Source organism: Papaver somniferum, chromosome 5 (genome assembly GCF_003573695.1).
Source record: "Papaver somniferum cultivar HN1 chromosome 5, ASM357369v1, whole genome shotgun sequence".
NCBI lineage: Eukaryota > Viridiplantae > Streptophyta > Magnoliopsida > Ranunculales > Papaveraceae > Papaver > Papaver somniferum.
Window position 1 is genome coordinate 198,831,485 of NC_039362.1, and position 72,089 is coordinate 198,903,573.

General features: G+C 36.6%; 7 protein-coding genes, 1 long non-coding RNA gene and 1 pseudogene across 8 annotated transcripts; 4 read left to right on the forward strand and 5 right to left on the reverse strand.

Moving 5' to 3' along the window:
* Window positions 1-9,127: 9,127 nt before the first annotated feature.
* On the reverse strand, window positions 9,128-12,324 carry LOC113284235 (receptor-like protein 33). The gene has a single exon (XM_026533647.1). The coding sequence runs from the start codon at window positions 12,225-12,227 to the stop codon at window positions 9,159-9,161; it is 3,069 nt and encodes a 1,022-aa protein (XP_026389432.1). The 5' UTR covers window positions 12,228-12,324; the 3' UTR covers window positions 9,128-9,158.
* A 4,557-nt stretch (window positions 12,325-16,881) lies between these two features.
* LOC113284236 lies at window positions 16,882-20,407 on the reverse strand (annotated as a pseudogene).
* Window positions 20,408-20,861: 454 nt separating this feature from the next.
* On the forward strand, window positions 20,862-26,450 carry LOC113280534. Its single transcript, XM_026529145.1, has 6 exons — window positions 20,862-20,967; window positions 23,316-23,419; window positions 25,154-25,267; window positions 25,353-25,424; window positions 25,852-26,076; window positions 26,167-26,450. The coding sequence occupies exons 1-6, from the start codon at window positions 20,862-20,864 to the stop codon at window positions 26,428-26,430; spliced, it is 885 nt and encodes a 294-aa protein (XP_026384930.1). The 3' UTR covers window positions 26,431-26,450.
* An 8,373-nt stretch (window positions 26,451-34,823) lies between these two features.
* On the forward strand, window positions 34,824-38,000 carry LOC113280535 (receptor-like protein 33). The gene has a single exon (XM_026529146.1). The coding sequence runs from the start codon at window positions 34,824-34,826 to the stop codon at window positions 37,998-38,000; it is 3,177 nt and encodes a 1,058-aa protein (XP_026384931.1).
* A 267-nt stretch (window positions 38,001-38,267) lies between these two features.
* On the reverse strand, window positions 38,268-39,110 carry LOC113280536 (RING-H2 finger protein ATL64-like). The gene has a single exon (XM_026529147.1). It carries the CDS (start codon window positions 39,108-39,110, stop codon window positions 38,268-38,270), a length of 843 nt encoding a protein of 280 aa, XP_026384932.1.
* Window positions 39,111-39,970: 860 nt separating this feature from the next.
* Window positions 39,971-43,568, reverse strand: LOC113284237 (receptor-like protein 7). The gene is made up of 2 exons (XM_026533648.1): window positions 40,970-43,568; window positions 39,971-40,909 (listed from the first exon to the last, which is right to left on the reverse strand). The coding sequence occupies exons 1-2, from the start codon at window positions 43,416-43,418 to the stop codon at window positions 40,194-40,196; spliced, it is 3,165 nt and encodes a 1,054-aa protein (XP_026389433.1). The 5' UTR covers window positions 43,419-43,568; the 3' UTR covers window positions 39,971-40,193.
* A 4,922-nt stretch (window positions 43,569-48,490) lies between these two features.
* On the forward strand, window positions 48,491-49,270 carry LOC113280537. Its single transcript, XM_026529148.1, has one exon. The coding sequence runs from the start codon at window positions 48,491-48,493 to the stop codon at window positions 49,268-49,270; it is 780 nt and encodes a 259-aa protein (XP_026384933.1).
* Window positions 49,271-58,335: 9,065 nt separating this feature from the next.
* On the reverse strand, window positions 58,336-58,896 carry LOC113280538 (receptor-like protein 52). Its single transcript, XM_026529149.1, has one exon. The coding sequence runs from the start codon at window positions 58,894-58,896 to the stop codon at window positions 58,336-58,338; it is 561 nt and encodes a 186-aa protein (XP_026384934.1).
* A 677-nt stretch (window positions 58,897-59,573) lies between these two features.
* LOC113278448 lies at window positions 59,574-60,943 on the forward strand. Its single transcript, XR_003325525.1, has 3 exons — window positions 59,574-59,827; window positions 60,098-60,156; window positions 60,613-60,943. It is a non-coding gene; the product is annotated as an uncharacterized LOC113278448 (long non-coding RNA).
* The last annotated feature ends 11,146 nt before the right edge of the window (window positions 60,944-72,089 follow it).

The following is a 72,089-nucleotide window of genomic DNA, read 5'->3' on the forward strand; positions in this document are numbered from 1 at the left end:
AGTTTTCCCATCTATAAACTTGATAGTTGTGTTTTCTGAACTATTAACTTGTTTTGGTGTTGAAACATTTGGAATTTCTTTAACGAAATCTTCCTCTGCTATTTCACCTTCTTCACATTCAAGAGGACTGAATTTTCCTTTGTGCAGATTATTGTTGCCAATAGTTGGCTTGATAACTTGTGCCACATGAATAGTGTTCACTATGGAATCTTCACCTGCACTTGCTGAACCATTACAAATATCAAATGGAATTTGTTGATTCTTTGTGGGTGTAGTAAAGTACTTTCCATTCTCACCATTGTAGTGTTTGCCTTAGTTTTATTCTGCTCAACCCTGCATTCTGTAGTTAAATGACCAATAATTTTGCAAGTATGACAAAATTTATGACATACAGGAATTGATATCTCTTGAAAAAAACCACCAAATTTTGTACCAATCCAAATTTTATGAGGAATAGAGTGAGCAAAATATATCTCAACCAAAACATTAGCATAGTAACCAACCTCACAATTAGCAGTTGCAGCATCAATCTTAATAGGAGTTCCAATTTCCTTATAGATTTTGAATAAAATTTCCTCTTTCCAAAATTCCAGACCTAAACCAGGTAACCTAACCCAGACTTGAGCTTTAGATGTACGTTGTGATAATGGTCTGAAATTTGAAACCCAATTTCTAACTTGTAATACTTGATCATTAACTTCCCACAATCCAGATTTGGTAGTCATGCGATCAACTTCATTATCCAGTTTGATGGTGAAGAAACCTCTTCCTAGAGGAATGAGTTTACATGTTCCTACTAATTTCCATTGTTGACGTAAAATAATAACAACATCCACAAATTTAATCTTCTGTAAATATAATCTACCTATGAGAGAAAATTTCCAAGGATTTAAAGCCTCCTCAAAAAGTTCATCAGGTAGATCTATTGAAGGAATTTTTGATTCAACATTGTTTTGATGTAAACCTAAATTTTTTAATTGAGAATTATTAGAACAAGTGGTTTTCGGACAGGAATCCATGTAAACCACCTGAATTAATGAAAACTAATCATGAAAGTATGTGGAAAACAAGAATTAAAGACGTTGATTTCACCTGAATTGATGAAGGTGAGCACATAAATTGATAATCGAAGAAGAAAATTTTCTCCGAGTCAGTCGCCCGATTTGCAGAGCTTGACTCACCCGATTCCTCCGTCCAAAATACTCTTATTTGAATTTTAACAATATTGTTGCCTCTGTTTCTTATCTCTCATTATGCGTGTAGGTGGAGGCTGGAAACGCTGAGGGTTCTAACATTGGTGCTCCTCCTTCTAAGGGAAAGGGTAATAAGAAAGTCTCTAAGTCCACTTCTCGGAATCCTTCTAATAAGCGGAAGACATTTTCTCAAATTCCTTTGGACTCTCATTCTGATGATGATGCTCAGCTTCCTACTGACAATTCTGAGTCCACATCTTCAATGGGGCGATTATCGAGTATTTTCTACGACTCATTTTCAGCCATCAATGACGATACATTGACTCGTACATGAGAAGAGGTTGCTAAGATTTGCGATGCTCCTTCTTTGAGTCATGAATCTTTACGAGGAGTTGCCTCTGCATTAAGCCCAATTTTTCAGTTTGCGCTTGGATCTTTGGTAATTTCTATATTGTCGCGCCCACTATTATGGTACTTTTATGCTTATTTTAACGCCCATTTTATGTTGACACAGAGTGCACGTATGTCTCATGCCGCCGCTTCATATCTTCAGAGAAGGCTTCGTTCTCTTGAGGCTGAGAACATTAAAATCAAAGTTAATGTATCTACTTATTCTAATAACGCCGTTGAAATCCTTGAGAGGAATAATTAGTTGATCGGTAGGTATTCTTTTGTTTCCCCCGCTCTTATATTGATGCGTCATTTTCGACTCCTTTTAATTGTCTGTACTTGCAGAGATTTACAACTTAATTGATGAAGCCATTAATTATCCGGTTGAAGATGAGATCCATTTAGAGCATCTTAACTCTTCCTTAAATAACATTATTGATGATGAAATGGAAGTTCTTAACCCGGTGGAACTGAAGTCAAAATATGAAACTCTTAAAGTTGAGCATAGGAACATGTTATCCGTTTGTAATAGTTTTAGGCGTATCTATTGTAAAGCCAAGGAGAATATTAGAATTTTGGAAGAGAGAAATAACAATATTATAACTGAGAAGGATAGTGTTGTTCTGAAGGGTGCGAAGGCTTTAAAGGAGTTTCATGAGGCTAAACTTCAAGTTCAAGTGTTAGTGACCAGGATATTAGTGAAAAGAATGCACTAATTGACCGAGAGAACATGATCCGCTCTTGACTGCTTATAGAAAATGATGATGAGTTTGAGCGGGATGTTAGGGTTATTGATAACTCTAAGAATGGTTTAGCTACAAATGTTAGCCTAGAGTCTAATCATGCTGAATTGGTTAAGAATATTATTTATGGAAAATAAGGTTGCTCATAATTCTTCTATAACATCTTCAATTTTGTGCTGCTTTCTGATTTTCATGTGGTTTTAATCTTTTTGTTTTCTTTTGTAGATACCGAGAAGAAGCATCTTGAGGAAATTGAAAGTTTGAAGGTGAAATTCTCTTCCAAGGATTCTAAATATCGCAGGCTTAAGAAGAAGTTGATGGTTACTGTCTCTAATTTGAATAAGGAAGCACTTCGTTTGCGTGACGCACACGTTAAGAAGTACGCAGAGAAAATTTGTGTCGATCACAATATTCCTCTGCCGGATTTTGATTTTCCTGAAGTTCCTGCTAATGAAGAAGACTCTGAAATTTCTGATAGTGAAGCGGAATATGAGGAGTATGAAGAAATTGAGGATGAGGGTGGTAGTGGTTCAGAGACTGGAGGAGATTCTGAATTCGAAGAAGATTCCTCCAAAAGTAGTGGGGTCGATATGGGCGGGAAATAGCCTTGCTTTCCAGATTTTTCGCTTGTTATACTTTTTTTTGCTTGCTTTGTTCTGCATTTTGCTTCTTCATTTGTATATGATGTATATTCTCAAGCTTTTGAAGCTTTTTCCTTCAATTCAAATTCTTCTTCTATCTTTACCTTTGTGTTAATCCTACACTTAACCATGAGTCAAAAGCAATATGCTATTCTTTCTAATAATTAGAATTAGTCCAGCGATAATAATATACTGTATAATTCTATCATATGAAGGTGAATAACATTTCATATTTATGCTTGCATTCCCATTCTTGCCTCTGTTATTCACCCTAATTTGATTAATTTTTGGTGTGTGCGTTGTTATTCGCTCACATACATATGGGTGCGGTGTTTAATAAAATTACTATCCTTATTATATGTGCGTTACTTTTCATATTGATGAAATTATGAGTCTGTATGGCACCTAAATTTTTTCTTGCTTATTTTACCTTTTTATACATTTCCCATGCATCTTTGTTGGTTCCTGCCTCAGTTGTTATCTTCGCGTTTTAGTATCTGTCTACTCTTCTCTTATCTACTTCATATATGTGGGCGTCAATTTCGCTTAAGATTTGTGTTTATTTTTCTCTGATCTACCTTCCTGCAAAATAATGTTATTAACGTTTTATGGTTCCATTTGTGCTTCTTATGAGGTCTTATTGAGCCTCCCTAAATAGAGGTCTTATTATGCCTCCCCTTGTTGATAGGTCTTATGTTTGCCCCAAGGTATTCTTTTTGGTCGGGCGGCAAAATCGCAGGCGGTCTTTACATTTTGATGCACTGACCCATTGATTTTGCCTTATCATCTTTCATATTAATGCCTCTGCAGGATGTATTGACGCGCCAATACGACATGCCTATACTCTCCCTTCGGTCATAGCCCCATGATATTGACGTCTTTCGACACAATTCAGCTCCCTAATGGAGGGTGCCGCTTTTATATTCCCCCTCAATCCCCCTTCAAGGAAGCTTACCCCTACTGGGTTAGGGTAGGATCTTCCCATCCAATTATGCAGACAATCAGTTGTTTTCGTGATCTCGTACGAGATCACACCCTAGTGGGGTTTCTTTAGGGCCAAAGGTATCATAGTCAGGACTTGTCAAGGATGGCCAGGTACGCTCCAGACGCTCTAGGTACCCTTGACTCAACCGTTTACCGCAACGTCCTGATCGAGTTTCTACAATCCTTAGGAGAGAGATTAGTACCTTAGTCTTTCAACTAAGGAGTCTCTGCTTGATAGGCTTTCGTTTCGCCCCTATTCTCCATGACTCAGGTTTCAGGGATGGTATGGCTTTCACCCGAGCCATGCATTCTAGGTTTTCCCCAAGCATGACGCACTTTAGATCTTATTATTGCCTCTTGCAATTACGCGAACTAAGGTGCACGCCACAATTGGATGCCTAGCCTCCCTAGTTAGAGGTTTTAATTTTTATTGCCTCCTATTGAGGTCTTATTGTGAGGTATTATTATTGCCTTGTTGGTCTACTTGTATCTTTTTGTGAAATATTCAATTTTGAAGAAATAAATTTTTCATGATTCATACATTGCTGATTCATACTTGTATCTTCGATTCATACATTGCTGATTTTTTCTTTCTTCACTTATTCGCCAACATAATAACTACTACTTAACATATCTTAGATTCTGCAACTTAACATATCTTATCCACCACTTGCAACCTTTTTTCTTCATCATCTCCGCACCAGTATTACTTTGCTGAAATGTATTTTCATTGCCGCATCGCCTGATTGTAGTACTTCTTCAAATATTTTTGGTTCCAAAGTTGATCGAGTATTTCCCTTATGTTTTTTCCATCTTTATTCATCAATTCATACATTTCGTTTCCAGCGTCCTTCTTTATAGCATATGGTCCATCCCATACACTCTTTTCTTTGCCATCTCCACCTTTCTTGTAGTGTGGTATTATTCGCAGTACTAGCTCTTATGGATGGAATTCACCTTGTTTTACGCGTCTGTTATGGTCATGGTTTGATGCAGATGCTGTCGCCTTAGCATAGATCTGCTTAGTCGCATCTTTATTTTTCTCCGCGTCTTTGCCTTTCAACATTGCCGCTTCAGTATAATTATTATCTGTTTCTTCTTCCTTGGTCACTTGATCAACCATCAGCCTTTCTCTACGTTTCTCCTCCTTTGATGCATCTTTCCAATTATTTCTTTTGTTCGCGCGATCTTCACTCTTCTCAACATCAATTCCATTACAGATTTTTGCTTTTGCTGTATCTCCTATGATTACTCCTACACCCTGGGGTAGTGTAAATTTTATGCATTGATGATATGTAGAGGCCACTCCCAGAATGTTGTGTAGCCATGGTCTACCTATCAAGGCATTATATGGAGACTCTATGTCAACTACACAGAAAGTTATTTAGGTGGTCATGGTTTTAAGAGGAATCCGCATGGTGACTTCTCCTTTTGGCTTGTTTGCTGATCCGTTGAACCCATAGATTTTGTAAGTGGAATGAATAAGTTTTTCATCTTTGCCACCCATGGTCTTATACGCGTGGTAAAATAGAATATCTACCGAACTGCCGGAATCGATCAGTATCCTGTTTATTTCCCATGCATCTGTGTCATTGTCTTCTTCTCCTTCCATTTTTAATTTGGGTATGATTTCCAACTTGACCACCAATGGGCTTTCATGTAATTCTCCTCCTCATGGTACTTCTTCCGCATTGAATGTGATTGGTTGCTTTTGCCAATCCTTGAGTTTTGACACCTTTGCCAAGTTGAATATCTCCTTTCCGTCATCATCTATAGCATATACACGGCTTAATACATTATCATGAAAATCCTCGAAGCTTTTATACGAATGAATTATTGAATTGCAGTACAAGTTCTTTGTGTTCACTTCCACTTCTATTAAGTATGTCTTCTTCCCTGCCTCCGTTCTTGATGCCTGTCCTTCTGGCTATGGCGGTAAGTTTTGTTGTTGTGCGGCTAAGAAATGGTTTAATTTACTTTGATCGATCATTTTTAGTATGATTCTTTGAAAATTTCGACAATTATTGGTGTTGTGTCCATGAAAGCGATGATACGCACAAAACTCTATACTTCTTCTTCCTGACGGTGACTCTTGTCCTAGATTTGGTGGTGCGGGTATTTCTTCCATTAAAATTACACAAAATTGGTTAAAAAGACCAAAATCAATGATTCCTGGGTGAAAAAGACATGTAAAATTTGATACTGTTTAAATGGACGAGAATGTAAGAATATCCAGGATGTAAACAGTTTCATCCTACCCATTTTCAAATACTTTTTCTTATTTTTAATTTACATCAGGATGCATCCAGTTTCATCCTCGCTCTTTTTTAAGTTTAAGCCAGGATGAATCCAGTTTCATTCTAGCTATTTTTTTGTGTCCATTTCACCCATACTAATTTCTACTCATCCATTAGAACCATGTTTTAAAAATATTTGGACAAATGACCCATTTTCCGATAAAATTACCGCCTCCCAAATCTTGTCTATATATTGTTGTATTTAGATGCGGAAATTTTATATCTTCGTATACTTTGTTGCTTCTACCTGGTTCTTGATGATAATTTCTTTTTTGTCCTCCATACCCTTCTACTTGGTTGTCAAACCTGAGAATCTTGTTATTACCTGCAGAGTTGTTATATTGTCTTTCTCTATATTCCTTTTCATACATTTATTGATCTGTACTGCTCATTGCTACTTTCCTTTGTTTGTCTTCTTCTATCGCCTTTTATTGACTTCCTTGAGAGGTACTTCCAACAACATTTGTTGTTCTTGGTAGTAGGCTTGCATTCCCTTCTTTTGTGTTTGTAACCGCAACTGGGTAAGATTCCATATCTCTTTGTTTTTCTTCGAGAGAAATATATTCTTCTTGGAACTCGCGCAGCTCTGCCATAGTAATGGTATCTTTTATCCTGAATATCTGCGTATACAACAAATTTGTTGGAAAAAGTGCGTTAATGAAAGCTAAGATGAAATTTCTTTCATCTACTCTTCCTTCCATCTCACTACACATGGTCCTCCAACGTGTGGTTAAGTTACGCAAGCTTTCATTGTTTCTTCTCCTTAAGCTGAATATCTTTTTTATTCCCGGTCGTAACATGTTCTTACTAATGTATCCTCCTAAGAATATACTTTGTAGATGATTGAATGATCTGATTGTTCCCATTGGCAATCCCTCGAACCATTGTAAAGCCTCTCCTGTTAGGCTAGCAGGAAAATACTTACATAAGACCGCATCATTATCTTCCCATTGCAATAGAGACCTTCTATACGCCTTTATATGTTGTACTGCACATGTACTTCCATCGAAAATATTAGTAAAAACAGGTAATGTACACTTAGTTGGTATTCCTGCGAGTTGTGTTTGCCTTGAGAACGGTATTTTTCCTGCTTCTTCTAATTGTTGCCATCCTCCATCTCTCCGTACCTTCATCATTGCTCTTACTTCTGCTAACTCTCTTAGGATTGTTTCATTCATGGTTTGATCTGCATCTTGCTGCATAGGTCTTTTCAACCTTGCTTGTCTTACCCTGTTCTCGTGCCTATTTTGACGCATCGCCTCTTGCAGTTCTCGTTCTTCCGCCTCTTCTCTTCTTCTTCTACGTCTTTCTCTTTCATTCCTTGTATGTAACTGTGCGATATTATTCCTTTTATCCTCTTCTGCACGGTCGCATTGATTTCGTAACATTTCTCTACCTTGTAATATCATCCTCCCTGCTCTTCATCAGTTTCTTCCCCTTAATCATAATGTATGCGGTGATGTTCCCCATGTTGCTCATGTTGATTGCCTCTGCGATAATATTCGCCTTGATGTGCGTATCGATCATCTATTGGTTGTTGTTTTATGCGATCACGACCGCGCTCCTCCTGCATATTATCACCTACATGAAAATTTCCCACAATGTTATCTTGTGGTTGCTCTTGTGTAGTATCCTTGCGGCTAGATCTTCTTTGCCTTGACGTTCTCCTGCTTGTCCTTGATCTTGAGATTGCACGTGTTGTCTTTGATGTGGTTCGTGACCTTCGCTCTTGCAACATGTTATTCTCTTCTCTTAGCTTATCATTCTGACGCGTTAAGTTTGCACGTGCTTCTTCTTCTCTTCTCCTTTCTTCTATTAATCTTTGTCGGAGCTCCTCTATTGTCATGTTGTCTTCGTTTTCTCCTTCTGGTCCTTCCTCCACATTTCTTTGCTCGTTTTCCTCCACCGTATCTGTATCTGTAGTATGAAAACTTACCTCGTCATAGTTGCGGGTGTTATTCTCCTCCTGGACGCGTTGGATCTGAGACTGGACTTGCTTTCCTCGATTGTTCATTTCTCCCATCCTTGATGATTCAACTATTTCACCTCTTCTTCCTGCGATTCTTTTACTCCTTCTAGTTGTTATCACTTGTTCTGCTGCAGATGCTTGCCTCACCATCTTGTTTTCCTTCTTTTGACAAAGGAAAAATTACTCTTCACAGATCTGAAAAAGTTATTAATGAAATCTACTTTTCTGAGATGAAAACTTTTGCTTACGTTTTGCAGATTTAAATTTTTGAAACTCTCAAAGATTAATGATAAAACGATGAAAAATTATGAATATTTTTAAGTGTCTTTTGAAAGAATTTCACCAACAGGGTATATCATCCAAGCTGTAAACTAGGGGCAAAATGTAGTTGCAGGAAATCCTACAACTACATCCTAAAGATAATCTATGAAGTAATCTAAGAAACCACGGTGAAATACTCAAGATCTTTTATTAAAACTTAGAAGTTAGAACAATTACAAAGATGATAAGAGAAAACCCTAACTTGGAAAACAAATAACTCTCTCTCTCCTAAATATCTATCTTTAGCTCATCAAAAAGATCTCTCTCTACTACAAGGGTCTCTCGTTCCTTTTATAGGAGTTTACATGGTGGAGGACAGCTAATAAAGCCCCTATTTTCAGATTTGGGGCGCGTCAATTTCGCTCGGACATTTACATTACCGCGCGATTTCTTTACTGTCGCATAGATCTTCACACTATTATCGTGACTAGGTGACGTCATCTGGTTCGTTATCCTGTATATGTTGTACGCATTCGTGTTCGCTTGCTACTAAAGGAATTGTTTCGCATACCAAACCAGTGTGCGGTATTTTGTACCCACACATGTGAACCTATACATTCAGTACAAAGTTTGTGTCCTTTGCATAGTATTTTTACATTCAGTCATAATTATTGCTGCATTCATTTTCTCTTACGAGGAAATTTATAAATACATGCGAAACATTTCATTGTAATGATTTTGTTGACAAGTTTATCAGCGTACTTTCTCCCTTTCTTCCAAAAACACTGAGGTCCAACAACCATACCTATACCCATCAGACATCCCGAAAAAGTCACGGCAAGTAATATCCAGTCGGGTTCGTTATCAGAAGTTAAGACATCTTGTGGTGCCTCCTCAGTACTGCTGCAGTTTTTCAATAGGGGAGAACCACATAACCCGTCATTTCCTTCAAAAGAACTTGCCTGGTAAGTTTGAAACTGACTACCTGGTGGGATTCTTCCAACTAGTTTGTTGAAGGAGAGGTTCAAGACTGCAAGGAATGATAAACCTGCTAATTCGTAAGGAATCTCTCCTGACAGCTTATTTGACGAGAGGTCTAATGACTCCAGATTTTTAAGTTTTCCCAAAGTTGATGGAATTTTTCCTTCGAAAGCATTGCTTGAGAAATTAAGAACGTTGAGCGACGTAAAATTTCCAATTATATCCGGTATCTCCCCTTCAAAATTATTGTTGGAGAAGTCAATGCTAGTGAAAATTATTAAGATCTTTACCAGGTCCATGTCTTGTCCTTTGCTTGTAACCGTCACTGCCTGTTGGTAATTATTGTCAGTGAATGCAAATCCAAATCCTATTATTTGATCCCTGTGGTTCCGTGCTGCTTCTTGTTCGTCTACCATCATAGTCTTCCAACTGGAAAAGCATTCTTTGGGCAGATTACCCGAAAATTTATTAGAAGAAATGTCTATAATTTGTAACATTGCCAAGTTACACACAGTTCCACCATTCCCCAAAGGACCTTGAAATCTATTGTTTTGCAACACAAGAACACGTAGCTCGGGCATCGATCCTAACCAAGAAGGAAAACCACCGGTTAACTGATTATTTCCAACATCTAGAACCTCTAGCATGGTACAATTGGCAAGAGAGCTTGGTAGCTGCCCTTCAAATTTGTTTTCGTTGAGATTGAATGTCCTCAAATCACAAGACTCTGGATAAGAATTAAAATCGTCTGGGGGTATACTTCCTTGTGAACGCCATACATGGGGTATCTGGCCGCTTAAGCTGTTTCTTCTTAGATTTAGAACTCTGAGTCTTGCCATGGACTTTAGACATGGAGGTACTGGTCCGCTCAAGTTGTTAAATGACAGATCAAGAACTTCAAGACTAGCTTCACATATTGACGCAGGTATTTCTCCATTAATTTGATTGTTCGAAAGAGAGAAAAACATAGCATTTGATAGATAAGATGAAGCATTTGGGATTATTGAAGTAAGGTTGTTTGATGAGTAATCCAAGAATAAGGCTGATGGTGGCAAGATTGGGTTCTTTCCTTGAAGCATGTTGGAATGGAGGTCAATGTATTTTATCGATGTGAAACTATTGGCAGGAAAGGGCCGATCAGGATCCTCCAAAAGGTTGCGAGAAAGATTTAAGCTATCGAGACTCCCATCACCGATTTCCCAAATCCAGTTGGGTATTTTTCCTTGAATTTGATTGTTTGAAAGATCTAGGGTGGTCAGTTCTGTGTTTTTCAAGAGACTTGGGATTTTTGTCAGGTTACATGAACTTAATGCCAAAAAACCAATCTGGAGAAATAATGCAGGATTTGAACTAGAACTGATTACTGACAATCTGTTGTTCGAGAGGTCGAGATCTGTAAGATTATTCAACTTACTGAAAAGTGCATCCAAATTCACTATGCCATTGAAATTATTTGAAGAAAGTGCAAGAGTGTCAAGTTTAGATAGTTCAAACAACGTTGCTGGAATAGGTCCCTGCAGCTTATTCATACTCAAATCAAGGGTCTCTAGAGAAGATAAAGATCCATTGAAAAACTCACCAAGTTGACCAGTGAATTGATTCTCAGAAAGATCCATGTATTGCAGTGAAGGTATGGCAAACAAAGCCATAGGAAGTGTTCCAGTGAAACTATTCTCTGACAGGTCTAAATATTGAAGTTGTTTGAGTTGTGACACTGAAGCAGGGATTGATCCATTAAATCTACAATGCCAAAGATCTAAACGGGATAACAATATAAGGTTACCTATGGAATCCGGTAGGTCTCCAGAAAAACTTGTGTTAAACAATATTAACTCTTGAAGCAGTCCATGCATGGGAAATTCTGGTAATGAACCTTGAAGATGATCATTATTTGCTAGGTAGAATTTCTCAAGTGTTCCTACCTTGAGAATCCTTTCTGGGAAGTTCCCATGCAATTCACAAGAACTCAAATCTAAAAAAGTCAAGTTACGGAATTCACTAAAGAACTCTGGTACTTCACCAGATATATTATTCCCGCTAAGACGTATTTCATAGAGTGATTGAAGTTGTGTAAGAGATTTATCAAATGGACCTGACAGATAACAGTTGGATAGACTCAAGACTTGCAATTTAGGTACTGAACTCGACAGTGCTTTACACCACTTGCTACCGTGTGCTGATATGTTTACTCCATCTAAAGAGAGTACTCTAAGTTCTTTTAAGTTACGAGTAAGCATATTTAGATCAGGATTGTTCAATGTGAATGGAATACTTCCCGGAAATTGATAAGTTGCAAGATCGAACGTTACTAACCTTGTCATCCGCGAGAATGAAATTGGAATCTGCCCATTAAAACCCGAATTTGACAAATTGAGGTAAGTCAAGTTGACTAGCCTATCAAACCCCGCCGGAATTGGTATAGAGCCGAAGTAGTTGAATGCCAAATTCAATCTCTCAAGATACCGGAATTTGAATAAACTACTGGAACTATTTACTCCATCTTCAATGGATTCATTACTAAGGTCTAAACTTAAAACATGACCACTTGTATCACAAGTAACACCATCCCATGAAGAACAACAATCGGTATCTGGACTCCAAGAACTACGCTTCGATGTAGAAGAAGAAGATACAAGACTTTGATTCAGTTGCACCAACAAAGTCTTTTGATCCTCCAAACACTCCGCTTGCACACAAATATTGTTATCGACTTGTAAAAGCACCGAAAACAAGAAACCCCAAGTAATGAAACTTAACAATATTCTCATCGAGAGTGATTAATTGACAAACGGAAATTTGATATCTATTTTGTAGCTGGATGATCAAGTTAGCCTATGATAAAGAAGAGTTATCTTCTCTTATAACCAATAATCATCGAGGATTCATTAAGTCAACTATCACTGTGCTGTTTTTATTACTCGCTAATGCCTTAATGATGGCTGCACAATTTCCTCCCGTTTACATCCTGAATACACATGTGTTACACAACCACTTCATTGTTTTCTTATAATAATCTGTATATATCTTCTGCCACCATTTGGATATTTTAGCTGTCATCTTTTTAAAAAGAAGAAAAAAAGGTCCCGATTAATAAAAAAATAATCATAATGCTAGTTCATGAAAAAGGATAAGAAATAGAGTGAATATGTAGTGGGATAGAGAAGTAAAGTGGAAGCAGCATTTTGGTTTGTTTATTATCTATGGGCAGCAGTACACTTCATTTGACTTGTGGCAATTTTTGCCCAAACAGGAGCTTTTAGGGGCACGGTAAGAAATCAGGGCAGAAAAACATTGCATGCGGTGAAAATACGAAATTAAGTTAAATTCAAATATTTTGAGATCATTTGAGCATCTAATAAGACATTACTAGACTTACTTACTATCTCAAACATTGTAAGCAGAGGCTTCAGAGTTGCCTCATTAAGAAGAACCATAATATTGGGCATACCAAAATCTTTCAAGGCATACTGAATGAAGACAAAAAAGGTTGTTGAATAGCAAAATCAGATAACCCCTTAACCCAAATTTTTTTTAATAACAAATCTGCCCTTTACGTATTAGTGTTAATAATCTTGATTAGTGATTAAATATTTTGTTTAGTGATTAAGATAATTTTCAGAATTATAAGAGTTGTTTAGATGAAAAATTTGAGGAAAAAAAATCAAAGTTTTGGTTTGGTTAAGAAGGAGAGAAAGAGAAGGAGAAAGTGAGAAAATTCTAATTCTTGATTCTATGGAGGATGAGGAGGGTCATCATTCATCTAAAAAACCTAGGAAAATACACATCATTACAACAATGATCCAGAAATGGCTGATTTCTTAGATTATGAATCATGGTTCGGCGAAACAGGTTGAGGTTCGGCTCACATCTATGAGCCGAATCTACCAATTGATGAACGGTTCGGCTTACTGAATCTGTTTACCGCATGCGCCGAACCTATAATTTCCAATTCCAACCTTTTGCTAGACACTAGTTCGGCTCATATGAAAGTTTCATAGTAAGCCGAACAACATCCTGAATAGCCCGGAATAGAATCATTACTAATTCGGCTTACATATCCAAAACCGTATGTGCCGAACATGATTTTTTAATTTCTGGGTTGAAATATTGTTACTGGTTCGGCACATATGGAGAACATCGTATCAGCCGAAACCTCTTATGTTCAAGGTTCGGCACATAATATGATTATCGTCTGAGCCGAACATGATTTTGTTAATTTCTGGGTTGAAATATTGTTACTGGTTCGCCACATATGGAGAATACCGTATCAGCCGAAACCTCTTATGTTCAAGGTTCGGCACATAATATGATTATCGTCTGAGCCGAACATGATTTTGTTAATTTCTGGTTTGAAATATTGTTACTGGTTCGGCACATATGGAGAATACCGTATCAGCCGAAACCTCTTATGTTCAAGGTTCGGCACATAATATGATTATCGTCTGAGCCGAACATGATTTTGTTAATTTCTGGGTTAAAATATTGTTACTGGTTCGGCACATATGGAGAATATCGTATCAGCCGAAACCGGTAAATGTTTATAGTTCGGCACATAATGTGATTATCGAATGCGCCGAACCCGAAGGACAAATGATTCGGCGTGTAACTAACATTAGAGGATAAGCCGAACTCTGTAAATTCGGCACATAACTGTTAAGCTGTTCATTAAAACATGAAATTGAAGGTGTCCACAACCCAATCCCAGCACCATTAAAAACAAAGTTCAGCACCTTAAAGCAAAGGTGTTTGCAACACCATAAAAGTGTACTTAAAACTTAAGAAAAAGTGTACCATAAAAGTGTACATAAAAGGGAATTTAACCACGACCCCTCTTCTTAGTTGCACGACCCCTCTTCTTAGTTTCACGGTTGTGATCAGGAGTCTCATAAATTCTCTTCGCCCAAGAATCGGCATAACCAATCAACACATTTCCTCCATCTTCCGGAAGACCATGAGGCAAACCATCTGATCGAGGTGTAATTACGTCATCTTCATCAAGAATGTGTAAACCAGTGATCCGTCGATCATCATCGTTCTTCTTTTTCACGGGTTCTGCCACCTTCTTACCTTTCTTGTCTTTCTTGGGTTTTCCTTGGGGTTGTGTTTCTTGATGAACTTCTTGATTATCATAAACTTCTTCATCTTCAGCTATTCCTTCTTCTTGTCTTTCAATTCTTACTTATTTTAAAGTTCCTCCTCTACCTCCCGCTCCCAATTTTTTCTTACCTCCTCCTCTAGGATCGGGAGTTTTAGAAGTAGAAGGTGTTACCTCCATCTTCTTCCTCTTTGTAGCTGCATTGGTCCTGACACAAGTATGAAAGTTATAAGACTAATTCGAACAACAAAGAGATTTGGAAAGCCAAAAACTTGTAAGAAAATAAGAAGGCTCGACTTACCCGAAATAACACATATGAGCCGAATCATGTCTTGAAATTTTTATTAGCTTACACAGAGAGTGGATCGGCTCATACCACAAAACAATTATAAGCCGATCCCATATATTCGGCTCACAACCGATACCGTCGAATAAGCCGAATCTATGATTATGAACTCAAACATGTATTCGGCGCAACATGATATAATATAAATAAGCCGATCCTACACACTTGTAAAATTTATGAAATTTTAACAATAATATTCGGCGTAACACTAATACTATCGAATAAGCCGAATCTAGACTTATGAATCGAAACCTTTATTCGGCGCAAAACTAATACAACCATACAAGCCGATCCTAAGCACATGCAAAAATTCTGAAATTCAAACAACAATTATTCGGCACAAAACTAATACTACCATACAAGCCGATCCTACGCACATGCAAAATTATTAGCCGATCCTATATATTCGGCTCACAACCGATACCGTCGAATAAGCCGAATCTATGATTATGAACTCAAACATGTATTCGGCGCAACATGATATCATATAAATAAGCCGATCCTACACACTAGTAAAATTTATGAAATTTTAACAATGATATTCGGCGCAACCCTAATACTATCGAATAAGCCGAATCTAGACTTATGAATTCAAACATTTATTCGGCACAAAACTAGTACTACAATATGAGCCGATCCTATACACGCAAAAATTATGAAATTCAAACAACAATTATTCGGCACAAAACTAATACTACCATACAAGCCGATCCTACGCACATGCAAAATTTCTGAAATTCACAAAACATATTCGGCACAAAACTAACACCATCGAATAAGCCGATCCTAAATATAAGTCTCTGTGTCACCAAGTTCGGCTCAAAACGGATTTCAGATATACGCCGAGCCGTTCATATGCACTTTCAGGGTTCAGTTTCAAGAACAGCTCGGCGCACATCTAAGATTTGTTTTGCGCCGAACCATACCCTGTAACCGCCGCAGAAACATGATTTTGACGAATCAAATCAATCAAACCAATCAAAAACATCAAATACGAGATGGGTTTGTAAAAGTAACCTTCTTATTCTCATTTGTGGAGTTGGTTCTTCTTCAATCTCTTCTTCCGGTTGATTTTGTGGTTGATTTTGAGTTTCTTCTTCACTCTCTAAATCTTCTTCTTCTTCAATGGGTTGTTCAATCGCTCGATTAGAACGAGATACTGGCTTACGGCGAACCATTATATAGATGAGTTTAATCGTCGACTAAATTTTCACGAATCGACGATTAAATTTCCGCGATGATACGATGAAAAAAAAGGAAAAAGAAGGGTTCGGTTGTTGTGGAGGAAGAAGAAGGGGTTAGGGATATGAAACTGATTTTGGTTTATTGATTATAGGTTTTTGTATTAGGGATAGGGATAGATTAGTAGTAATTTAGAGAATTTAAGGGCATATAGGTAATTGAACCACCCCATAGGGTACCCCTTATAAGGTCACCCAAGTTAGGACTAGTCCTTTGTATGCCTTGAAAGTTTTAGGCATGCCCAAAATTGGTGTTCATTAAGAATTGAGCTATTAGTATATTACCAATTTCCTCCATCGCATCATTTGTGAAGATCGAGGTGCTGAAATTTTCCATTACAATATTATCTCAAATCAAAACACCCTTTTTTTGGGTGAAGAGAATCATGGTAAATATGCCTTTGTCTTCATGAAGAAGCTGAGAAATCTCTAAAATTTGTTCTTAAAACATGTAACTGAAGTGTTTTTGGTAATGTTCAAGTAAAGGTTAAGGTTCAAAATACTTACAGTAGTAGAGCAGCTAATGCAAGAATAAAATGGGTCAAAGAAGGAGGAGCTCGTACTTCATTTTTTCCATACCAATTTGATGGTCACAAAATGTTATCTGTGAAATTGAAGGTGAGGCTATTACTGATCAGTCTTCCTTTCCTCTCTACAAAAAATTGTTTTCGTGGAAAGTGTTTTTCAAAGAATTCATTTTCTTTCATTGATATCAAAGTCTTGGCCTTTTAATATTTACAAAGTAAATTGAAGCAGGCTACTACTAGTGTATAATTTGGCGAAAAAGTGACTAGGAAACTAGGATTTTGGACTAGGATATGCTGAAATCAACAAACTCACAAGATAATGAAACAAAATTTCTTTATAAACTCTATACCTAAAAAATAAAAATCTCCAAACATAAAGCCCTGGAAATTAAGCTACTAATAATATTACCTGGCTTTGATGTTTTTGGAAAGTTTCTTCTTCTTTTTCCTCACAGCTTTCGGGGTTTTGGTCTTGCGAGCTTCTCTCTTCTCTTCTTTCACTTTCTTCTTGTTCTCTTTTCGAGCTGCTTTTTTATCTGCAGGGACTAGTGTCTCCTCTGTATCGTCCTTCTTCCTAGTATCACTAGAATCGTCTTCTTCATCTGTTCCGGATATTGTTCCACTGTTGGTTGAGATGTCTGTCTGTCCATTAGAGGTATCATATGGGTCCCATTCCTTTAGATCCTTTAGTAACTGTTTTTGAGCTGGGAAAAGAGAGTGCTCCAGTTCTGCAACTATATTTGTCAAACCTTCACAATCCTGGCAACTTGCATTCCTGTCAACATCCTCCTCGGTGTCCTTCAGTTGATCAAGCGTCCTTGGGATGTACAACTTTAAAAGCCATAAGATAGAATTGTAAGGTTTTCGAATTTTTAATTAGATCTTGAAAAGGATCTTGACACGAGATTATTTACCTTCTTATCCTCCACTGGCTTTAGATCTCCCCTAGCCACAATTTTCCGTTGAGCCTGTAACCATTGTAAATGCATTAACCCAGACAGTGCATTCTAGTATAATAATAATATATATGATGGAGCATCAAACCTCTTCTAAATAACATTCCACAGATTCATCAGTAATAGATGAATCTACTACAAAATCGAACACTTCCTGTATGGTCATAACTTCCACACCATTCTTCTTGAAAAAATCCTGCAGAATACAATTTGGTTGATAATATAAGTTTTTGTTTACATACAAAACCTAAGGAAACAGTAGGTGCATAATTGAATCCAGAACCAACTTACAGAGACATGAATACAATCCTCACGTAAGAAGTCTAAGGCAAGAGGGTGGTCAAGGTCCACAGATTGGGAAACATCAATCATGTGCAAGTTACCCTGTAGATCCAAAAAGAAAACATAAACTGTTGGTTGATGATAAAAAAAGAAAATTTTAATTCAATGCGAAGATGCTATTGGACTCACCTCGTAATAGAGTATATTATATTCACTCAAGTCTCCATGCACCAGTTTGCACTTTTGGTATAAATTTCGCATCACTATAATAATCTGATCATACATAAAGAACACAAACTTAATTTTCCATCATCTTTGCTGGCAATAAAATAACAACGACAAACATTAAACGTTCACTCTAGGTTTGTAAATTTTGTCTGTTGTAGTATTTCGACGAGCAATATTCAATCTAAACTTTACAAGGATATATAAGACACACCTGTACATAACATTCACGCATCTTGTCTTCAGAGAGATTTGCATCCTTGAGACGAGGAGCAGCCCACCCTTGTTTTCCTGTAAGAAATTTCTTAGAACCAAATCTCCAGAAACGCTAAAACAGTTCAAGAGACGAAATTCATATTCATTTGGTGGTATTTACATATGAATAAGCTGAACAATTGATACCACAGCTAAAGGTCTCTATGCACTCACTTTGACACTTCAACTAATCAAAGTGGATAAAACAAAGTTTACCACTGCAGGACTTTAATCAGGTATCAGCCAACTCAAGATGATTCTGAGAGAAGAAAACATACCTATAAACTCCATGACCAAAACATGAAGCCTCAAAAGTATTGCAGTTGGGCACCTGATCCCTGCTGCCTTTAACCTGAATTCAGAACATAGAGAGCTTTAATAACATCACAATTCTTAAACTGCAATCACATTTTACTAAGACAAGATTCGCAGTTACAATTCTCAAGAGATCAAGTTTATAACTCAATATTTCCAGTCGAGGAGAACTGACTACACATTAATTTTTATAGGTTATAAAAAGTGCATATGTTCAACAACCATAAAGCAGCAAATGTGACAAGGGATATTTAGCGAGTGTCTATGAACATGAAAAATCATACTAAAAGAAACAAAAGAGATGCAACGGTTGATTTTACCTCATAAGGTTCCTCATTTCTTTTTCTGCCCAAGTCTTGACCATTTTCCTAGGGTTGTGCTTGCAGTATCCATGCCTAAAACGATAATCCCCTTGTATATAACGATCCCTATCCCTGAAGAGTGGCAATGTAAAAAATCGCATCATCATACTTTTATCATCACTCTTTCATAGATCAACAAAAGGGTTGCAGGTAAGTAGACATATAATAATAATCAGCAAATCTTTAATTCAAAAATTTGAATAAACATCTTCAATTTATGACCAGATCAGTAGACTTACTTGAATCCTAGAACTGAAGTTTTATATACCTTTACTGCAAATTCTTGACCATCCTCTTTTGTCGCATGATATACATTGGCCTGTCAATAGAAGGGACGAATGGTGAACTTCATTACGAATATCAGAAGACAAGAAAAATGTCTGGGTAGTTGATAGTATATGTATGACATACTTCTTTCCCAGTAGAAATGCAGCCATTTATGTCATCGAATATGCCGCGATTCAGCATTTTGAACAACACCATACGAGTTCTTGGATCAATAGCCTAAACAAATCCAAATTCCCAAGTAAATACGAGCATAAAGCTAAAAGTGTTACACACATAGTAAAGCTAATATTCAGGATATATCGTTAAACAGCTAAAAACAGAAGAATTACATTGAACAGATGATGGCCTAACCTGTTCAACAGAAGCACGGTCTCTTTTGTCAGTGGTTTTAGTTTTGCCAATGGCGGTTGCTCGGAGACTTTGACGAATAGCAGTTGTGACGGAATTGGGCATGCTCATATTTTCCCTTCCTTCCCACTCCTACGCTCACAAATTATGAACAAAACAGAGTACATTAGGACACAAAAAGTAGAAGTCCAAGGAAATAAATCCAATTCCACTGTAAAATAACTATCATATACACTAGAAATACGAATCCATTTGCTCAAATTTCAAAACCTAATTATTATATACACTAAATCCCTATCTTTATTCATGAGAATTTTCACCAGAAAATCATCAAATTCTCACTAAAAAAAAAATATTCAATCAATCCTTTGACATGTAAACTAGACAATTCTCAGAAAAAAGAAATACCTCTAACGGGGAAGGTCGAAGATGGGTAATAAATCTCTGGTTTCGATTAGAGAGGGTTGAAAAGTGCTTCATAGATGACCTCCATGAGCATTAGGTCGTCTAGAATACAGATGAATTGAAGCAGTTCCACCATCTTTAGAGTAATCCAACCAATCCAAAGCCTCTCCAATTTCATCATTTTCTGAAATTGACAATGAAGAATCCATTTTAGGGTTTTTTCTACCTCTACAGTTTTCGCCTTTAGGGTTTTGAAGAATGTTCGGCCGAAGAATGTGGAGGGGCAGTAGGCCGGACTCTGGAGTTCGTTAACCAGCTTTGAGTGTGAGATACTTCAGTAGTTCCACGGAGACTAAAGAAATAATAATTCCAAGGGTCTACTTCGGACTCGATCTTCGTACCATGGAGACCGTCCTAAGGCCTATTCTTATGGGTATGCAAAAAAAACAAAATAAAAACTGTTTGGCATACCAGGTGGCATGGAAAACCAATTGCGCCTTTATGGAAAACCAAATTCGGTTGATATTAAGAATAACGCTGGCGATAATATGATTATCGTTGGCGTTATACATTATGTCGAGCGATATAAATAGTATCGCTGGCGCTATTGATTATATCGACCACTGGATTCTTTTCAACGGCTATTTCCACCATAATGGTTCCTATATATACGCCCTCGTATTTCTTCAAGGTACTCACACCTACTTCAACCTATATTTCACCAATTTCTCTATCTCTATTCTCATTTCAAATTTCAATGGCGAGATCCAATGAAGAGAGGAATATTATTATGAATCAGTTTAGATTACAACAAGAAATGCATCGAACGAGGATGCAACAACTTGACGATGAGGAAGCTGAAGGTAATAAACTCGTCGACATTTTGATGCTAGTACATACATGCCAAATACCGAGAGTTCCAGAGCCACAAGAAGTATTCTCAAGAAGGTATACTTATCGAGGGAGGGAATTTTACCATCAGAAGCTGATGCACGATTATTTTCTTCCCAATTGTGTGTACTCTGATCGATATTTCCAAGGTCGATTCTGTATGCCTCAGCATCTGGTGATAAAGATTATTGAAGATCTTTGTCAGGTAGAACCTCAATTTAATTATCAGTTTGATGCACTGAATATTAGAGGTCATAGTCCTGAACAAAAAGTTACTTCGGCTTTAAGGATTTTAGGTAAAATAAACATAATTACGACAAATGCATTCATCCTCTATCAGTGTGTATTTCGCACCACGGACTTTGACTTTTTTAGCTTTGTCTTTCTCTTGACTTTGAGATTGTGAATCCATATTACAAGAAATGAAAAGAATTGTAGAGAAGATGTGATTGTTATAGATTTGAAGAAGAAGATTGAGAAATTCTAGAGAAGTTTAGAAATTCTGCGGTGAGTTGATATGAAATTGAAATTAGGTATTTATAGGGGGGAATACTAGCCGTTGGATGAAGATCTTGTAAGAGATGATCAGACCATCCAGCGACAGCTTGACTAGCGCTGGCGATTTAATGACCAGCGAGCGTTGGCTTGACCATCGAGCGATGGACACTCTATCGCTCACTGGAAACTCTGTCGTGTATGCACTAGTCCAAAAGAGGCTATAAATCACGTTTTTAAATGACAGATTAATTGTGTGATTAGGATATGACAAACAAATTATGTCATATAATATAAAAATAGTGGGACCCATTATTTAACACAAAAAAACCGTTATTTTCAAATGTGATAAATCTGTAGGTGCGTGATTTTTCAAGAACCATTAAATCACGGATTAAAATGTAATACGCCCCACTAATATTCTGTTGCGCACCATAAAAATGGCTAACCACCGGCTGAGCAAAGACACCGGCTTACTTTCCATAGGTCTATAGTGCCGTACCGGTTCCGAGTTCCATTCTAGCAAACCCCAACACCAAAAAGGATAAAACTTCAGAGAACCAAAGAGAGAAGTTTGTAGTTCATCTCTTCACGCGGCCGTCGGTTTTTCTCCCTCCAAAAACCTAACTACCCGAGGAGACTAACTTAGAAGAAGAAGAAGAAGAAGACACGACGATATTAAGTAAGTTTCAATTCATTTGTATTCTGGGTTTTTCTCAAGTTTCTATGTTCCTTAAAAATTGATTTTGGAGACCAAACTTGTATAAGCAAAGGTTAAATTAGAAATTGGGAAGGAATAATTTTGATTAGTTTGATTGCATGAAAGTGGTTTCTGAATTCACTTTGTCAAACCTGTCTCTGTTATTTTGCTAGACAAACCTAAGAGGAGATCGAAGAAGAAGAAGAAGAAGAAGAAGATATCAAATTAAAGTAAATTTCAAATCCCTTCTCATCTTTCATTCGGTTTTTTTGCTTAAGCTTCTGTCCTATTAATCAATAAATTGATTTTTGGAGGCCAAATGATTATCTAATAAGATCCAAAGATTTTGGTTAATTTGATAAATTGGTTAATGTAGAAATTGAAAAGGAATGAATTTATTTAGTTTTAATGCATGAATCTAAACCATTAAGAATCGAAAATTGCACAGATTTTGGTTTGATAAATTGGTTTGAGTTTTATGGGAGAATTGGATACCTTGAAAATCTCAAGTCATTCCAATTCTATTTTTCCATTCATCATTAAGTGAGTTTGTTTTCCTGATGTGCTTCTCTTATTCAAACTTTGTTGGTATGAGATGGTCAATTTTCTGAGGTTAGTTTATGAGTGAGTAATCAGTCTGAGGCCACTTACTGATCTTAAAAAGTTAAAATCCGACATGAGAAATGGGGTTCTTGGGCTTGTTCGTGTAACTACCCCCAAGAGAGTACCCCCAAGATGCCCAGCGAGCTCACTAACAGCTTAATTGCATTAACCTGAGGAGACCCTGCACTTGTTCGCGATTAATTCTGTTCCCGATACTCATTATAGCTTTGTCAGCTCCACCTCCAACCCTGGAGTTTGGAGCAAGAGTCATATGCCCCTTTTTCTCGCAAGTGTTGTGCCTTCTTATCTGTGAGACTTACATAGATTGAGCTTAGGTATTATTTCCTATATGTATTCTAGAAGTTCGTGTAATATTTGAAGTACCAAGCTAAAAGCTTGTTTTGTAAGCATTATAGTGTAATGCTGCTCCTCATTTTATTCTATCTTAGTACTGTAATCATATTGCGTAGTATCCAGTGACACTCTTATCTTGAGCTGATTGCAAATGTCATCTATCTGAAGTTCTCTTAAAAGTTGGGACCATCCAGCCATTGGGCATCGAAGTTTGGGGATTGGAAATAAACATCATCAGTGAGACTGGTCTTCCCAACTCAGTATACCACAATGTGAGCCTATTTTACCGATACACTGTGGGGTATCCATATGGCTAACAATCAAAATTGGTCAAATAGTAATTATCAAAAACCGTGTCCTCTCTTTATGTTTTCTGAACGTAGATATTTTTTCTAGTGGCTTAAGCATACTAAAGATCTGAAAACTTGTTTCTGTTTGTTTCTTCACTTGAGATATGTGAAAATATATATTCGAGTTAAACATTAACTTCACCTAGTAATCCGGATTAGACCATATTAAAAGTTTCTATTGCCTGGTATGCAAGTTGAGCTAGAATGAGATTGAAACATTTAATCGCTATCTTTATTAATCTCATCTGGATTTTTCCTTCTTCCAACTAATCATCTTGATACTAAGTACACTTATTATATCTTAATTTTTTAACTTGTTGACATCTTTAGGTACTTCATTTTTTGAGAACAAGACTTAGATGAATTATGACTGGTTCATAATATTGAGATTAGTTTTGAAACTCCCTTAATGTGGGGTATGAACCATCTGACTGAAGCTTTGTCTGCATTATACTTATACACCACTCTCTGACTTGGACCATCTTTCTTTAGGGGTTTATTAGGATCTCCCATTGTGATTATTAGACTATCATTAGATTTGGCATCACCCACGTTCCTTTTCCCTTTCCCATTTTCACTCGTTTTTCTTGGCAAAAACAACATGGCTTTTTTAGTGTAAATGCGTGTTGCAACTGGTTTCTTACATATGATACCAGCTTTACATCATTGCTGTTGATAAATTGGCATAGTCATTAAGTGTATACTTTCATGTGTTTCTGAAAAGCCCTTTTTCTTCAGACAATTTAATGATTATTGTATTTGATTAATGTCTTCTTTGATTATTGATCCATGTATTGGATTAAGTTCATTCTTTTCTTATTGGTATGAGGTTTTGTAATTGGTCAAGGATTATAATTATCTAGGTGAATGAAAACGTTCAATTTCTATCTGTAATTATTTAAATTCGTGTAGTTGTGTCCAGTAATTCACTATTCGCTGCTCCTTTAGTTTTATCACTTCTATTTTTAACATGTGTTGCGTTGTAAGAGAAGCTGGCCGGCTCCTGTGGTACATAATTTTTGTAGTATCTGTAATCGCCTTTTGTAGGATGCTCTTGATAATAAGCTTGCTGCATCTTGTTTGCCAGGCAATCATTGGTGTAAGTTTGTGTGCGTGTACTCTGTATCCTTGTGTTGTAAGTCAGAATCCTTGCATTTCGTTGAGTCATACATCATTGGTTTATGAGTGTGTCTGAGAGTTTTCTTTGATTTGATCCTTCGTAGTCTTACAGATTATCTAAATCGGTGTCCCTACAAGGTGGAATGAATTGGTAAATTCTTAACACTGTATTGCATTTGAAGCTATTATTCTTATGTTATTTCATTTGTTTCCCTAATTGGATAGCATAGGATGTTTTTGGTATGCCTAGAGTCCTTCTTTATACTAGTATCATTGGTTCTTGTTCATTCAGTGCATTATTGCTTCCGACTGAAAGTTGTTAGTTCAATCCATTTGGTTTTTAAAGTGCAATAATAGCTGAAGAAACCCAGCTGGTTAGATTTCAAGGCTTGTTGATGTAGGATAATTACTTACCTTAGCAGCTAATTAAATTTTGATGCACTTATCTTGTCAGTAAACCTTTTCTTTATTATGGCTCACAGATGTTGTCTTGTGATGCAAAATTTTGCAAGTATTTAATGCATTGTTTTGCCACAGGAAAAGGAAAGCCCCACTGGTCAGATATATAGGCCATATGTGTTTATGAAAACACATAGAGCCACCCCAGATGATGATCCCTCGTCTTCTAAATCACAGGCAGCTACAAAACTTGTAAGTTGTTCTATTTTTATACTGTTTATTGATATTGATGATGTCAGTTAGTCTCTGAATCTGGTTGGCTTTTGTTGATGTGTAGGCACTAGTGAAGGAGACATATGATAAAAATCCTTCAGCACAAAAGTGTTTGGGAACTGACGCTGTCACCGAGGTTAGTGGTGAATTTGTTTTTACATGAATCTTTTTACTTCTTGAATTTTCATATTGGATGGTGGTAGTGATTACGTTGCTTTCTTATATTACTGCTTGCTGATTTGGTTTGAAATTTTTTTTCTCTCATATAATCATATTACTACACTGTAATACTGTTGCATCTATATTCAAGTAGTCAGCACCACTATGTAGGTTTCACTAGTTTTTCAAGTAGTATCCTCGAACTCGTGATAAGATGTAACATATGCTTGAAGACATAAGTGCTACACTGTATTGGCCGAAGTTTCCCTTTATGGGTATATTGTAATTGCCGCCTTGTGACCATCTGCATAGTAATAGTCTAAAAAATTCCCTTATGTTACATTAATTATTAATTGTTTGACCGAATTTCAATAAATTTGAATTTGATTCATGTATATGGCTAGATATATGGCGTTGATCAAAAGGGATACTTACGCGGAATGGGTGCTGGTATTTCTAAATCTCAGTTTCTTGCTGCTGAGTTTATGAAGGACAAGTTGCAGGAAGTGAGGAACAAGTTACGGAAAGAGATGAAGAAAAACGAAGCTTTGAAAGCGCAGTTGGATGCTGAAAGACAGAAAAACATCACTGCAGTACATTGTCAGATCTATGATAGCTCTTATCAACAGGTGACCTCGATTATCTCTCAGTAATGTATAGTCAGATGTATACGATGCTGCTATTATGGTATCTTAAAGTTTGTTCTGTTACATATACAGGGTATTGGGATCCCTTCGTCCTTTCCTTCGTCGTTTGGTCTTTGCTGTTTGAGGAACTTCAGAAAAAAGGTTGTTGGACTTGCATATGTTGATACTAAGCTACTGATTGATGACCACTACGACTGCATGATTGAGGAAATTATTGTTCCAAATGCGATGTTGTGCGATGGAGATGATGATGCTGTACTTGGGAATGTTAAAAGAAGCGAGTTTGTTAAGTGGCCCAAGGCCTATGTGACTACTGTAGGAGAGCCATCAAGTTAGAATGGTGGTGAGAGTAGATTGATTAGTTTTTTAATTTTCACGATGTAACTTGGAGTTGCTAGGATATGTCTGCCAATCTATGTTTGAATATTATATTCTCTTTTAATAAATAATAAATAATTATTTAACGTTTATTTCCTTTTCTTTTTTTAATCTAGTTGGATATCTGTACACTAATTATAATTCTGAATTAATTTCATTCAGATTCCAAAATCTGAATCCGTAGCCAGAAAATGACGAAACAGTCTCGTTAGAACTGGTAGTTTTTTTTAATGAAAATACTTCCAATTATAACGGTTATGAACCATTGTTTTATTTCACACCTAATAACCGTGTTTTTTTTAATGGCATGCATCAACCGTTATTATATTTCACATATACTAACCTTGATTCTTAAATGACATAAATCAACAATTATTTAATGTTACATACAATTAACGTGATATTTAATAACAGATTATGTATGTGATTTTAAATCACGAATTTTAGACGTTGTATTTAATAGCATCTCCAATTTGTCATTTTTAAAAAGTCACACCAAATAAATAATGATTCTAATAACGGATGAAAACCGTGATAAACTATGTTTTATAACAGATTTCATGCGTGATTTTGAGCCCCTTCTGGACTAGTGATGCATATATGTTATTCCTGGCATATTGGCATACGAGTTTGGAACTTTGGCATACCCATAGTGGGTGCATATATGCCAAATATATGAGTTTGGCATATGCATAAAAATAGGCCTAAGAGTATCTCCAGCAGAAGGTGCAAAAGATTGTATGTGGCTTTTCTATTTAGTCATTCAACTTCTAAGGTCTACACATAGAGAAAATATATGACCTCATATCTAAAAAACAATCTCCGATAATAGAGAATTTTTTTGAAAAAATAGTGAAAAATATGATGTGGAGGTGGAGCCGGAGGTGTAGATAACACTTTCTTGAACACCTTCATATTTAGTAATTGGTCCCTCCTAATTTGTAGGACCCTATTTTTGGAGATAGATTTATGCCACATAGGGGTCTAAAATCCTATGTGTCACTAAAAAAATAAAAGTTCACCCTTTGTTGGAGATGCTCTAATAACGTGCAAGAAAATTCTAAGATTCATTACATCATGTGTTTTTTTGTTGTTTATTTTATTTTTAATTTCTTTTTGTTAATTTGAATTTGATTTGTTGGATATGACTGAAAGCACCTAACTCATCGAAATTGGACTCGCAACATGTTTATTTGCACCTAACTAGGCGTGTTGATCTGAACCAATATTCCTGACCCGACGAGAGTCAGATGTCAAACTGTTTATTTTTTAGTTCGAGTCGATTCTGACCAGCGACCTGACTCAAACCTAATCCCTGATTTAGACCCGTTTGAGTCAGATAACAAAATACCCTTGACTTATTTGACCAACCCATTGACTCAAATATTTTTGAATCAGATGAGTAAAATGGAACTCGAAAAACAAAAATATTGAGTCATATCTAGATGAGTCAAGTAATTTCAGTGAAATCTATGTGAGTCTGATACAAACGTGCTAGATCTAGGAAAAGAACAAACACGGTTTAAATATGTTTGTTTTTTGAGTCGTAACTGACCTAGTTAACTCAAAAATTATGAGTCTTTGCTTTGTCTCATGAATCAAGGCATTTTATTCTCTGACTCAAACAAGTCCAAGTCGGAGCGCGAGTCATATCTGACTCGAACTAAATAACAAACAATCTGACTTTGAGTCATGCAGTGACTCAGATCCAGACACCGAGCCAGTAGAAAACAAACATGCTACGACCTAAAATTTTGTTTATTGGGAACTAATTGAAATGGCATGTTTGTGACATCTAATAATCTCCTGTTTGGCGAGACTTAGAGCCATCATCCGCATGGACCTGAGCTTAGTTACTGTCATAATATTCCCTTGACCCTTGCCTGTATCAATAACACCACTCCCAGAAGCATGAACAGTCAGCAACCATCCCAAGGACCGTGCTGCCAAAAGAAAGATTCTGCCGAGGAATCCATGAACATCTTAAAATCCAAAGGGTGTCCATTATACACAATGAGGAAGTTCAAATTGAAACAGTACAATGTTCTTTTGAGTCAGAAAATTTGGATTTAGATTCTGCTTTTAACCAATTAGTTCTAGGGATTCTTTAGATTGTAATGGATCATAAGATTATGAGATGGAATATAAGGGGATTGGGTCAGGATTCAAAAGCAATTGCAATCAGGAATGCTATTTTGAAGAATAATCCAACTATTGTTACAATGCAGGAGTCCAAGACTGAATTGGTAGTTGATAATCTTATTGGGGAAATAACATGTGCAACTATATTTTTTTACCTTCTGAGGGTGCTTCAGGAAGGATAACTGTTTTGTTGAAAGAAGGAATTATTCATATGGAAGATAGTTTGTTGGGGGCGTTTTATGTTTCCATTAAATTTTGAAATGCATTTGATGATTTTTTCTGGTTTTTTACAACAGTATGTGGTGCTTCAGATTCAGGATACTACAATTAATTTTGGCAAGAATTAAAAGACATTAGAATTCTTTTTGATGATCCGTGGTTAATTGGGGGAGATTTTAATTCTATTTTGTCTGCAGATGAGAGAAATCATTCAATATTCATTGTTAGATGAAAAACCTGATTCAACCAAGCTAATATATTTCAACCACTAGATCGAACTTAGCTTGTTACACACAAATGAAATGTACCCTCATTTAGGTATATGTAACCGTACCCAGACGTGTACACCATGTTGGCTCAATAATAGTTAACCGAATTTACCCATATGATTACTCTCATACCAATCTTATTCATCTTAACCACAACTAGTTCAAATGACTCAAATGAAACTAGTTAAAGAGACATTCAATTGCTATATTCTCATAGAAGTATACAAGAACACAATTGAAGCAAAATCGGTTTGATTCACTCGAATCAATTCATGAAAATTATAGCCACGGTTTGCAAAGATTACATTCCTTATTTTATAAATGTTTAAGTTCATGTACACAAACGATTTTAGAAAGTAACCAACTCAAGTACGCAAACGGGTACGCATACTTAAGTAGCCGGACCGAGTTTGGTTACGCCAGTACGTGTACGGGTGCGCATACCAATTCACACTTCCAAACTCCATCAGAAATTCACGGACGTGACAGTTCCGCCAGTATGCGTACGGGTACGCATACTGGCCCACACATCCAGCAACTGCCAGTACGCGTACGGGTACGCATACTTCAGGTTCCTGATTTTAGACTTATACACAAATGTGAGAACACACTATGTTTATATCCAAACATGGTTACTTGATTCTAAACTCTTTATTTCAATCATTGAAACTTCCTTAGAGGATGACAATAGCCGTTTTCACACACTATTAGCATCAAAGTAATTTTCAAAATATTGAAATAATCATAATGAAACATTCCAAGTCTACACCAAAATGATTGTATCACACAAACCATGTAAGATGTTACTCGAAAATTTTCACATTATCATATTCCGACTTTCTTCAAGAATATAAGATGAACTTGGTCGAAGCGAAAGCTTGCGAACACATATTTCGAGAAATATGTAAGCGAGATAAACTCAGCTTGAAATCTCAAATGTGTATAATAGAAAACTATATCGTAATACGACTTATGTCTCAATATAGGAGATAGAGTAGAAATAGACTTTCCAAATGATAGGTGATTGTTGATGAAGTCCCACTAGCTCCCCTTAGTAATTCTTCGTCTTCAAATGATGAACACCGTGAAGTCTAATGCTCAACTACACAATTTATGTCCTAATCCGAGACATCTAAATAAGCTAGAAATCAAGACTTATAGTTTTGATCAGTAACATTGAAAAACATGCTTGAGATAGCAGCACATGCGAGTTCGACCGAGCAGTGCTCTAACAAAATGGTGTATCTCTACTCCTAGATTTGCTTTCTTATTGAAAGGGAAGCAACTGAAATGTTCAATAGTCAGAAAGGTATCAGGAAAGGAGATCATATTTCGCCTTTCTTATTCATTCTGGTAACTGAAGTTTTATCACTTATGTTCAAAAAAGCAGCTGCTGATGGTCTCACTTCTGGATTCTCTGTGGCACAACAAGGTACGGTAGTTACTCACCTTCAATTCGTCGATAATTTGATTGTATTTCTTAGTGATAATGAAACGCAAATTAAGAATCTTATAAACATTTTATTGGGTTTTGAAATTATGTCTGGCCTTAAGGTAAACTATAGGAAAAATACTGTGGTAGACTTAGGACAATTGCAGAATGATAATGCTTGTACATATATTTTTGGTTGTTCTGTGTCTCAATTGCCTATGAATTATTTAGGTATTCCCTTGGGTATTAAATCGAAGTGTAGTCTAATTTGGAATGATATCATTCAGAGATTTCAACAAAAATTGGCTAGCTGGAAGATAACCTATCTATATAAAGGGCGGAGACTTATTATAATTCAGAGTGTGCTCTAGACGGCCTATTTATTATTTATCCATGTTCCAAATGCCAGCAACTGTGGCTAAAGAGCGAGAAAATTATGAGAATTTTTTTTTTGGGTTCAAGTAACTCTAACAAGAAAAGAATTTGGGTAAAATGGTCTAGAGTTAATCTACCAAAAGCTAGAGGGGGTGTTGTTATTAAGAAACTTCAGCTGGTCAACAAAGACTTGCATGCGAAATGGATATGGAGACATGGTGTTGAGAATTTTTCTTTATGGAGAAGGATTATAAATCAAAATTTGGAGGTTCTTAAGAAGACTTTCTACCTGCTCTTTGAAAATTTTCAGTTTGTCGTAGTTTATGGTCTAAAATTTTGAAGACAAGAGATTTTGTGAAATCATGTACTGTTTTAACTCTTGGTTCTGGCCTTTGCATACGTGGTCTGGTGGATATCCGCTCAAGCAGCTCTTCCTGAATCTCTATCACCTCACTAAACAGAAGAAGGCTATGGTAGGCGACTTGATTTCTCACGAGGGTGTTTGGAATTTGAATTTTTCTAGGCATCTAAACGAACAAGAAATGTTGTAGGTAGCTAATTTTCTACAAATTATTGGTGATCCTTCGCGTTTTTCAGATGAAGATACCTGGCAGTGGAGATATGGGGATGATTTTTATATGGCTAATGCTTATGAGGTGCTAGAAACTGTTGGTTTATTAGCTTTCCCGGAAAAATAGTTATGGAATTCAAAGGTGCCTTTAAAGGTTTCTTTTATGGTTTGGACGTTGTGCTTAAACGGTGCTCCAACTCTCGATATGCTATACAACACATGTATGATTCAAGATCCGAATTGTGTTTTCTGTGGTGATTTTTTGGAGACGAATGATCAAAATTTTTGTACACTGTAAGCTTGTGTTTGCTATATGGTCCTACTTTTTTAATATCTTTGGGATCAATTGGGTCTTAGCCAAAAATGTTAGATAAAATTTATGGGAATGGGGTGATAAAAGCAGAAATAAAGCGAAACGCAGGAAAAAGAAAATCTGGAGTATTTTACCTTTCGCCGTCTGGTGGTGTGTTTGGAAAGAAAGAAATGCTAGGGTCTATAATAATAGCAACAAGGATTTGAACCAAATGATAACGGATATCAAAAGTTTGTTTAATTGGGGCATGAAAACTGTTTTGTTCTCTGGTTTTGATTTGTCTACTTTGTTATGTAATTAGAATGCAATGATGCACTCATCCATGTAACTTTTGTTTACTTGGTGTCACTATTTTAGTGATATTAAGTTCTCTTTTATAAAATGAGAACTCATAAAGGATTCATATGTACACATGTACGGTCCAACAAACAAGAGCTTGATTATGAAAGATAGGAAGGACATGTGTTTGACATTCTCATCTGAAGAATGTATATAAATAGTGTTTGTTATCAACTGACAGACCAGTGATCATTTTGTAGAAAACTGTATCCCCTGTGCAATATTCAACCTAAAAATGCCTCCCATCTCATAATGACCTGCAACTTCTCAAGAGTAGTGTGGTTCTCTGTCATTGGCTGGACAACTAACAATGTTGGCTCTTTGTATGAATGGATTTGCAGCTGGTTTGATAGCTTACATAGTGGTGCTATTACTGAGTAGGAAATAGTTAAGAGAGCTATCATTGCATGGAGTTTATGGACTGAAAGATGCGATAAAGTTTTTCAGCACAGTAATTTTAGCCTTGAAACTATTATCCAAAAATGCAAGATGTGTATTGAAGAACACTCAAGCATGCTAGATAATATCTTTCGGTCTCCATAGAAAGTGAACTGTCAGAATGCTCATTGGATTCCTCATCCTCTTAACTTTCTAACTTTAAATTGGGATGGCTCTTTTGATTCAAATAATCTTTCAGGAGATATTGGTCTAATCATAAGGAATTTTGCAGGTGCACAACAGGCAGTAAAGTGCATCCACTTGAATGAAGTCAGGAGCGCAGAACAGGCTGAGTATATGGGTCTGTGGTACCTGTGTAATGGGCTAAAGAATTAAAGCTAGAGAAAGTTCACTTTGAGATGGATGCCAAGGTTGTTGCTGATGCTGTCAACAACGATAATAGCGCCATCGATTGGAGATTACATTACACTATCCTGGACATTAAGCATTTGTTTTCAGTTTTTAGTTCTTGGAAACTCTTCTGTGTACCAAAACAAAGAAATAAAATAGCTGACATTCTAGCTAAAATGGCTAGAACTGATAAAATTTCTTTTCCCTGAGGTTGTTCATCCCCTCCTGCAATTTCTCATCAAATTTCTGTAGACTCCTCATATTTTGTCATGAGTTATTTTTTAATAAATTCTTTCCTTGCTTCAAAAAAGAAAAGAAAAAGAAGCTGTATCCTACTTTCTGGAACAAATCTTTATGCGTTACAACTTAGTTACCCTATAAATCCCATACTGTGTACGGTTACAACTTAGTTGGGAACTAGCTCCATCTTGGAGTAAGTTGTACAGTTACAACTTACTCTACCTGAGGTAAGGGTAAGGGGTTCAACTACATAACTAATTCCACCGTGAGCCTTGCTTTATTTCTGAGTTACCGGTGTGGAACACTAACTCCATATTGTGGATCGGCACGTGTAAAGGTTAGTGGGACCATAACCGCTCGACATCTTAATATCTACGAACAGTCTAACTGACCCACTAGCGTCGGGACCGGCAAGAATTATCAATTTATCGCGATATTAAATAATCGCATAAATTAATAATTATTAATTTATCATTTATCAAAGCATTTTTATAAAAAAAATCAACAAAACGAACCAATACACCTTATTCGTCATGCAAATTATTGTGGGTACCATTGATGGATACTAATTTCTTAGATACTAATCTTTAGTGGAAGTTAGTGAAAGTCATCTTCTTGTGAAAAAGCTATTAAAGCTGCGAAGATACTGAATAGGTTTTTATTACGTCGGAAACGACAACACCAAAAACTCTTCTAATGTTGAGAAAAATCCAAGATAAAATTTAATATGACATCAATTTTAAGAAAAACCAAGTTACAACTGAATCACTCTTTACCAAATTAGCATAAATATAAAACTAAATTTATTTAAATTGGAGAGTTATTAATTTATATGTTGGAAGGGACTTATAGAAAGTTCAAAAAATTTATTATTTTATAAATTTAACGAATTATTAATCTAGCACGTTGGTCCGGACTGGACCGGTGAAATTTATTAATTTATCGCGAATTAATTTATAGGGGTTCTACTGTATTCTTAGAACCCGAAAAGAGCAGCCAACAAAAATAAAGGCACGCGTTTTCTCTTGATCCAAAGTATTAATAGTGAAGAAGAAGAACGAAGAATCAAAGTAAACTTTCAAAGAAGGTGGTATGTTAACATCGACATTAAGATCTCGAACAACTGAGGTTTTAATAACAGCTGGTACATTATGCCATTCTAATGGTGGTGAATTTTCTTTAATGCTCCTTGTCCTTCTTCTGTACACTTCATGATCTATTATTGCTGATGCTACCGACATAATTTCATCACTTGCAAGTGATACCCTAGGTTGAAAAATGCTTTTCCACTCTTTCATGGATTGACTCCGATTTAAAGATACAAGTTAAGTACTGTTGACAATAAAGAAAATGTACTAAAGATATTGATTAATCAGAGACCAATAGTCCCACCTAGTGGTGGTGGTTTGATTCAACACAAAGTTTACTTTGACTCTTCATTTTTCTTCTTCTTGTTCGCCATAATCAGCATCACAATCACGAAATCTCTCTCAATCCTTTTTTCATCTTCTTCTTAATGCACTAATTTGGTTGATTACAAAATCAAACATTTTCATTTTTATGGAATTCAATCTCTTAAATTTCACCCACCATTATCAACATTTCTTCATTTGTCAACTTCCTAGAAATATTATCTGATCATAACAAATATCACCAAATTCAATGAGATTGTTAAGCTTTACTACAAGGTTTTTCTTTCTTGTTTTCTTCTTCTTAACTGTATTGGAATTGAATAGCAGCAATATTTGGGTTCATGGGCAATGTTTGAATCATCAGAAGACTTTATTAATCCAGTTGAATAAAAGTCTTATTTCTTCCTCTCATATATTGCCGTCTATCATAAAGTTTTCATCGAAGCGCAGTTCTTGGCGTTCGAATACTGATTGTTGTAAATTTTGGAGTGGCGTTGGTTGTGATAGAAGTGGTCATGTTACCAGTTTAGACCTGAGTAATGAATTCATTCACAGTGAACTAAATAGCACCAGTAGCTTGTTCAAGTTACAATATCTTGAGAGCTTGAACTTGGCTTTCAATAACTTCATTTTGACACCAATTCCGCCCGGCTTCGGCAGACTCATCAACTTAACTTACCTTAATCTATCAAGCTCGGGTTTCAGTGGGCAGATTCCAGTTGAGCTTTCGCGTATGATAAGGTTGGTAACACTTGATCTATCTACTTTTCTACCTGTTAGTAATTCATTAACATTGAAAAATCCTGACCTTGGTACACTCATTCGTAATTTGAAAGAAATTAAAGTACTTTGGTTAGATGGTGTGAACATATCAGCACACGGTAGCAAGTGGTGCAAAGCAGTATCGAGTTCTAACGGTCATAAATTACAAGTGTTGAGTTTGTCAAACTGTTATCTTTCAGGGCCTTTTGATAAATCTGTTTTACGGCTTCGATCCCTCTATGACCTTCGACTTGACCGCAATAATATTTCTGCTAAAGTACCGGAGTTCTTTAGTGAATTCCGTAACTTGACTTCCTTGCATCTTAATGGTTGCGGGTTGTATGGAAAATTCCCAGACAGTGTCTTTCAGTTACGAACACTTCGAAGCTTACAAGTGTCAGATAATAAGCTCCTTCGAGGTACTTTGCCAGAATTTTCGGAGGATAAATTGCTACAAGACTTAGTGCTATCGGATACAAGCTTCGCAGGCGAACTACCACATTCTATTGGCAATCTCACACTCTTATCCCGCTTAGAGCTTGATAACTGTAGCTTTAATGGTTTAATTCCCACTTCAATTTCAAACCTTAACCAACTCCAATTTCTATACCTTTCAATGAACGGTTTCACTGGAGTTATCCCGTCAATCAATTGGCCTACGAGTCTCACAGATATAAACCTTTCGTATAATCAATTTACAGGTCCAATTCCTCCTGAATGGAACAAACTCCCGAAACTAGTTAATCTGAATTTGAAGAACAATTCGTTCAATGGGACAATCCCAAGTGCTTTGTTTACTCTGCCTTCACTGCAGAAGCTAGAACTTACGATGAATCAGTTCACTGGTGGTCTGGACGAGTTTCCCAGTGGATCTTCTTCTTCGCTGGAGTATCTTGATATTAGTATGAATAAGCTGCAAGGACCTATTCCAATGTCAATTTTCGATCTCTCTAGAATAAAAATTCTCACACTTTCTTCAAATAACTTCAATGGCACTTTAAGTCTTGAAACTTTTTTCCACAAGTTCAAGAATCTTTCAAGTCTTGATCTTTCAGGTAACAAATTGTCGATCACTTTTATTAGTGATAATTTTACATTGTTTCCTCAAATTCGTTTATTGATGTTGCGTTCTTGTAACCTCAGTGTATTCCCTGCTTTCTTGAGTAACCAATCTAGACTGAACTATCTGGATCTCTCCGAGAATCAAATGAAAGGGAAGATACCGAACTGGATTCATTTGATCGGCGAAGGATATCTTGGTTATTTAAATCTTTCATATAATTTCTTGGAGGATCCTCAACTGCCCTTACCTCCTAATAGTTTTAATTCTTTGTCTATCCTTGACCTTCGCTCCAACCGTCTTCAAGGGAAGAATCCAATCTTACCATCATCTGCCATCATTTTGGATTACTCATTGAACAACTTTACCACCATCATCCAAAATATATCTTCTTACACATCGTTCACTTTGTACTTATCTCTATCAAATAATCAACTTATTGGAGAAATACCTCAGTCTATATGTCAAGCTGGTTATCTTCAAGTTCTTGATCTATCTCATAATAACTTGAGTGGAGAAATACCCTCCTGTCTAGTTGGGTTCATTCCCAGTCTTGCAGTTCTAAATCTAAGAGGAAACAATTTCGATGGAATTATACCAGAGATATTTCCAGAAAGTTGTACACTAGAGACACTCGATCTCAATGGAAACCAGTTTGAAGGCCAGCTGCCAAGATCGCTTGTCAACTGTGCAATGCTAGAGGTCTTAGACCTTGGTAATAACCAATTAACCGGTGATTTCCCTTCCTGGTTGGGATCTATGTCCAACTTGCGGGTTCTTGTGTTACGGTCCAACAGATTCCATGGTCCCCTAGGGAATACAACTGGTCTAGGATTCCAAAAACTGCAGATAGTGGACATATCTTTCAATAAGTTTACGGGCACTCTTTGCAGCAAATGCTTCTTCAGTTGGACTGGGATGATGGTGAATGTAGATGAAACACAATCAAATCACCAGATACTAGGATTTAAGTTCTTAGAGCTGAGTCGTTTGTATTACCAAAACAAGGTGACCGTTACAAGCAAAGTGCTAGATATAGAACTGGTGAAGTTTTTTACCACTTTCGCATTTATCGACTTCTCAAATAATGAATTCGAAGGAGAGATACCTAGAGTGATTGGAAATCTTAGCTCTCTATATGCTTTAAATTTGTCAAGAAATGCTTTTAGTGGTACCGTCCCATCAAGTATCGGTAATCTTGGGCGACTTGAGTCGTTAGACCTTTCCCAGAATAAACTTACTGGAGAGATCCCACTGCAATTAACAGAATTGACTTTCCTTTCGGTCTTAAATCTCTCTTTTAACCAACTTGAGGGAAAGATTCCATCAGGCAGTCAATTTCAAACTTTCGAAGTGAATTCTTTTGAAGGAAATGATGGATTATGTGGGGCACCTATATCTAACAGCTGCACTATCACTGAGTCTTCCCCACAAAATGGTTGGAAACCTGACAATGAGTTACATGAATTTGATTGGGTGTTACTGATGGTGAGCTTCATGGGATTTCTAGTGGGTGCAGGCATGATTATTGGACCTCAATTTTTCTGGAAGAAAGGAAGAGAATGGGCTAATGAACATCTGAACAAATTCCTCAACATCACTTGAGAAGTTGTAAACTTGTAATATGTAAAGATGCAATGAAATTAGTAAGCTACAAATGAAATTGAAATCAGAAACTGAGTTTGCATAAAAATTTTGTTTGCTTTCTGTCCATCAGAGCCAGAGGCCGCATTTGACTCGTATGATTTATCCCAATCTTACTAGACGACTCAGACCTAATTAAAACAATTTATTCATTGTATTGATTCAGCTCAAAAATATTTGTTACCGAGCCCATAATGTGACCAACATTCACTGAGCTAAAACCGTACACTAGCTAGAGGATGATGATGGGAACACTTTTTGTTGATCTAGTCTATCAAATTTCACGCTCAGCATTCTCTTGAAAGATTTTCTAACTGAATGTGGTGGTGATGGTGGTGGAAGTGGCGGCAATGGTGGTGATGGCATTTGGATTTCAACCAAAACTTCATGAGGAGTAGGAGGGTTACCATTCGCAACCTCATCAATATGAGATGATAACTCATTAGCTATCGTATCAATTGAAGACGGCTCTTGACTGACCGAAATTTCGTGACTTGACGGTGAATGAGTCTCCAGTGTTGATTTCTCCGGCTTCACGGGCGATCTACAAATCGGACAACTCGAATGAGATCGAAGCCACATATCAATACATTCAACATGAAACGAATGTTGACATACTGGTAACAACCTTCCTACTTCGTGTTCTTCAAATGTGCTCAAACAAATTGCACACTCATCCAATACTGGCCCATTGGCATTAATCACATCGTCGGATTTGTAGACAAAGAGTGGGAGAGAAGCTATTGTCGAGATATCAAGACCATCTTTTAGGAAACCGGCCGTACGATTATCATTGTAAAATTGTGTAGTAGTATTGTGGTGATGCAAAAGAGTAGGATCCAGTATATGCGATATAGTGACCACTCTTTCTCTTCTTCTTTCACGAGCTTGACTAATCACCCATTTTGCGTACGCATGGAGTAGTAACACAAATGAAATCACGACGAGTAACGTCATAATGCCAACAAGTATTACTTTCCCGTCGTAAGAATTGATAATATCGGCTAGATTCCCATGGTGCCGATGATCCATGGATTCATGAAATGGAAATGGAGTAGAGTCACTAGACATACTGTTTGATGATGATATAGTATATGAGCTTACTTATTATAAGTGATGAAGTAGAGGGCTGATTCTACTAAAAATGATGCAATCTAAGAAGAAGAGAAGACTTTTGGTAAGATTGAGAAAAAGAAAAATTAATTGGGTTATTGGAAAATGTAAGACGTAAAAATAAAGTCGTGGATGAAGGATTGAATTACGGGGTTTTCAGGTGCATATATGTCCATATTGCGTGTAAAGCTTGATAATGTTATCCCCTTTTCCCTACGCTTTTACAACCTTCATTAGGTTGCGTTGTACTCCACTACTACTTGCAAACATCGCCTTGACTTGTATTTGAACATATTGTTTATCATCAGATACTTACCGGACGGGTAATATTCAGGTTGTTTTTGGCGAGTCTACTAGAAATCCGTACTGGTCATTTTGTTTGTTGCAGTGACATGGGCATATGTGCAAAATTTTAGACGAATCCCACTTGACTTCACATCGCCCCCATCCAGTGGGAACTAGTATATTTTATCCCTGGCACATTCAATCCTGGTGAACTTTACCACTTTGGTAGAAACAGCTGAACAAGCTCTATGGTGACCACGTAATAAATCTAAAAAGCAAATTAGAAGTGATTTTTGTACGGATTGGGTAGATTTATCAATGAACGAAGCGTACATGGAGTATGGACAACCCCACCTTTTTACCTTCCCATTCTTACTCTCTCTCTCTCTGCATCGGGGCTTGGAAGACAGACTTTTCTAGTTGCTTCAACTTGAAGAAGGGTGTTGAAGCACTAAATTTTTCTATTGTACATTTGTACTGTTGAATGATTTTATACGATAAGTTTAATAACACTTGTTATTTTTATTCATAGCACAACTCAACTTCTTATACGGTAAAATTGGCAAGTACTTTGCACTTGAAGCTATTCAAATATGAAAGTCGAAGTCATAAATTCTCTGCTTTCACAAGTGTGATAGTAATTGTTTGAAATTCGAGAAAACGATAATACGAGCAATATATATCAATGTTTGCTAAGACATTTCATTCTATATGGAGACCTTCACCACCAGAGCCTGTTTTTCCCGTTGCATCGTATCAACTAATGCGAAGGATTTTGTTCATAAGCTCGTTAGCCCATTCTCTCCCTCTTTTCCAAACATATTGAGGTCCAATAACAATGCTTGCACCGACTAGGAATCCCAAAAACGTAACTACAAGTAATACCCAATCAAATTCGTCGTTAGAACTTGAACCATTTTGCGGCAACTTAGAAATGTAGCTGCATTCTTTGGACAAGGGAGCTCCGCATAACCCATCATTTCCTTCAAAGGAATTTGCAGTGAAAGTTTGAAATTGATTTCCAGATGGGATTTTTCCCACGAGTTTGTTGAAAGAGAAGTTCACGACGGAGAGGAATGATAAGCTTGCTAATTGGGAGGGAATCTCTCCACTTAGTATGTTCTTCGAGAGGTCTAATGACTCGAGATGTATAAGATTCCCGAAAGTCGATGGGATTGGGCCTGTGAGGGCGTTTCTTGAGAAATTAAGAATGTAAAGTGACGTGAGATTTCCAATGGCCTCTGGTATCTCCCCTTCAAATACATTATTTGAGAAATCAATGCTTGTAAAAATGTTAAGGATCTTTACTACTTCCATGTCTACCCCTTTGCTGGTAACTTCCACTGCTGGTTGGTAGCTATAACTGCCGTTACTTTCAGAAATTAATAGCTTATCGTCTTGGATCCATTTTGCTGCTTCTACTCTTACCATCATGGCCTTCCAACTTGAAAAGCATTCCTTGGATATAAAACCTGAAAACTTATTAGAGGATAAGTCAATAATTTGCAATTTTGGCAAGTTGCACTTAGTACCTTGATTTCCCCAGGGACCATAAAATTTGTTGGACCGTAGCACAAGAACACGCAAATGCGACATATTCCCTAACGAGGATGGGAAACCACCAGTAAATTGATTATTTCCCAAATCTAAAACCTCTAGTATTGTACAATTTGCTAGAGATTTTGGTAGATGCCCTTCAAATCTGTTTCCATTAAGATCAAGTGTCTTTAGACCACAATAATCTACAAATAGTGTCTGGGGTATGTTTTCTTGAAAGTTGTTTCCTCGTAGAAGTAAAACTTCGATCAACCATATACAAGGAGGTATAGGTCCACTCAAGTTGTTGTGTGATAGATCAAGAAAAGAAAGCGCACCAACTTTACATATTGACATAGGAATTACTCCACTAAGTTGATTTCTTGCTAGAGATAAAGATACAATGGATGACTGGGAAGGAAAAAGATTTGTAACCATAGAGGTAAAGTTGTTTAGTGAGTAATCCAAGAAGTCGACATTTAACGGTAAGATTATATTTTTCCCTTGAAGCATGTTGGAGTGGAGGTCTAGCAAACGCAGAGAATGAAAACTATCGATGGGTAAGAGTTGGTCAGGATCTTCAAAAAAGTTGTGAGAAAGATTTAAGTGATAAAGGTTCCCATTGCCGATCTTCCAAATCCAGTTGGGTATTTTTCCATGGATATTATTGTTGGAAAGATCAAGAAAATTCATCCTAGATTGATTATTCAAAAAGACGGGGAATTTGGTTAAGTTACAAGAACTCAATCCCAAACTGTCAAGTTGAGGAGACAATGCAAAATTAGCACCAGTAGTACGGATCGACAGTTTGTTACCTGAAAGGCTGAGACTCGAGAGATTTCTCATCTTATGGAAGACCATACTTAGACTTATTGTGCCACAAAATTCATTTGAATCAAGTATGAGAACTAGCAACTCAGAAAGTTGGAATATTGATGCTGGAATAGGACCTTGAAGTTCATTATCACTCAAATCAAGCCATTCCAACGAAGATGAAGATACAATGGAAAATTCACCAAGGCGGCCAGTAAAATGATTCATGGCGAGGTCTAACTTCTGCAGTGATGGAAGAGTAAAATATTTCGATGGTATTGTTCCATTGAATGAGTTATTTTTCAAGTTCAAGCTAACTAGCTTCGGAAGCATACTCCAATGAGAAAGAATTGGACCTGCTAAACGATTATCAGAAAGGTCTACTTTTATGAGGCTCTCTGATCGGCCGAATGATGGGATCAAACCAGTGAAACTGTTGGATGATATGTCTAGATATTGAAGTTGGTTTAGCTTTGAAAATGAAGCGGGGATTGATCCATTAAATCTAGAGTTCCGGAGATCTATATAAGATAAAAATCGAAGAGAACCAATAGAGTTTGGTAATTCGCCTGTGAAGCTTGTGTCTGACAGCACCAACTTCCGAAGCTCCCCATCCATGGGGAATTCTGGTAAAGAACCACCAAGACGCCCATTATTTGCTAGAGACAGACTTTGAAGAGTTTTTACATTTAAAAGTTTTAGTGGGAGTTTTCCATACAAATCACAGTTCCTTAGATCTAAGGAATTCAAGCTGGGGAAGTCTCCAAGGAAATCTGGTATTTCACTTGAGATCATATTGTTGCTGAGGTTAAGCTTATTAAGTGATTGAAGTTGTAAGAAAGATGAATCAATAGGCCCTGAAAGAAAACAATCAGACAAACTCAATACCTCTAGTTTAGGGAGCGAAGAGGACAAGGTTTGACTCCACTTGCTGCGATGTTCAGATATATCTACTCCATTTAACACGAGTTCTCTCAATTCTGTTAAATTGCGAGTAAGTGTTTCGAGATTTGGGTCACTCATTACCATCCGCGGTAAGTCATAGTAGTAATAATAATCATTAAAATTGAAACTGCTAGAGAGATCGAGCGAAACCAACCTTGTCAAACGTGATATGCCTATCGGAATTTGCCCCGACAAGTGTGAGCTTGATAGATTCAGATATTTCAAGTTTGTAAGTTGGTCTAACCCAGATGGAATCGATGCAGAAACAAAAGACTCGAAATAGTCAGCCGAATAATATAATTGTTGGCGGAACATGTTGTGAGCCAGATTCAATCTCTCTAGGTACTGAAGTTTAAATAAGCTGCTAGAATTATGTAGTCCACCGTTAATGCCTTCATTACTAAGATCTAAACTGATAACATGACCAGCTCCATCACAAATAATACCACCCCAAGAACAACAATCAGTGTTCCAACTCCAAGAAATACGCTTTGTTGATAAGAAAAAATAATCTGAAGAAAGACTGTGATTCAACTGGAGCAGCAGAGCTTTCTGATCACTCAGGCATTGCCCTTGAACAAAGTTGTTGCCAGAGTGAGAGAAACTAAATATGAAAAGGAATAACAAAAGGCATCCACCTTGAAGAAAGTTCATTGGAGGAGATGAACAAAACTTTTCGATTTTCATTGAACAATATGCCTTGCGTACTTAGTTCTCCTCCAGAAAGAAGTTATATATAAATGTTCAGGAATTCTGAATTGAAGGTATAGGGATTTCAGTCAAGGATGAATTGACACACCACCATCTAGCTAAACCATTGATTTTTGTGAATTTCAGTGTTTGTTCTCGTTCATGATGGATCAAAAGAAACCATAGGGACAACATTAATGGTGTAGAGGGCTAAGCACTAGCAGTTGAAAGTTCACGTCAAGAAAAAGCCACAACGAAATGAAGACTTTGGGGCGTTATGAATTCAGAAAGTATTAAGGTGCTTGAAGTGCTTCCTACAAGGGGCCTACAGACGACTGACCTCTACGGTATGACCGTCCCTCATGGACCCCGATTATAGATGTTTCTAAATTGTGACTCAGAGAGGTAGCGGAAGGTGGGGTAGCCGACGCACATTTGACTTTTAAGTCAGAGTAACCACGAAAAAGTAGCTAGTTTTGAGGTTTACATGCAGAAAAGATCATTAGGATGCATTCTTGACTACTTAAACAGTGTATTGTGCAATACATACCGGGACATGAATTCATCACTCTCATAAATGGTACAAGCTTGGTGGACTACACGCCTTGCACATGCAAATCTCCAAATAAGACTGCCACGAATACCGCCTGAGCTCTGCAATGTGGGGACCGCTAGTTCCATGTTGCCATCTTACTGTGCCACCAAAGGGTGTGCAGGACGCCAAGACCCACTTCCCAATTCTACAAAATCAGTACTGATAATACTCCCGTACATGTAAAACAATTAGGTTGAATCCCTGTCTAAATCATCCAAATTACAAAATGTGGAACATTTTTATTGTACGCGGAAACTTTGACCTTACTGTATATGGGTCTTGGTGGAAACGGTCACTTGAACTAAATTAGTTAGCAGAGTATTTTCTGCAGCGGTGCTATTCAACTCCCTATTCTCCAATTCTCTATTCTCCTCCCTACAATCTAAATCCCATATTTAGGAAATGATAAATCCCACCTAAACCTAAATGCGGACGACATAGATATATGGCTTAGATTGTAGAGAGGTGAAAAATAGGGAGTCAAATAACATTTTGGTATTCTTTGAATTTTTTTTTTTGGTATCGACCATTTCCAAGTGTCAATGACATCTTACTAATTTGTTTGACTTTTTGCAATCTACATAAAAACCGTGTCTGATGTGGCGCCTTCGTGGCACTGACATTTCTCTCTCCAACTGTAAAGCTTGTCCCCTATGTTTTCACCATCCATTTATCAAGTGAAATTATAATTGTTTTTAGACTTCGATTTACTGTGAAAAGCATGTTTCCATATTCCTTTTGCTTCTTTCCCTATCTCATAACAAGTCCATGCTCTTAATCAAATCCTGTCTAATCCTTTGATTAATTTCATTTTCACCGTTTTCTCCAAGCTAACAAATTTGAGGCCTTATCTGAAATTAAGCTAATTTAACTTCACCATTTCTTTTTTACTTACTTCACGAATTTGGGTTTCTTCGAAACGTCTTCTGTTTATGTAGGCATGATGCTACTCAATTTGGTATTTATAGTCTGATGTTTACACTATAATAATCACGATGCTACTCGATTAAAATTCTAGGGAACAAGTTTAATATATAGCAATTTTTTTGATGTTTTCCAGCTGTTGATGTGGCTGATTAAGATGGAAAGATATGAAATTGATTGATCTTAACCACCAGAGTTAGCAGCAACTTGATTACCTGTAATTCAAACATTGGGTTCCAACCAAATTGAAACACCAAGATACGTGACATTGTTACTTCCTGCAATTAATTAACAGTCAACTTTCCGTTTAGGATCAACTAGTTTCAGAAATTTCCAGAAGATTTAAGATGGTTATGGACTTGCTAAACGGACTATTTTCCAAACATATTAACTAATCCGAAGTGCTTGGGAAAATGGTTGCCTGAGCTTCTTTTATATCCCTGATTCTCCAAAAACGTGTAATGATCATATTGATCAACTCTGGTTAGTGTTTCGAATGTTAAACATGATGAAGGAAGCTTATCATCTGTTGGTGGAAGAGAGGGGAAGCGAAAAAGTAAGAGAAGATTAATCCCTAGATCTGAATTGAGGTCAGAACTCAGAAGCAAACTATAGTTTCGCTTGATAATAAATGGACGGTAAAAACAGCGGGAACAATCTTTCCAGTTGGAGAGAGAAATGTCAGTGCCACGGAAGCGTCACATCAGACACGGTTTTTATGTAGTCTGTTTTGGCGGTCGGTTAAGAATTATTGTTTCACATATATAATTACCACTAATCATGTATTGTATGATTGGTTACACGTTTGCTAAATAAATATTGGAGATCTAGTGCTGCGAGAGAATTTTATCTACTGAGAATAAATTTGGGTTTTATTGGTAGCACTCAACCTCTTTACAAACAAAAAGGAACACTTGTAAGGTATGTTCCCATGGATGTGGCAAATCTATTGACTTGCCAGTTTTGTACCCACTATGGAGCTGGCAAAAAAGCAAACTGGTCCGATTAAATGGCAAGTTTACCGCTTAGCCAGATCAGGTCAAGTTTATATCGAGCGCTTTAGACTAGACCGCTCGGTGTAGCAAACACCGGTAAGTCTACTTTCCACCGCCAGCAGTCTAGACTCGACCGTTTGTATCATATCATCTAACGGTCATAATTTCATCATCATATAAATACAATACCAAATTTCATTTCAACTCGCACCATTTCTTCAATCTCCATTCTTTCACTTCACAAATCCAACATGTCAGTTCCAGTTCGAGGTCCTAGATTTATCATAGCTGAAGACGAATCTATTTGCAGGCATTATGTTTTGTTACAGAAGATATGGTCAATAATGGACAATAACAACAACAAGTTACTGTATGGAGTCGCATATTTCAGAGATTTCAGGAAGAAACATTGAACCTCAATATAATCAGCGAGGATGTGAAGTTGTTTGTTGCTGCACTTATTGAAGGATACCGAAACCGATAAAATGGCCAAAGCACATTCAATGTGAAGCAAATGTGTCGTCTCGAATTACGCAACGGAGTGGGAAAAGATTTTGAATTCCATAATTGTTATCTTATCTTAAAGATGTGGCCCACATATGATGAGTTTAGATTAACAACCCAAATATGATGCATCTTTCATTTGTACGATGCATCTTTCATTTATATCAAATTTTAGTTTTAAAATATTATTAATATAAAACCTTTGTTGTCAAAGACGTCGCCTAGGCTTCAAAGTGGACTTATTTTTAAAGTGGGCCCCACGCATCTGAAAATAGGATACCACTTTCAAAAAGGGAGCCCCAGAGGCGCCTTTTTGGACGCCCACGCAAAGGCGCCAGCGTGCACGGCGCCCAAAATGGTAACTTTTAGAGTAAATGAAAATATTTCTCAAATATTTTCAAAATATTTTTCCAAATCTTTTCATTTAAGTTAGATAACTTACATTAGTTAACAGTTTAAAACCCTAACCTAGTTATTTTTGTATTTATATGATATATTATAACTTTACGAATCCAAATCAACTACTTCTCTTAGTTCTCTGTGAGTCTGTCATACCTAGTATTCTATAGGCTACAAAACAAGAATATAGTTATGTCAGTAGAGAATTCTACAGCTACAAGTGATGTTGTTCGTATCAGACCTTCAAACGATCCAGGTTGGAGCCATGGGAAACCTGTTGATAGAGACAAAGAGGTTGTAAAATGTGACTTCTGTTATGTGTCCAGAGGAGGTATCAAGCGATTAAACACCATCTGGTTGGTAACTATAAAACCTTCAACTTCAAAGGGGTTAGTAAGTGTACGAGAGTTTCAACTCCTGTCAAAAATGAGGTATACGATTATATGATTGCAAAAGCTACTGCAACCGAAGAAAAGAAGCAATAAGAGGAAAAGAACACTGACATCAATATATATGGTGAAGAAATAGAAGAAATTGGACGTTCGAGTGCTATGGTGAAGAAGAAAGGACCCATGGATAGATTTCTAGCTCCAATCAATGGTGGATTCAATCCAAAAGTTCCAACTACAGCCATGAATAAAAAAGCTCTAGAAGTTGCTCGTTCGTTCATTGCTGATTTTTTTTTTATGAGAATAGCATATCATTCAATTGTGCTAAATCAGAAACCTACACCAAGATGTGCAGAGCTATAGTGCAGTACAGTGATCCAACAACTTTCAAGCCGCCTAGTTATCATGACTTAAGGGTCAATATACTAAAGCAAAAAGTAGATGCAACAAGGAAGTGGATTGATGATTTCAAAATACATTGGGAGACATATGGGGTTACCATCATGAGTGATTGGTGTATTGACGGCAAGCGCCGAACTCTTATCAAAGGTACTGTATTTTTGAAATCATTGGATGGATCAGCACATGTTAAAGATGAAATGTTAATATATGACATGTTGGAGGAGGTGATAAATGAAGTAGGAAAGAAGAATGTGATACAAGTCTTCACAGATAATGGGTCGAAATATAAGCTAGCAGGAAAGTGGCTAATGGAGAAGGAGAAAATTTATTGGACACCGTGTGCTGCCCATTGTGTAAATCCTATGATGGAGGATGTGAGCCAGCTACCTGTTGTCATCAGTATCCTGGAAAGGGAAAAAAAATGACAAAATTCATCTATAATCACTGTCATGTTTTGCATCTGCTGAGGAAATTCATAGAAGGAAGAGATTTGGTTAGGCCATCCGTGACTCGATTTGCTATGTCCTTTCTATCTTTGCAACATTTTCGATCTAAACCCGAAAATAAGGAATATGTTTAACTCAGAAGAGTGGAGGAACATCAAGTGGGCAAAGAAGCATGCAATTGGAAAAGAGGTTGCGAAGTATGTCAGAAGATCAACATATTGGAATGACATGCATTATGTTTTGAAAATAATATACTCCAATGGTATATGTTATCATATTGGTAGATATTGAAGAGAAACCTTCTATGGGATATATTTACAAGGCAATGGATATATGCAAGGATAAAGTACGCACTAATTTAGATGCAAAACCCCTGAAGATGAAGATATGTGGCATACCTTAAGCATATATGATAATGGACAAGCGATGGTTAGATCAACTTCAACAACCATTGCATGCTGCAGCACATTATCTTAACCCACAAGTATACTGGGCTACACTTGGAAGTCCTGAACTGATTGAATCTGATCAGTCTATCAAAGAAGGTTTACTGGATTGCATAGGCAAGCTGTCAGAAGATTTTGAGGAGGAATCTAAGATCCTAGTCGAACTTGTTCCGTATCGCACTAGGAGGGGCCGACTAGGAAGAGCCAATGTCGTAGCTAGTATCCAGTCTCTTGCACCTGTTAAGTGGTGGATTACATTTGGAAGTGAGATTCCAAACTTGCAAAAGTTTGCCAAAAGAGTTCTTGGACTTACAACTTTAGCATCCCCATGCGAAACGAATTGGAGTGCGTTCAAAAATCTTCATACGAAGAAAAGGAACCGTTCAGACCATGAAAAGTTGAATGATCTTGTGTATGTTCAATATAAAAAGAGAATTAGGAAGCGTTTCGAAGAACGCGTAATGGGGTCTGAGGTAGATCCAATTGTGCTGAAGACAATGGAAGAGTGGCTAGATCCTCATGATGCTAGAGACGACCTTGTAGAAGGAACAGATTTCACTTATGGAATACTTGAAGATGCTGAAGGAAGTGAAAATGATGAGCATCCTCCTCCAATTACTCGTCAACAAACATACAAACGCCGTCGCACTAATACAAATGCCTCCAGCCAGCCAGAATCATCATCAAGGGAAATAACAACATCAACAAGGACATCTACTCGTGCTCGTGCTCGTTCATCACAAGTTTAGTTGGATGACTCCGAAACTGATGAGGATGAAGATATTGTCCTTACCACTGATGATGAAGACTTCAATGATGGCATTAGTTCTGGGGATGAGGAGGACCTATGGTGAAACTACGAGTGGTAAAAGTTAGTTTATTTATGATTCAGAACTAGTGAATTACTGGTTATTTAGTTTAGGTGTGATAGCCTATTAGGTACTATTAGTACTAGAGTCTCAACTGCTGTTTACATGATTAGAAATAAGACTAGTAAGAATTGTGAGAAGTTTTTATTAATAGTTCTGATGTGGTATTCTTATAATATGCATAAATACTCATGTGACTAGTATTGTTATACGCTGCGGCTTCGTTGGGCCTAGCTGCGGCTCGGAATTTACCCTCGACGCCGTGTGGAGCCTTACGCACATGACAACATAGTATAAAACTACTGCATCTTTCATTAAGTTTAGAATTTTAATTTACATTAGTGCCTCTTTCATTCATCTAGATAATGATATAACTTACAATAAAGACTTTAAAAGTAAAAATTTGGGATAATGTTCTTCATCTTGTTTATCTTATTCGTTTCACCAAACTTCCAATCAATATGCTCATGAACAGAGTTTCATTTGTTTATATTCTTCTTTGCCTTCAAATTTTCCTTACCTTGAACTTTTCTTTATCTTTTCTTAGTTGGAGGTTTGATTTGGTTAATATCCAAAACGTGTAGACTTCTTTGGTTTTTGTAGATGGTGGATTTTCGACAAGGGCTATAATCGTAAAACCATAATTATACATGCTCCTGATCCAGCAATCAGACGAGTATTGAGGCTCATGTCTCTCATCGAAGCATGAAAGCTTATGCCACAAGAATCTCTGACTGAGAATATTGTCTCTCACAGTATATGTAGATATGTAGTCTCTCAGCTGAGGCAACGACATATCTCATGAATATTGAGCAATTTCAGTAATTATTTCTATATATCGAAAGATTAGACGGCTCCTAGACAGCTTGCCTGCTAGTATAGAGCAATAATGTCTTCAGGATGTAACAATGTTTTCCTTGACTATATAAAAGAAATATGACGCTTCAACAAGTTCATATCAATCAATTTCTGAATAATTAATGATCCTAGACGATCGTACTAGTATAGAGCCATCAATTAATTATTTCTAAATCATTAGATTCATTAACTGAATCCCTGGAAAATATTCTACATTATCATAATATTTCGTTACTTCAATTCATGGTTCTTCCCAGCAGAATTCCATGGGTTAGTAATAAATACTCAACGTACGGGCATCCGAGCCACTATCGAGTAAGCCCCAACCAAAATGGTGTAAGTGTACTCAGCAATAATGCACTAACGAGCACCTGACTGCACGAACGAGCATTCCAAAACACGAAGGAACGATGAACCTATGCAAAAATAGGAAGGAAATAATAAATAATAGAATATTAATCAAGGTGCTAGGGACTGGGCCCACCGGCCGGCCGGCTGTGCCGTGGCCAGTCCCACGCCCAGTTCTATATTTTATCATATTTTTATTATTTTCCTTGATCTCATAAAAATTCCCTTATTTGAACAAAATTCCTTTGTTTCAAGGAAACTCCTCAGTTTTATGGTGTTTCCTTTACATCAAGGAAATAATAAATAATTAGAAAAGGTATGCGGGACCAAGCCTACTAGCCGGCCTACCATGCCCTAGTTGTGGCCGGTCCCACACCTTGCATTCCTTATTATTTTATTATTATTTCCTTCATCCCATGAAACTCCTTGATTTCATTATATTTCCTTCAAATCATGAAATTAATACATAAAATTAGGGAAAGCTCACGGGACGGGGCCCTAGCCGGCAACCATGCCCAAGCCGGTCCCACACGCCCTTATTTTATTATTATGAATATTATTTGTTTCCCTCATCTCATGGAAACTCCTCTACTTCAAGAAAACTCCTTGATTTCAACAAAACTCCTTAATTTCATGATATTTCCCTAAAATCATGAAAATAATATAAAATTAGGTAAAGTGCCATGAGACTGGGCTCATTGGCCGGCCATGCCTTAGACATAGACGGTCCCATACTTCATGATTCTTGAACTTATTATTATTATTTCCTTCATCTTATGAAGTTTCCTCAGTTTCAGCAAAATCCTTGATTTCTTCATATTTTCTCAAAATGCTGCTCAAACGCACATCAGAAAATATCAAAATTCTCAAGACTGAGACAAGGACACTTTGGCGACGTGAGCATATTACCTTGACCAACCAAGGTTGGATCTTTGGCTTGCAAGGAGCTGGTTCCACGCGTTTTTACAATTTGACCTAATTTGCACTATTGCACGTATTAGGTCCAGAATTCTTCCAAACGACTTGGAATTTCATAAAAAGATCGTAATTCGATCCCATGACCAACCAGGTCCGGTTTCATGACCCCTTGGTTGGTCCCTCATCTCTTCATAATTAATTAGGTTTAATCACCTAAGGCTCAGAGGAGCATTATTTTAATTGATTAAACCAGCATTTAATCATCCTTTTACCAACTGGTCTTCAAGAGACTTTGGAATTTGCTCAGTCGAGCATCTGGGCGCTACATGGTCGACCCATCTTCCCATGTAGCCGGTCCATCCTTCACTCCATGGTTAATTTTCAATAAACCATCAATTGATCATGAATTGATCGAATTAGGGTATCGAGTCCAAGGTTCATAATTCCAGATTCAAACGCTAATAATTTTACGATGATCCCATGATCAACACTTTTATTAATTATACTCGGTTCAATTGCCAGTATTTTAAATTAATATTTTATTTGGTTATGCTACCAATAATTCATCAAACGAGCAACATTTAATCAGATGAACATTATTTACCCAAACCAAAGAATATTGGTTCAACTATCAATATTCAACAATCCATCGAATGAGCAATATTTTCTCACCTTAACTATCAACGTTTACTTGAGAATTATACCTCTGTCTCAACAGACACTTTCCATTCATGAGTCTTAGAACATTTGCAAATCACGTTCGACTCAGCAATACAAGGAATCATCGTCCCATGAAGTCAGCAACTGACTAACTAAATACAGTATGCCTTGCAGACTCTACAATCACGAGACATCAATCGTGTTACATGGGGGATATTAACTAGGGTTTTGGTCTGACGGTCTATGACACGTGTGTTCATACACACGGTGAGAATGTGAGTAAGTCGTGCAATCAGTTGGAGGAGTTAGCAAAGTAGTGGGTGGAAAATCAACCAAGTCTCCGCACGATGGGAAACTGGTTTTAACACGATTTCCACTTCCCCACTCTTTGACTCCAGCAACTGTCACACTTCATGGGATCAAGGTGTTTACAATTATAGCAACATAAATAAGTCTCTGAATCATGATTGAAAGACAAGACAATCTTACGTCAAACAGACAAGAAGAGATTAACAACTCAACGTTTGAGCAATTACTCTCAACAGAGCAAATTCAATCATTCAGAACTTATCTTACTTCAGCATACACAACACACCTACAATCTTCGGTCACCATTGATCTCACACATTTCTCAGCTTCCCTCCTACAGATCGACCCATCCTCTCTTGTGACCGAATTGACTCTGGAACGGCCATTGTCTTGGTTTAGGCCGGAGTCCTATAGATTGATCTCTCGAATTCAAAGCACTCCCTTTTTGCAGTGCATCTGTGTGAGGTTTGACAGTTCGCTCGGTTTAAGGAGTTTTCTCCGCACGGTCGTCTCCTCAATTCCGTAAAAACCAGCAACTCGTTTTGCCCCATCTACAGTTTTTACCTATTTTTTCATAACCTTCACATATCTTACTAACGGAGGATTCAAGCACCACTCCGGAAAGATCAAGTTGGAAAGCCAAATCAAGTTGAGATCCAAACTTTGCCATTTTGAAAGATAAGATAGAAATTTTTTGCGTGAACAATTTGGTGTAACTTTTGTGTGTGAATTTCACATTTTTATAACCGTGGAGAAAGATCCGTTGGAGGTCTGAAATCAACCGAACGGTGGAGACTCGAACGCTTAATATTGTTGCCATAGTAGCGCAGCTAGTTTGCCAGGCCAGCTGGCATGGCAAATGGGTGGGTTAGCCACCCCCATAAGAACCGGCCTAAGGCAAACAAATATAAAAAAAAATGAACAAAAATATACTTATTGAATGTATTAAACTCACACGATCAAAATATGAAAAATAAAGATAAAAAGATTTTGTATCTTTATTTTTGATGTGACATTTTGGTCATAAGAGCTATTCCAAAAGAAAAGTCCCTTTTTATGAAGCGGTCGGAGTCTTTTTATATATATATATATTAAAATATAGAGAGTGCTCAAAAGAGCAACAAACTCACAGAAACAAAAGGTGAGCATCTGGGATAAGACTAGCACCATGATATCCCTCCATTCTCTGAAAGTTAATATAACAAATATCCTCATCAGTTGGAACATGAAGTGACTGCAACAAACTCACAAAAGGTGATCATCCGGGCTAAGACTAGCATAATGACGTCCCTCCACTCTCTGAAAGTTAATATTACAAATATCCTCATCGGTTGGAACATGAAGTGACTGCAGAAAATCAAAAAACTATTGTAGATTGGGATTTTTCCGATTTGAGTTGTGAAGTAAATTAGATTGAATGGAGATTTGTGTTAAACTAATAGCAGAATATTTTTTATGAGAAGCTAGCTTGATTAGTTTGCCTAAAAAAAATATCAATATCTTCAAAATTTCCACCATGAGTCAGGGTGAAACTTCCTTGAAATTTTACTTGAACTTCCATTTTGTATCATTCCTTGATGGCCTATAGATTTACTTCATATTTTGCAGCAAAATCAATGTTGGATTTCAGCATTTCCTTTGCCCCATTCCAAAGCTAGATAAGCTTCTCTTGATCTGTCTTCTCTGCTGAGTCCAACTATACGGTCCTTGTAGTTTCTTGATACCACACATTGACCTGAGAAGGAAAAAGCAATAAAAGAAAAGTTAGTATAAGATTGAAAATCACCATTGACCATATTAGTATTAACTTCTAACATACTCATGCTAATAGTGATTCGAAAATTTTCCTTATGATTCCAAAGTTGGTATAAGGTTGAAGGAGACAGAGTCGAACACTCTAACTCGTAACCTCTCTATCTCTACTTCCACAAATGTGATAGTAGTCATCTGTAGTGACATATCACATGTGCATATAGTGAAAAGAGTTACTGACTACAGAGAGGAGCTCATTTTTTTCCCTCCATTTGATTCCTTTTACAAGAACGAGAAAAAAAACTTCTCTACATTGAGTCACGTGCCTTTTATTTGAGGTCTATCACTAAAATATAAAAAGGGTTATTAAAATGTGATTTCACAAAATTCCTTAACTGATATCTAGTTTACCAACGATTAAGTAGTGTTAATTCATGTGATTATTTGATGTTTAATTTTGTTAACCTAGAAATCAACTAATCTTAATCTATAAAAAAATTATTTTTTATTTTAGAAAAAACTCAACTCATGATCGATAATGTTCATGCACTTCTACAGAGATTGATCACAATCATTTGATATAGTTCCCCCATAAACCGATTGTAAAGAAACAAAAATTCAAGAGTTTTTCTGTAAATATTGTTTGGCAGAATCGGTTTACACAAATGCCCTTATCGAATGATTGTACATTTGGGCATTTTCTTCGACTGTTTTGCTGATAACTTCTTCGTCGGAGTGACCTCATTCTTTTTGCGTCCAACTCGTATTTTTATGCTCTATAACACAAAGATAAAATTTTATGGGTTTGTACAAAAATTCAAACATGGTTGATGAATCGGTTGATATATGCATTAACATATATCGATTGTGGTTGATGTTCATCACATCAACCCAGAATCGGTTTATGTAGGTATATCATATCCACTAATTCTGCAGAACATCAAAAATAATCGGTATACATTAATGTTGTATCAATCGATTCTTCTTGAATTTCAGAAAAAAATGATGAGAAATTTCAGAGATTCGTCGTTAAATCATCGCTGCATCCTTTTAAAAAGAACGGATTAAAGGGATCTAACTCGATCACTCGAATTTTTTATCGCCGAAATATTATTTGAAAACCCTAAAAAAATAGAGAATTAAATTGTTGTTTGCGATTAGGTTTTAGTTTTTGATTCTAATGGAAATTAAAGAAAAAAAGGTTTTTATTAAATATTGTTGGTAGAAATAATTTAGGTTTTGTATTTGTTTTAGATAATTAGAATTATTAAAGTTAATATAAAGAGTAACTCGACATTTTATCACACTTTAGACACCCAGTATCACCTTCTTTTGGTTGGGTGGAAGTAATGGCAGGCCTCAATTAATACTAATAAATAGGCCTGTCAATATTTGTCTGATATCCGGTATCCGTTTCCGAGTATTCGAGATCCTGTAGGATTTTATCTGTTTTATCAGATATCGGATATCAGATCGGATATTTTATCGGATATTTCTTCCTTAACATATCAGAAACGGATTAGACCCCATCCGAAATGTTAATATCCAATATCCGATAGTATATGAACTTATTTGTAATTTATCCTAATTTCGAGTCTAGTATCGGATATTGTCGGATAAATATCCGATAAGTGTCAATTACGAAAATGTTTTACAAAGGTTTTTAAGCTTTTTTGTTATAACCGGATATTATCGGATATCCGACGGCTTAGCCTATCGGAATCGATATCTGATTTTGATATCCTATAGGATATTATCGGATATCGAATATCCGGTAGTGCTTAACATGTTGGATATCGGATTTCTAAATATCCGACGGATTTTCTACCATTGACAGGCCTACCAATAAACCTCGAACTAGGTAGGAAAAAAATATGGTTCATTGTGAAAATTTGAGACCAATCATATCAATAATTAATTATCATCAATATTTGCTAGAAAAAATAAACGCATTCATAAATGTGAAAATTTTCGTTTTGTATTATTATTTGGAGGTTTCCGCGTTGCATCCGTAAGTTGATTAACCCATTTTCACCCTTGTTTCCAATAATATTGATGTCCAATAACAATGCTTACAAAGACTAGAAATCCTAAAATTTCGTCACAAGCATTATCCAAATAAATTTGTCCTTAGATCTTGAACCATTTTGTGGCAGTTTCTAGAAATAATTGCAATCTTTGCACAGGGGAGCTCCGCATAACCCATCGTTTCATTCGAGGGAATTACGGGAAAACCTAAAATTGATTGCCTGATGGGATTTTTCCTACATAATTTATTGAAAGATAATTACAAGTGTCAATATTTAGATTAAATTAGAGGAATTAAATTTAGTTCTAGAGTAATCTTTATGATTAGAGTAATATAATTCTTTTGAGAGGCAACTATGTGAAGAAATTCAATAAACCGTGTGTTCTTCATGTACATATATCTACACTTAAGTTCAACTATCTTTATTCTTTTTCCTAGCTAAACCACACGTGGTCTTCATACACGAAGAACAACACAAAGGTTCAATAGAGTTTTCTAACTTTTTTACAAGTTTCGGTTGGCTTTTTCTTTCTTTTTCCAAGAAGAACCATTGTGTTCTTTATATACAGAGAACAATATAGAGTTTTAATAGGTTCAATTTTTATTTTCCTGGTGGAACTTGTGTTGTTTTTCGTATATGAAAAATACAATGGGTTCATAACAAAAATTAAAATAAAGAACTATAGTCGGGCTTACTAATGAAACTACTAAAAAAATTTGATTCAAACTAAATTATTTGATTAATCAAAAACCTAAATAGAATAAAATGTTGTCTTTGGTTTTGTTTAGGAATTGAAAATAAATTTAATTGGGTTAGGTTTTTTAATTTGTTAAAAATAGCTTAGGAACTTACTTTTGTCTAGGACACCCCATATCCAACCATCCTGGTTGATAGAACCCAAAGGTAAAACGCAAAACTTTTGATATACCCTAAAAACATGTTCCAATACGACCCGCATTTTCAAGCAAAATTGAGGCATCTCATAGGGTAGCTTTTTCAAAGATGAATACGGATGCATACTCATCTCTTAATAAGATTCAAAATTAAAATTTAGGAATCAATGCTATCTAATCTAGCATCTAGATTAGAAATTAGGACAACCTCCTAAGTGTAACGACAGTTCAAGGATAATTAATCCTATATACGAGAAATAATTTTCCTCACGAGACTGTTGAATATAACGTTTTACATTACGATAAAACCATGGATGGATTTGATTGATAAGCTCACTTTCGCATCCTTAGGATCATATTAACAGGAAGACAGTTTATTATTATTTTTATATCACGTACAAAAAAATAATTATTGATTGGTGTCCTTGTCATTTAATTTAATTTGAAAAGTTTGAGACTAATCACAATATCAAGAATCATCTAAAAGAGTGACAATGTATTCAAAAGTGTGAAACATTTATTGACATCTAAAAGAATATATATCCTTCACCATTTTAGGATTAAGTTTGAGTTGTGTTCATCAACATCTAACAATAGCAGTACGACTAAATCTATTTCCTCTTTCTGCTTTAGTGTCTAATAATCCTTCACCATTTTTTGATTCATCATAAGAAGACTAATAGTACTACTAATTAGATTGAATCATCTTGTATTTTTTTTCTTTTTTAATTCATTATCAGAAAACAAACTTTTTGATTATTTTTTTTTGTAAGGATTTTTTTTTTTTTGGGATTTCTTAAAGACACAAAAATCTAATTGCAGAGACAGATCTGTGATTTTGAAGATCTTGAAATCTCTTTAAACCTTAGTTATTGTCTGTAGTTTTATAATTTTCACATGTAGAATGAAGAGAAAAGATGATTTTCAAGAGAAATGGTGTAGACATGATGCCATCAAGAACATCAACAGTGGATTCAGATCGCGAGGAAAAATAAAAGGAACCAAATACTGCTGTTTTGAGTATAAGTGGGAATAAAAGAAGAAGTATTTTTAAACAGAATTTTATAAGAATAAAAAGCCACGTAACACTGGTGCAATAGTGGGCGCCATATATCATTTTCGCATAACTTATCATTTCCTTCAAAAGAACTTGGGAGAAAAGTTTGAAACTGATTTCCTATGGGATCCTTCCCTCTGATTGGTTGAAAGATGGGTTCAAAACCGAAAGGGTCGACAAGCTTGTTAACTGGAACGGGATTTCCCCTGTCAACTTGTTCTGCGAAAGGTCTAATGACTCAAGATGTTTAGGATTCCCAAAAGTATATGGAATTGAACCTGTGAGAGAATTTCTTGAGAAGTTGAAATTGTAAACTGGTGTGAAATTTCCAATGGCTTTTGGGATTGTCCCCTCCAATTTGTTATTTGAGAAGTCGATGCTTGTAAAGGCCGTTACAATCTTCACCATTTTTACTTCTATCCCCTTGTTTGTAATTTCTACTTGGTAATTCAACTTTTTACCCCTTAAATACTCAATTCCTAATATCTGATCCTTGCGATTCCATTCTGCTTTTGTTTCATATCCCATCATGGCCTTCCAACCTGAAAGACATTCTTTAGATAGAACACCTGAAAACCCATTAGAGGATATGTCAATAATCCGTAGCATTGGGAAACCGTAGAGTCTGTTGGAAGTGTTGGAACGTAACACAAGAACACGCAACTCAGAAATAGATCCCATTGTCCCAACCAAGAAGGAAAACCCCCATTTAATTTATTGTTTCCAACATCTAAAATTTCCAGCATGGTACAATTAGAAATAGATGTTGATAGTTGCCCTTCTAATTCGTTTCCATTAAGATTGAGTGTCCTCAAATTCCAAGTTTCTTCATACAATGACTCACCACATACATTAGGTATTGGTCCACTCAAGTTATTTCCTCTTCGATTTAACACAACAAGACTTGTAAGGAACCCAGACACGAGGGTATTTGTCCACTGAAGTTGTTACATGAAAGATCAAGAATTTGAAGCTCAATAGCATCACATAATGACGCTGGAAGTTCTCCATTAATTTGGTTGCTTGAGAAAGACAAGAGAAAACTGGGAAAATGTCCCATATTTCGATGCCCCATTGGAAAAATGACTCTGTAGAAAAAAAAAAGTTATGGAAAAATATCCGATCGTCACTTTTCCCATCCAAATAGTCAATATCGCGATATGGACTGGCGAGATATGGTGTTTCGGTACAATTACTTACCTGTCCTTATTTAGTTTTGTGGTGGAAATCATGCGACGTTGACAGATTCAATGAATACACATCTCCATGAAATCCAATGGCTTTAAAATCTTACACGTAGTGTGCAAGCATATCACACACGAACTGTACACCACCATCTTTTCTTAATATCGTCGCCCATCGTCATCTTGTTTACAGTTTAGGTCTTTTAGCGAAAACACCAAAAATGCAGAGAGGCGATCGAGAGATTCATAGGAAAAAACTCGGCTATTTTCTTTATTAGGTCGGAATGAAAGTTGCATGTTAAGATGTGATGATTTGCACAGTTAATGAATGAAGAAAGAGACAAGTTTGCTGGTTCAGAGATTTGAAGAAGAAGAAAGGAGCGGTTGAAGTTAGATAATTGAATCAGAGCTATATACAGTACAAACAAGTAAGAAAAATCAAACCCACATTTTCTTTTTGCCAAAATTACATGCTTAATTGTGTTAGTTTGATAATCAGCTGAAATTTTTATTTGTAGGGTTCATAAAAATTAGGTATTTTCCTGTTTTGTATATAGATTTGGTTTATAATTGAAATTAATTGTAGTATTAGCATGTTTAGATGATTTCGAATGATTAATTTAATATAATTATTATGGTTCAATTACGGTTTACCGAAGTTAGATATCTTTCTGAAATTATTGGGTATTTTTCTGAAGTTAAAGGTTGAAGATAAGGGAGGAAGAAGAATGAAAGCTATGAGTGGCGATAATAAACTGTAAGTTAATGAAACCTCTCTCTCGTCTGAACTATTTTGCAGAAATTGAATGATTGATTAAATGATATAACCATGGGATAAACTGTAATCATAGAAATGTAGTAATTATGAACTGAAATAGATAAATTTCTTTTGTACTGAAATTAAGATATTTAGATTTGGGGAATTTCTGAAAATTAGGGATTTAATGACTGAAATGAGTGTAATTACATCATGAATGATTGAAATTGATGTCTTTGAACGTGATATGAACTGTGTTCAATGTTACATGTGTTTGAACATGAAGTGTTCAATTGATACCTTGTTTGCTATACTAGAAATGTAGTTAGGAATGGCTGTTAATTAAGGTTTTTAGATGAAGATGGTGAATTCGAGCAACTAAAAAAAACTATTTGGTAGTGCTTTTGCTTCTGATTGGAGATTCTTATGGAACTTGATGATAGCTTTCTCTGATAGTGTGTGCAGGCAAATGATGGGATTGTGTTGCCGGAAAAGGCATCACAGCATCACACTACGTGACAACCATTGAGGATCATGAGTACAAGGAAGACGTATTTTGATAATGGAAGCCCTTGTAGACACGGTTGATCAGAATCAAATCGTCACAAACTGTCAGCTGCTTAAGGTAGCTAGTAAAATGAAACTTTTGTATTTTTCTTGTTTCCAGCATGTGACTATCTTTGATAATTTGGTTTGTAAATAATGTAAGACGTATTCTAAATTTTATTTATCATCTTGGAGTTGGCATTTGATTTGAAAACTGTATATGACTGATGTGCATTATTTATTCTTCTTTTCAGACAATAGATATCTTAGATACGGCTTCGAGATGTCCTAGTTATCACACTTTTTCTAGTTAGCATTTGAGTTTACAGCTTCCTTTAAGCTCAGGGCTGAGCGTAGTGATTATATTCTTGACCTAGTTGCACACTTCGATGTCTCATTTAGGCAGTGTCATAAGTTGATGCAGGAAAGGGATCCTCCATATCTTCATAAGCCATTCCTTTACAGATTTCAACAGTATCTTCATGAGTTTTTTCATCCTACTTACCCATTCATGTCATCAGCAGACCCAACATCATCTCTGCAAACCAAAAAAACCGCCATATGTTACCATTAGGATCTTAAGAATCTAATTTTTGAAAAGGAAATGACCAGAAATGTGTAAGTTATGAAATCGGGAAAAATGGAAAAATGCCCCAAAACTCATACCCCATCGGAAAAATGCCCTGCAGTTTGAAATTTATGGGAAAATGCCCCACCGTTACCATTTCCGTCCAACTTTAGTTACAGGGGACATGTACGGATGTCTCTATCATCAACGGCTATAATATGCATCTAATTCTCCTCCTAATGGTCATGATTTCGTCTTCTTCATCTGAGCCTTAAGAATCCCCAATTTTATGAACCTTAAGAATAAAAGTTCATCAGCTGAACCACAATAACCAAAATCAAATTTTTTGAAATGAGTAATAAATCAAATTCTTCTTAGACCCAAAATTTTTCCAATGGGGCATCGAAATATGGGGCATTTTCCCAAATTTCCGGAACAAAAAAGAAGCACTTGAGACTTGAGAGGTACGAGGAAATATTTGGAAACATGGTGAAGTTATTGAAGGAATAATCTAAGAACCTGGCACCTAATGATGGTAAAATTGGATTCTTCCCTTGAAGCATGTTGGAGTGCATGTCAAGGTATACAAAGTATTGAAAACTATTGACAGGTAAGGGTCGATCAAGGTCCTCCAGGAAATTGTTGGAAAGATTTAGCATTCGAAGATCTCCATCGCCGATTTTTGAAATCCAGTTGGGTATTTTTCCATGGATTTGATTGTTCGAAAGGTCTAAATATTGCAGATTAGATTGATTTTTCAAGAAAATTGGGATTTCTCGCAGATCACAGGAACTTAATTTCAAGTATTGAAATTGTGGATATAATGCAAACTTAGTAGTATTGATCGAGAATCTGTTACCTGATATGTCAAGTTCCTTCAGATTTCTCAGCTTATGAAAAAGCATATCTAGTGTTGTCCCACTGATGTTATTCGATCTAAGATTAAGAATGTTAAGTTTGGAAATGGACACTGGAATAGGTCCTTGAAATTGATTGTTACTCAGATCAAGAGACTCTAACATAGAAGAAGATATGTCGGGAAACTTGCCAAGTTGACCTGCGAATTGATTATTGGAAAGGTCTAAAAATACCAATGAGGACAGGGAAAACAGAATCGATGGGATCGTACCGTTGAGTTGTTCACCAACTGCAGAGTACCTAGTTTTGGAAGATTATTCCATTCTGAATGAATCGGACCCGTTAACCGATTACTTGAAATGCCAATATATTCGAGACTCTCTGACCCACTAAATAATGGGACTGGACCAGTGAAACCATTCTGCCAAGAGTTAAAGGACAAAATGCCCCAAAATCGACCCCCAGGTTTGAAAATGTCCCGGACGTTAGGCAAGAAATCAAAATGCTCCAAAATTGTATCAAAATGCTCCATTCTGTTATGTTTTCCGTTTCAGAGCGTTAAGTGGTCAAATGCGTAAGCATGTGGCCCGCACGTGGAAATCGATTGACATTTATACCCTTCTGTCCACCAAGATGAAAATCTAGGGTCGTATTTTCGTCATTTACTGAGATTGCGACACGTGTCGATTACAGAAATGGACGGCGAGAGATTTTAGGTTTTACACTTACCGAATTTTTTTTTAAATGACTACGGTGTCCTATTAGTTAGGATCGCGACACGTGGAACATCCTAGCTAATCAACGGCTGGATTTTCCGACCGTTGTAATAACGGTCATTTTTTTTTGTCTCCCCTGACTTATAAATTGTGAAGATGATCCAACCAAAAATCAGTAAAAAAAATTTTTTTCTTCATAATGGCTGCTACATCAATCCAGGAATGTGAGATGTGCAACGAAAGAAATCATCAATCAATTGATTGTCATTGGATCTATACAAGGTGTAAATTAGTTCCTTGTAATGGTATTCGTAAACTTTTAAAGGTCAAAGATGGTGCTAATTCAGGGAAGAAATTCTTCTCTTGCTCTAATCCCATGTGTTCATACTTCGAATGGTTTGATGATGCAATTAAATCCATTGCACCTCAGTACAATGGAGGTTGTAAAGCTTTGGTGATCACAAATTTTCTGATTGTCCTTGGTCACAGACTAGATGTATCAACCCCAAATGCAATTCAACAAAGGTGAGGATTTTAAACATAGCTCAAACATCATGGAATTATGGTATTGGCTACCTAAAATGCCTAGAATGTGAAGATTTCCAATGGGTTTCTGATGCAATCTTTATGAAGAAACAAAAGCTATTAGATAATATTGAAGATCAAATTTGTGCACAACTAAAGATAAAGTGCACAATTAGAAGATAAAGCACGACCAAAACTCATGTCAGAAAAGGTTAATGTAATGTTATCATATTAGAAGTATTCCTCAATGTAATGAGCTGAATTAAGAAATAAAACCATGATTGTGTCCATACTTTTTAAACCCATAAATTCATAAATAAAAGTCTGCTAAAACTTTCAACATAAACTAACTAGTAGTATGTCTGCCATTAAAAGACATAGGTCTATGAATACTAAAAGACAAAGACATAAAAAGACATAAAATAGGAACCCATCATTTCTATCGTTGATACTTGGAGTTAGGTTTTCTAACCCCCAAATTATAATCCCCGTATTCGTCAAACCCTAATTTTCCTCTACTACAGAAACCCTAAATCATAAAACCCTAAAAAAATTCGTAAATCGAGAAACCCATCCTACAGAACCCAAACCCTAAATCGTAAAACCAAAAAAAATTGAAGGAAGTTACCCAATTCGTCTTCCTGTCTCTCAATCTCTCACCGTCTTCCTGTGTACATCGTCTTCCTGAAGCTCATCGCCGTCATGTCTATCAATCTCTCTCTGAAACGTTGAAGAACAATGGTGAAAACCCTTGCTCGTAATCAAAATACAAAACAAAAGTTAGGTTAACTTTTACCTGTTCTTCACCTGTCCACGAACACCTTGCCTTGCATCCAATCCGTCTAATCGAGCAAGATCTTCTCTTCTTCTTCCACCCGATCTCAATATCTCATGGGTTCTCTCCTCACTCGCCTGTCTCTCTCAGCCTCTCTCTCAATCTCTGGTCTGTGTGGTTTAGGTTCGACAGGAGGAAGATAAGATCTGGTGCACACGTACGAACCACACGGGTGGAACAGGTGTCCATTAAGGTGCACGTGTCGGGACCTTGGATGCCCACGTGTCATCGATTTTGGGGCACACGTGTCAAAGAGACTTACACGCTTCGTTGGGATAAAGGGCAAAAAAGACATTTCACCTAACAGTTGACTAGTCAAAGGAAATCAAAATGCCTCATTTTGACCAAAATAGAGAAAACTAACGGAATGGGGCATTTTGATTTCTTGCCTAACGTCCGGGGCATTTTCAAACCTAGGGAGTCGATTTTGGGGCATTTTGTCCTTTAACCCTTCTGCGAAAGGCTTAAATATAAAAGATTCTTGCAACTGATTGGTGGTATTAAACCAGTGAAGTTGTTCCATGCTAGTTCCAAAGTTTGAAGGTTGTGGAGATTTGAAATTGATCCACTAAATCTACTATTAAATAGATTTAAGGTGGATAGAAATCTAAGATTACCAATAGAGTATGATAACTCACCGGTGAAACTCGTACCTGGCAATACCAAATCCTGAAGCATTCAATCTCTGCGGAATTGAGAATTCTTTGTGGAAACTCTCCATGCAACTCACAATGACTGAGATCTAGAAAGTTCAAACTGGGGAAATCTCCAAAAAATCGGGTACCTCAGTTGAAAAATTGGTCCAGCTTAGTTGAAGTTTAGAAAGTGATTGAAGTTGTGAGAAAGATGGATCAAAAGGCCCCGAAAGAGAACATTGCGACAAACTCAATACTTCTAGTTTAGGGAGAGAAGAAGATAAGGTGCGAGACCACTTGTTTTCCTCATCGGATATATAGATACCATCTAACATGAGTTCTTTAAGAGTTGTTAAACTACGAGTAATTATTTCAAGATTTGGATCTATGAGTACAGGAGACGGACCGGAAAAGGTTTGAGTGCCAGAGAGATCGAGTGTAACCAACCTTGTCAGACGTGAAAATGAAATTGGAATTTGCCCATTGAAACCCGAATTTGACAGATTGAGGTGAGTCAAGCTATCAAGCTTACTGAACCCAGATGGAAGCTCGGTAGTGAATCCATTAAAAGCTAAATTCAGCTTCTGAAGATACCGGAATTTGAATAAACTACTGGAACTATTTACTCCATATTCAATGGATTCATTACTAAGGTCTATCTACAGTAATGTTAGAATATAATTGCCTTCTCATCTTTTGGACGAGAGTTAATTTTAATTAAATATGCCTTCCTTTCTGTCAAAAAAAAATTTATTGAATATCCTTGGTCTAGGACTCTAGGATATCATCAACGTCAGTGCCGGTAGTTATCAACGGGTTTTGTACGGATCCTGTAAAGCGTGTGTTCTTTCTGTCAACACAATCCGTCTTTTTTACCCACTTGAATGTCTTTGGTCTACCAGTTGATCTTAGAGAATTCATCATGGGTCAAAGTAAGACCTTTTACGCGCATATATGCCACTTGCTTATTATAAAATTATTATTGGCACGAATCAGACCCATGATTTTTATTGTGTTGACCTGCCGCCAAGGTACAAAACTAAGCACTTCACTTCCCCACTCATGTCCACCGTAGTTTTCCCACACAAGGTGTTAAATTTTAGTTTCTTCATTTCCTGGATCGGGATCATTATGGGATCCTTTTATGTGGCATCAGACCAATATTTTCATGACATCTCCAAGACACCTCATGGTGGAAATTTCGGTGGGTATGAGTGGGGGATATCAGCATTTTCAACAAAACTAATGGACGGAAACAACAGAAGACAGAGACCGTCGGAAAACTACATCAAAACCATTATGTGAGCAGGAGGGGTGGGAACCACCCACTGGAACTGGCATGGGGGCTAGTAACGGGGGTTGGTTCGCATCATGTCTCGTAGCTGTTTTGGGATAGTTCAGCTAGAAGGTCCGTTTAGAACTTTTGCAAAGACAACATTATTGGCACAAGGTATTATGCATTGTTGTTCCTTTTTGTGTGCCGACAAGAGAAACAAAAATAATAAAAAGTAAGATACGTAGTAAAACATTAGCCGAGATGTAAAAGTTGTATCTTGCGTCCATGGAAAGATTGCGAGATGATTCCTCTGTTGCCATGGCCGAATGCTCAATTAAGATTTCCATTTTTTCCACCCCATGGCAGAGGAGTTTATCAGTTTGCTCATTCGATTGGATTTTCCATAACTAACTCAGTGTATCGTCCGTGACAACGGATAAAAATAAAAAGGATATTTAGATTATGCCCAAAAAAATTATTTTTTTATTGTTAGTCCCAAAACATTTGTCTGCTTCTGTGACACTGTAAGGACCCTCAAGCTCGTCAACGCTATTTGACTGGTCTATCGATGATCAACAGACGATTAAACCGTTAATGACTCGATTAATTAGAAACGAACGTTAATTAATAGAAATTAATCTAACAATGATCTAGATACGAAATTAGTGTCGTCGAATAGATCACGAAAAGTTACGCGAAATAGATTACTCGAACGTGTCATTCGGACACTGGACGAAGAAGATATCATCGGATAAGTATGAAGGGGTAAAATAGTAATTAGGTCGTAGACCGCTTGGCTGCCCGTATCAATATTCTGGGTGCCTAAAGTATTTTCGTTGACCTTATCTACACTAAGACGTGTCGAAGAGAATTCATTTTCTTTTGTTCTTTCTCTTTCTTCTTCTTTCTTCTTCTTTTCCGTCTTTTCTTTTCTCCTCTCTGTTAGTCTCAATTCCGAAGGTTTGAGGTTGATTTAATATGAGAGATTCTTAATAAGCTTTAGTAGCATGTTGATCTGAGGAAGAAGGTGATGCTGTTGTTGTCGATTGGGTTATGGAAAAGCAGAATTCTGGTAAGCAGAGTTAGGGTTTCGTTTTTGATTGAAATTTCTTTATGAAATTGTTTGTTTTGATCGATTATAGAGTGGGTTTGTTTTCAATTGAAGTGTAGATGAATTTATGAAGTTCAATTTTAATCTCATAGAAAATTAGGGTGTCTGTTCTTCCCTAAATCAACCAGAAGTTAGGGTTCTTGTGAATTAGGGTGTTTAAATCGGAATCAGCATATGAAGAATTTGAATTGTTTAAAGGTAATTGAAGTTGGTGTTGATTTTAAGGTTCTGCAAAGAAGACTGTTTCTACTGAACTGGTGCTTCTAGTCGTGTTGGAAGTTGCAAATGGATGGGTTGTGTTTGTTGAGTTGACTATATTACAATTACAGATGGCAAGTGAAGTTAGTTACTGGATTGGAATTACAAGACTGCTGACTTGAGAAGAATAGAAATGAAGCTGAGACTCTGGTAGTGATATGGTGTATGAATTGTGTAGATTAGTGGATTAATGATACGGTTATGTGACTTGAGGATGATGAAGTTGGGAGCTGTTGAGTGGAAATTAGAGTGTTCAGTGGTTGTGGTAAAGGGATGTAATTGAAGTTAATAATGGGATGTTGGTGTTCGAAGTTACAGGGAAGTGTTACTTGGTGTTGACATTGCAGTTGTTGATGAAGTTGATAACTGAAATGGTTATGAGGTAGATATGCGGTTGAGGTTATGGCCTGAGTTAGAATGTACAAGGTTGTTTGAGTTGAAGTGAGTGTTGTTGAAGACTTGGATTAGATGAATGTAGGCTAAAGAATGGAACTGGTGTTTGGGTTGCAGGTGATGTTTGGATTAGATTACAAGACTTAAATTAGAATACAGATGCGGCTGTGAAGTGAATTGTGCTTAACTGATAGATGATGGTGTGATGAATGTATGACTATTTGTATTGAAGAGAGTGTTGCAGTTTAGGTGTTCAATCGTGACAGAATGTATGCAAGACATGGAAGAGATTATGGTAGTGTTTTTCAGTGCAAGCAAGGGAGCTTAAATGTGTATGAAGTATGTTGGGGATTAGTATTGTCTGAGTGAATTTGCAGGTAGTGGTAGTGGAAATGATATTGTAACAGAAATGAGTTGGACTGAAGTGATCGACGATAGTGGTGCTGAACTAAGATTGAGATAAGTATAGCATGAAGTCATGATGTACTTTAGTCTATAAGTGAACTACAAGGGGTTAAGGGTGAAGAATTATTAAACCTGTAAAGAGGAGATTGAGCTGTAGCAGGTGGAAGTTTAGAACTATTGGTATTAGTGTGGTTGTTAAGAGATTTGAGCGAATATCTAAGCAAGGTTGCAGTTAGAGTTAGTGTAAGATAGAACTAAGAAGTTGTTTCTTCCAGATTTGATCTTTTGGAATTTATGTTTATGGTTTTGATTGTTTGAGCTTTTGTTTCTTGTTTTTAGACCATTAGTCATCCTGGTCAGATTGTTTGTCTAACTCTGTCCTTAGCTGACTTAGGATATCAAACTGAGTTGAATCGGTTTGACTCAGAACTGGCTCAGTGATCCAAAACCAGACTTGACCACTTGACTTGACCTTGACCTGTTGACCGTTGAATTGACATTTGACCTGGACTTTGACCTGGACTTAGACGTTGATTGTTAAGTCGACCTTGAATGTTAGAATGACCATCAGTTGACTTAGATGGACTAGGACTTAAGTAATTGGACTTGTGTAGTAGACTTGGGCTTAGGAATAGTTTTCCTATTTTGATATATTGAACTTTATGGTGTGAATTAACCTTTAGTTCCTTTTACAAAGTTGTAAATATTCTTAAGACATATCTAATGAACTATAGAACTAATATAATCTAATTAGTAAACTTTAGATATGCTAAAGATAGATACTGAAAAGGTGTAGAACCATAATAGGGCTTAGAACCATTAGATAGTTCACTTTGCTTTTAACTAGAGAACCGTATGAGATTATGTTTGATCGAATTTTAGATAATGGTAAATAGGTTGTCGTTTACTCGGACTTTATTGAAATTGATTTTAGGCTTAAATAATGGAAAATACTAAAAATAAGAAAATATATATACAAATATGGTCACAGGATGAAAAGACACTGGGACGCAGGATTTCACTATTTTTCATATTCTTGTGGTTCAGTCATTAACTCTTGACAATACAGCTCAAACAAAAGAAATTGTGACTCTAATCCTTTGCCAACAATAGATTTCATAAAATATTAGTTGTAAGTTGTAAGCATGACGAATCAAAAGTAATCAAAACTAAGCATGCGACATCAGACAAAATAAAAAATAATTAATAGAAATCATAAATCAATTAAATCTATGCAAGAAGTCATAAAAAGAATTAATTCATTTACCACAATCATAAAAAGTTGCTTCCTCCGCTGTCTCAGTGATGGGGTTTAGCTCCTCATGTGGTAGACACTCTCAAATGATTTTTATATTGCTCAAAAAGTGTGTACAATGGTTAAAAAGAGGAGAACTAACATAAATCGGGAATTTGCAACACTCGAAGACCGTTACAGAATCACCGTTACAACTGTCAGCAAAGTACAATATCTCTTTAGGGTCGCAGAATAATTGTCGTTTAAGGATACAAAATATGACGCCCTGAACGACAGTTCCTAGCAGTATTATGTTCTTCATCTGGTTCTTCAGCAGCAGCAGCAGAAGTTGCACTGCAACTCGTGATTTCTGCTCTCTGCACATCTTTGATCTATCCCCTATCGCTCCATATACATTCCTTGCATATACCTTCACTATTTATACCTCTCTGCAGCAAGAAAATCACCGTAATAACTCCATTATAATCCTCATTAACGCTGCCAACCACATGAATATTTTCTTTCCTTTTTCTTCTCTTGCACGCATCTGTTGTAGTCATCCTCTGTCCAAACACTCTTCCACACATCCCAGCATGTGTCAAACACGCTCAGTTCACATGAAATCTTCCCAAACATACCCAGAAATCCCGAGAATAATAGCTTTCCTGTTTCTTCTTACGTGTCTTCTGGCTCGTTTAAAACTCTTTCTTTTTCTCCTACTCGGTCTCTGATGTGCTCAAAACTTTCCATACTCGGTATATATCAATCCCAGAAGAGTATATCTTCTCTCACCGTTCATAACTTTCCAAAATATAAGCCAACAGGATCCGTAATATTCCACCTCCTCTGTTTCATTTAAACTCGGAATATCTCCCTATTTCTTAGAATCTAAGGGACTTACCATCTCTGTTTGATTAAAACAGGTCCATCCCAGTCCATATCCAATGAATAAATCCGCTGAAATATCTCCCAAAATCATTAACTGAACCACGAGTGTTTATCGTCCCTTGTTTTGTCGAGAATGAATAAGAATCGTGTTTTTCTTTGACTGCAAAGCAATTACCAACCCTGTTTGGTATCCACAAGACAATACCAATCAAACCGCATGAGAAAATATCTGAGAAACTCGATCCATATCAATCCAAGAAACTCGCAAGTAAACAAACTTTCCCGCCAAAAAAATCCTTTTAAAACTGGGAAGAAAGGTGCCCCCTATCCGTCTGTGGAGTGTAAATAGCAGGTGTCCAACTGAGTGCCCCTTATCCAAAGAAGGGGTCCGTTTAGTAAATGTCCTCCAGATGCCTTTAACGGCTTTTCGAGCCGAATTTTCCAAAAATGTTTATTGCCAAAAAATACCTACAAACAAGTTTATTAGTGATAAAATGAGTCCCAGCTAATGTACTTAAGGGTGAAAATGTGTCACACTTGCGTGCTTATCAGTGTTATAAGCCTTTTGGATAATCTTTAGAGTACTTGTGTGATTAACAGGTAATCTTTATTAACAACGATCGATCTAAAGAACGAACCAACGAACCAGTAGATTATGGATCTAAAGGTTTGCGAGGCTTGTCATCAAAAGAGGTGGGAATAGATAACGAACTCTCTTGTATTCATTATTGTTTTACAAATCTATCTTTTATGAAAACCATGCATATATTTGTTACTATATGATAGCGTATGCATGTATTATCTATGTGTAATACAAACTAGTTTTCTTTTACATTTTTGGATGGGCTTGGATCTTCATAAACAACTTATATCCGTTTTTTGGGAGTACTTACTTATTTTTAACAGTGATTATCTCGATTGACTGGAAAGTGGTTACCATCTTTATTTATTGTTAGCATGAAAGGGAGAAGTTTCCTTTTGATTGGTGTGAGATGCGTTGCACCCAAAACTTATAACTAATTTATTGCAATCTAACAGGCTGGTCTTGTGCACTATTACCGTATATACCGGATTAGGGCAACGCATGTCTCATACATGGATGATCACTGTTCTTTTAAATTACTTTCAAAAGTTCTTATAATATTTTTTGGTGTTTGGAGAGAATGATGTTGAGAATCTTATGTATGATTGTTGGATTTGACATGCGAGAGGTATAGGGTTCTTCATGTTAAAGTTCTTCTGTCGGCTATGACGTTAACACCGTTATATCTCTTTAGATACTTGCTATGTAGAGTACGCGTAAAATAAAGTACTGGTAAGGTATTTATCGTTTTATGACTTCGAGGCTGGAAAACCTCACGGTACTTTAATGATCATTGAAGCTTCTGCAACAGTCATGCCTTGCTACTCCGAAGGAAGGCGTCGCTCACTATATTTCTGTTGTGAATGTTTGTCGATTGGTTGGTACGTAGAACTTTATATTTCCGTACAACTTATTATTATATTATACTTTATCTGTTTTTCCGCTTTTATCGGTTTCCAACAAACCTGCATTGTCTTTAATTCATTTTAGTGATACTTGAAAGTTAGTTATTATTTATACTGGGCACCCCTTTTAAGGATGATGTGCTCACCCATTCCCACTCCCAGTTTCACAGACAGATCTAGATGTGCACGTTGCGACG

What these genes read in the sequence shown, in the direction of transcription:
- LOC113284235 (XM_026533647.1), bottom strand. Translation starts at nt 12,227, where the DNA reads ATGAGAATATTGTTAAGTTTCATTACTTGGGGTTTCTTGTTTTCGGTG.
- LOC113280534 (XM_026529145.1), top strand. Translation starts at nt 20,862, where the DNA reads ATGGCGAGATCCAATGAAGAGAGGAATATTATTATGAATCAGTTTAGA. An exon ending in TGACGATGAGGAAGCTGAAG is followed by an intron (nt 20,968 to 23,315) that starts GTAATAAACTCG and finishes ATCTATCTGAAG; the next exon opens with TTCTCTTAAAAGTTGGGACC. An exon ending in GAACTGACGCTGTCACCGAG is followed by an intron (nt 25,425 to 25,851) that starts GTTAGTGGTGAA and finishes GTATATGGCTAG; the next exon opens with ATATATGGCGTTGATCAAAA.
- LOC113280535 (XM_026529146.1), top strand. Translation starts at nt 34,824, where the DNA reads ATGAGATTGTTAAGCTTTACTACAAGGTTTTTCTTTCTTGTTTTCTTC.
- LOC113280536 (XM_026529147.1), bottom strand. Translation starts at nt 39,110, where the DNA reads ATGTCTAGTGACTCTACTCCATTTCCATTTCATGAATCCATGGATCAT.
- LOC113284237 (XM_026533648.1), bottom strand. Translation starts at nt 43,418, where the DNA reads ATGAAAATCGAAAAGTTTTGTTCATCTCCTCCAATGAACTTTCTTCAA. An exon ending in TGGTCCCTGGGGAAATCAAG is followed by an intron (nt 40,910 to 40,969) that starts GTACTAAGTGCA and finishes ATAAGTTTTCAG; the next exon opens with GTTTTATATCCAAGGAATGC.
- LOC113280537 (XM_026529148.1), top strand. Translation starts at nt 48,491, where the DNA reads ATGGACAAGCGATGGTTAGATCAACTTCAACAACCATTGCATGCTGCA.
- LOC113280538 (XM_026529149.1), bottom strand. Translation starts at nt 58,896, where the DNA reads ATGGGATCTATTTCTGAGTTGCGTGTTCTTGTGTTACGTTCCAACACT.